General features: G+C 36.4%; 4 protein-coding genes across 6 annotated transcripts in view; 1 reads left to right on the plus strand and 3 right to left on the minus strand.

Annotated features, from left to right (window-relative positions):
- Positions 1-11020: 11020 nt before the first annotated feature.
- On the minus strand, positions 11021-16866 carry LOC145325885 (uncharacterized). Of its 2 annotated transcripts, none has more exons than XM_080168867.1 (7): positions 16567-16866; positions 15939-16231; positions 14258-14367; positions 13692-13737; positions 13420-13498; positions 11917-12042; positions 11021-11144 (listed from the first exon to the last, which is right to left on the minus strand). In XM_080168867.1, exons 1-6 carry the CDS (start codon positions 16862-16864, stop codon positions 11930-11932), a joined length of 939 nt encoding a protein of 312 aa, XP_080024993.1. In that variant the 5' UTR covers positions 16865-16866; the 3' UTR covers positions 11021-11144; positions 11917-11929. The 2 variants fall into 2 exon arrangements, with proteins under 2 accessions (XP_080024993.1, XP_080024992.1); XM_080168866.1 differs by having other exon boundaries at positions 16558-16866.
- Positions 16867-21006: 4140 nt separating this feature from the next.
- Positions 21007-36572, minus strand: LOC145325887 (uncharacterized). The gene is made up of 13 exons (XM_080168868.1): positions 36476-36572; positions 33637-33716; positions 32080-32177; positions 28650-28695; positions 28082-28160; positions 26754-26844; positions 26128-26438; positions 25679-25737; positions 24450-24547; positions 24010-24055; positions 22767-22845; positions 22173-22266; positions 21007-21245 (listed from the first exon to the last, which is right to left on the minus strand). Exons 1-13 carry the CDS (start codon positions 36519-36521, stop codon positions 21191-21193), a joined length of 1182 nt encoding a protein of 393 aa, XP_080024994.1. The 5' UTR covers positions 36522-36572; the 3' UTR covers positions 21007-21190.
- Positions 36573-41851: 5279 nt separating this feature from the next.
- Positions 41852-60777, plus strand: LOC145325889 (phytanoyl-CoA dioxygenase domain-containing protein 1-like). The gene is made up of 10 exons (XM_080168872.1): positions 41852-41972; positions 45711-45768; positions 46160-46215; positions 46999-47071; positions 47631-47680; positions 47872-47958; positions 49788-49834; positions 58214-58279; positions 59745-59786; positions 60271-60777. The coding sequence occupies exons 3-10, from the start codon at positions 46163-46165 to the stop codon at positions 60426-60428; spliced, it is 576 nt and encodes a 191-aa protein (XP_080024998.1). The 5' UTR covers positions 41852-41972; positions 45711-45768; positions 46160-46162; the 3' UTR covers positions 60429-60777.
- A 3281-nt stretch (positions 60778-64058) lies between these two features.
- The window catches only part of LOC145325888 (uncharacterized), an 18858-nt gene continuing 10827 nt past the window's right edge, over positions 64059-72089 (minus strand). The window contains exons 10-19 of one of the 2 annotated variants that reach the window (XM_080168870.1): positions 71194-71249; positions 69057-69263; positions 68279-68382; positions 68035-68127; positions 67323-67457; positions 66569-66865; positions 66164-66288; positions 65018-65077; positions 64491-64679; positions 64059-64293 (exon numbers count right to left, since the gene is read on the minus strand). In XM_080168870.1, coding sequence (XP_080024996.1) covers positions 64535-64679; positions 65018-65077; positions 66164-66288; positions 66569-66865; positions 67323-67457; positions 68035-68127; positions 68279-68382; positions 69057-69263; positions 71194-71249 — 1222 coding nt within the window. In that variant the 3' untranslated portion in view covers positions 64059-64293; positions 64491-64534. Of the gene's footprint in view, positions 64294-64457; positions 64680-65017; positions 65078-66163; positions 66289-66568; positions 66866-67322; positions 67458-68034; positions 68128-68278; positions 68383-69056; positions 69264-71193; positions 71250-72089 lie in introns of those variants that run through there. The other variant, XM_080168869.1, reaches the window with a different exon arrangement.

Raw genomic sequence — 72089 nt, forward strand, 5'->3', positions numbered from 1 at the left:
TGGTAATCAGTTGCGTCTGTTTTGGGCCAAGGCTTTCCCCATACTCTAGATATTTGTGTCGCTCAACTGATATAGCAGCAGTAGGAATTATTTTTACTGGTGTTAAGCCATGATCCGAACCTATCACCTACCCGACGACAAACGGATGCGCTACGTTTCAAGCCACGGTGGCGGGTATAATAGATTATCTACTTAATCCTAAACAAAATATTTTATTTGGTATTGATGCCTGGACACTTTGAATTACAAGATTATTTTTAAAAAAGAAAAGGTTGAAGATTTTTTCCTCGTTAAAAGGCTTACTACCATATTTATGCTCTTTTGACTTTAGCACCACGTTTAACAAATTTTTATCTCTTGATGTTCATTCTAAATCCTATGCATGAAGTTATGAACGTAGGGGGAGAAAGTCACTAAAAAATCAGCCATGTGACGTCATAAAATGATGGATTATCCATCTCTTTTTTAGGTGTTTTCAATCCCACTACTCCTCTCATCTCACTCATTTTTATGACGTCACGTGTCTGATTTTTGAGTGACTTTCTCCCCCTACGCATGAACTAATTAATTGCCACACATTTAAGTGTTATACAAAACAAGGATGACAACATCCATAAAAGCGAAGCTCTAAAACGGTAGGACAAACGAACATTAACACTTTTAGAGTGTCATAACTGAATAATCAGAATATAAATGTATAAAAGTCGAATTAAACATACATCAGTTAAAAAATTGCTAATATACAGAATATTATTTCAAGACACACTTACATTTTTAGAACTTGATTATAGAGATGCTTTGCCTATAACTTGCTTTGTTGTCCCAGGAATCAGTTTTCCAAAAATCAGACAAATCAGATAATTTTATCAAATAAAAATATGTTGTTAAAAAAGTTAAAAGGCAATATATCTAAAATGGACGTACGGACTTTCTGATAACGATTATAGAGTTGCTTCGCTTTCTAACTCGTACCTAACTCCTATAGAAATCACCATGCAAAGTTTGAAATCGATAGGACAATTCTACATTGCCTAAATTAATTAAAAGAGCTATCCGCTATGGACGGACTTACGGATGGACGCACGGACCGACCCCAATTATAGAAAATCTTTGCTTTTAATTATGGGATAATTTTGAAATTGTACTTTTTATTTTAAGCAATAATTTCTTAAATTCACAAATATATGTACAACAGATTTATAGTATAAATAAATATACAGACAATTACATCCCTTCCTTTTTCAAAGACCTCTTTCGTCTGCTTCTAAATTATTTTCTTCTACTTGGCTGTGTTAATATAAGCGACACCATTGGTTGATTTTAAATGACCCAATAGAAAGGTTGCACAAGGCGGTTGCGATGGGGAGATACATTTATTTAACCCTTTCTCCCTCTAGTGTTTTACTCTAATGAATATACAACAATTTTACTTTAACAAATCCTAATTTTAGAACAAAGCTATAATGTCGAAGTGTATAATACATCCTTTGCAGAATATACATATCAGAAGTTAAACCTTGTTATATAAGATTAAGTAGAGGTTTCTAACTTCAGATTTACTTTTATACCTTGGGTGTTTTTATAAAACAGTAATTTTATCAATGATAAGTCACTCATAATATATTTATTTCATAATTTGAAGTAACAGGATATCGTTCTGCCAATATGAATGATGCTAAATTGTGTAGAACCATCCCCCGGCCCCTTGGAGAAATCAAACACCTCATAAACCCCCTGATCACAAAATTACCCTGCTCTTGTTAACCTAACACCCCCCCCCCACCCCTAAATCTCACAACCTCCTACATCCACCTCGATTTTTCCCCTGTCAAATCCCTCTGCACGCCACTGGTTTAGAAAACCCTTAATCAATCCATGATGATGGATCCCCAAGTAAAGAAAAAAACAGGTAGATCAAAAACAACATGAAGGAAAGAACTTCTATTTAAAAAATCTCCTCTCTGTGATGCCTCACAACGTGCCACTTCCAAAGAGAATTAAAAAACCGCGTTGCCTATGCTCTAATGATCATCTTGAATTATGGTGCAGTTAAGCGTTTTAAAGTAGCTTTTTACGGATCATGGAAAGAAAACGAAGTAGCGGGTTTTATTGTATTTTTTACAGTATCTATTCTCCTATTTCTAGCCCCTGCGGTAGGCTCTAACCCCACGGGGCATGTTTCCTAACCCTGCGGGCAATAATTAACATTTACCTAACCTAACCTAAATAGCCTATTAAAACCTACTGTGAAAATATGACAAAACCCTCAACTTCGTTTTCTTTCCATGATCTCTTTTTTCAGTTTTTTTTGCAAAATATGGAAACATTCTTTTATAAGCTGGTACTGTACACAGGTTATGTAGTAGGGTTGGGCCGGATACCAGATATCCGGCTGATTTCTAATGCTAAATATCCAGTATCAGGTTGGATATCCGGCCAACGTTCGATATCCGGCAAATTATCGTAATCTAGCTAGATAACCGGATATCCGACCTTAGAAATCAGCCAGATATTCAGAATCCGGATAGTTTAATATCCGGTATCCGGCCAGATATTGAAAATTGCCGGATATCCGGCTAAACCGGATATCCAGCCCAACCCTATTCTGTAGTGTATACTGTTCTAGGTCTGGCCTCAAATATCTTTGGAATAATGGAGAGCTTTTCCTAGGGACGCACAGGAATACTGCAACCAGAGAAAAAAAAATTGTCTTATGTCTTATTGCATATGACAATGTAGTTTCTGTTTTAAAACCTTAAGACAAAATAGCAGGTTCGCCCCTAGCTGCATTTTAAATTAACTGCATAAAAAATTGAGGGTGGTTTTTTTTTTTGGGGGGGGGGTGGGGTGTCCCACCCACAAAGAAAATAGCTTAAAACCACCACAGGACCAGTATATTCCCTGAAGAGTAGAATCCAATCGGTTCAGTGGTTACAGAGATCTTAACGGACAGACAGACGGGCGGACAGACATCAAGCTACTTTGTATTATAAACTAGCGGCTGCGCCCCTAGTTTCTAGGGGCTTTGCCCCTAGAGGTATAATTACAACTTTTTTTACCTACTCAGCTGAAAAAAAGGCCCCACTCCACCACTATTTTAAATAATTTTTAAAAATGGTGGGAGATTTTTTTGTTTTTTGGGGGGTTAGAGTGTCCAACCCCTTAAGAAAATAGCCTAAAACCACCACAGGAACAGTAGGTATATTCCCTGAAGAGTAGAATCCAATCGGTTCAGTGGTTACCAAGATCTTAAGGGACAGACGGACAGACAGACATCAAGCAACTTTGTATTATAAACTAGCGGCTTTGCCCCTAGCCTCTAGGGGCTTTGCACCATGAGGTAGTTTTTAAAAAAATAAAAAATATGAAAATTTCTGGTGCTCTGAACCATACTCCCACCCCCCCAAATATTTTTTTTGAGGGGGGGAAATTTCATTTTTGGGGGGTTGGGGGTTTCCCACCACCTAAGAAAATAGCCTAAAAACACCACAGGACCAGTAGGTATATATTTCCTGAAGAGTAGAATCCGATCGGTTATGTGGTTACCGAGATCTTAAGGGACAGACAGACGGACGGACAGACGGATGGACAGACATTAAGCTACTTTGTATCATAGATAGTGTAACGCTCAACTGTTTGATTGCACAACCTTTGTCTAATTGTCGTGAATGAGTAAATGAGTTAATAATCCCACATGTTTGAGGGGGGAGACAGCGCAAAATGGCACCAAAAAATGACGTCATACGATAAAATAACCAATGAGAGGCGAGTATATATTTTACTATTGGTCAATTACAATGTATACTGGCCACTTATTGGACAACTTCATTGTATGACGTCATTTTTTGGTGCCATTTTGCGCTGTCTCGTTTGAGGGCATAAGCAGAGTTTCATAATCAGGCATTATTATAGAGTTGCCCTGATAATAAAATTCTACCTAGCTGTTCCAGAAATCTTAGTATCAAGTTTAAAATCGACAGGACAATACTAAAATGAAGAAATAAACGATGCAATCTGTTACGTATGGACCTACAAACCGAATCGCTTTAAATGACTTTATGTTTTAACACAAACAAAAAGTTTTCTTGTTGTAACATATCCCTGCTCTTAGCTTTGGTCAGGTTCAGACACTTTAATACTCTAATGAAATATAACTGCGGATTTTTTTACATTCAAATTTCAATTCAAAGTGAAGGTTTATATTTCTTTTTGTTACTTAAAACGCAAAAGGCAAGAATTTAAAATAAACTCTAAGAAAATATAAAATTATGTGTAATATAATAAAGTAGTCAGTTTTTCATTTTTAGTTTGTCTAAAATAACAATGAATTATAATTTTTTGCTTGAGTCTTGACAAATTTCATGACAAAAATCTGTTCTGACACTATGAATGTAGAATTTAAGTTTCTTTTAAAAAGCGAATTTATGCTATAATTTAGGTCGGTCCGCCTGTTCGTCTGTCTGTAACAGTTACCTATTTTCGTTGATTTACACATGTTAGAATTGACCTATCGATTTCAAACATTGCATGAGATTTCCATTGAAGTTATATATGAAATAGAAAGCGTAGTAACTCTATCATCGTTACCAGAAATCCGTACGACCATATAAAACATGCTGATTTTTACCTTTTTTGAAAACAATCATCCTATTCATCTGATTTTTGGAATAATGATTCCTAGGACAACAAAGTAAAATAATATAAACGAGCCATCTCTAAAATCAAATCCTAAAAATGAAAGTATGTCGTTTTTTTTGTATCCTGTATTTGTGAAATTTTGCAACAAAGCTCAATATTTTTGTTCCTATTACTGCGCTATTTATAGATATAATTGAACTTGCTTATACAATATACAAGCAAATTTTTCCATGTATTACATATTTCCTTTGCTTTGTTATCAAATAATGAATGTAAACGAGGCTTAAATCCGGAGCTGACGTCGCCCAGTTAAACAATAAAGTTGTTAGCATACCATTTTAATGGTTTTGTCAAACAGATGGCCAGGGACGTCCAAGCTTTTTATTTTAAGCAAGCGGGGTAAAATGAGGGGTTTAAATGTTTGAAAGGAGTAATTTAATGTATTTTCTAAAATGTTTAGTGAGGGTGTTTAAAAGTTTGAGGGGGGTAGACACCCCTTACCCCTCGCCTAGGACGTTTATACAGTCAATGGGAAAAGTGTTCATATTTGCAATTATAAATTCATTCTAATAACATAAAGAGTAGCTGCACGAAATAAATTTTAACTTTATTTAGAGAACTGCTTATTTTTTTCTCTTCAATGGTTTAGACTACATTTAAAGGGCATATAATCAAAAGAATTTCGACTTTCTACCGTGTAGTTTTAAAAACATCAAAACTTGAAAATCCTATTCTTGTGATGTAAGCAATGTATATACTAGGCTTATTTTCACAAAAACCGTATGACAATTAATTTAGTAATATATAGTTGTTTGTTATTTATTGAAATAAAAAATTATGTTTGTTTGATGGTATAATTGTACATTAGGTTCGAAAACATTTTATTCTGAAATGCACTTCATGCAACTATCCCTTTTATAAAAAAAAATGAAAGTTGTTGCTTTGCTAATGTAAAAAAGGAGGTTGTAAATTGGTAAGATAAACGAAATAATATTTATCTAAGAAATAATAAAACGACCAAGTTAATATTGCTTGATTTACTTCTACAAGAGACAAATGAATTGATAATGAGTGCTAAACTCAAAATATATCCTTATGTCCTAGAAGAGTGTATATTTAATACTAACAAGGATGACAACATCCATAAGTAGCGAAGCATAAACAATTAAATAAGAATTTAGATATTAGTTGACAAAAGCATGTATATTAGGAAAAAATCACGAAACCTTTTCAACATTTGTTTTTAATTTCTTGATATTTATTTATATTTCAGTACTATGACTAACAGACTGACGGTCAAAGTAAATTACATACTGGATGCTCAGAACAACGGGAAATTTAATTTTGCTATTTTTAACTACAAAAATTTAAAAAAAAAATGGACCATAAACACCAAAGATATGAAGAAAAATGTGAAAAATATAAAAATAGCCAAAAACCTGCAAAAAGGCAGTCTGACCGCCATTGATGTGTTCTTGAAATGAAAGGAAATTTAATTTTGATATATAAAACTGAAAAACTTTGGAAATTGGGCCATAAACACCAAATGTATAGAGAAAAATGTGAAAAATACAAAAATAGCCTAAAACCTGCTAAAAAGCGGTCCTATCGCTATTGATGTTTTATAGTTAATTGTGCTCCTTGATAATGGGAATGTTGTCAAAAAATTTCAGCCTTTTATCTTTTATAGGAGCCGAGAAAATCACGTTTCCCCCAAACTAAGACAGACATACGGACAGACGCACATTTCAAATTATAGAGTAGCTTCGCTACTAAAAATAAATTGATAGACATTCTAAAATAAGAATAGCAAAAATGAGGCATTTTTTTGTTGGGTGGTGGTGTATTTTATACCAAAAGTAAAAATGATGAAACATGTAATAAGCAATCATAAAACAATTTTTATAATCTAAAATACTAATAAAAACACTTATTAAAATACAGAGTTACAGAGTGAGGGAAACAAATCTTTAATGATAATCTATCATACAAAGTAGAACGATGTCTGTCTGTCTGTTTGTTTGTCTGTCTGTTTGTAGCGAAGGATCTCGCTAACCGCTGAACCGATCGGGTTCTCCTTTACAGGGTAGCTTCTCATAGGTCCCGGGAAGGTTTAAATTTTTTTAAAAATTTTTTTTCAAAAACAAAATTTTGTTTGATCAAACCTCTTGGGGCAAAGCCCCTAGAGGCTAGGGGCGAAGCCGCTAGTTATAATATATGGGTACTTGTTATTTATTGATTGGTTATATCACACTAACTGTGACCATACTTGTCAACCAATAATTTGAATCTACCGAAGGATTAATTATGTTTATCATCATTGGAAGTGTACATCAACTTATCTTGTAATTCTTATTCCTGAATCCTTAGTATCCCTAAAATAAAGAACAAATACGAAAAGGGAAATTAATAAAGAGACAGCATAAAGTGGCACCAAAAAATGACGTCATGCCATAAAGTTGACTAATGAGAGGCAAGTATACACTGTAATTGACCAATGGTAAAATTTATACTAGCCTCTCATTGGTTATTTTATCGTATGACGTAATTTTTTAGTGCGACTTTACGCTGTCTCAAGTTTTCTAGAATAGCTTTGAAATCGATTAATAGCCGGTGGATAAGAACCTGGTTGACAGCCGTAATAAAAAATTATGTATAGCAATAGAATAGATTAGAATCCAATCGGTTCAGTGGTTACCGAGATCTTAAGCTTCAGACGGACGGACAGACATCATTCTACTTCGTATTGTAGATAACTATTCCAGTATGACTTCGTAACCGATTGTTATGTGCTGGATTAGAACTGGTTCTCAGCCATACTGAAAGAAATCATGTATAGCATCGCATTACAAACAATTTTCCATGAATAAAACTGGTATTAATCTTATAATTTTTATTTTAATATATGCGAAAAGCTGTCTATAATATGCTATAAAAACTAGATGGGTGACTAGATTAATGGGTGTTAAAAAATTGATCGATGATAAAATGACAGACAAAATCCTTATACTAAAGTAACAGGATGTTTTTCTGTTTGTGTGTCTGTGTGTACCGAAGGATCTCGCTAACCGCTGAACCGATCGGGTTCTCCTTAACAGGGTAGCTTCTCATAGGTCCCGGGAAGGTTTATAACTAATTTCTTTTAAAATCTTGGCCTCTAGGGGCGTAGCCGCTAGTTATATATAGAGTGACTACACGTCTTTGAAATAGTTTTCTACTTTTTCTCAGTATTTAAAGGGATAAGACAAAGACCGATAAATTGATGTATTCCTAGTGATGATATATGAAATTACCCCTTCTGTAGATTACAATAAGTGGTTGAAATGTTTTAACACTAAACTTAATGAACCCTCAAATCAAATTGAAATAAAAGTCCCCAAAATTGTTCAGCCAACCAATAAGAAAACGATAACATAAAACTTTGGGGACTAGTGTAATAAACAGCCCAACGTCCCCTACCTCCCTGATTTTTCTTGTGTATGCACATTATTCTAACGACAGTTTGTAAAGTAGTTTAAGAAGAAAAAACTTATAAGGTGTTAAAACGAAGTAGAAATTTTTCGGTTTATTTAAAAACTTTTTAAAAGCGAATCTTTTCTATAATTACGGTCGTGACGTCAGTCCGTCCGAGACATATAGCTTTTTCGTTAATTTAGCCATGTTAGAATTGTCCTATCGATTTAAAACTTTGCATGGTGATTCCTGTGGTTGTTAGGTACGATTTAGAAAGCGTAGCAACTCTTTAATCAATACCAGAATGTCCGTACGTCTATTTTAAACATGCTGATTTTTTACTTTTTTAACAACAAATTTTTAAGTGATCTAATTATCCGATTGTTCTGATTTTTGGTATATTGATTCCTGGGACAACAAAGAACAATATTATAAGCAAAGCAACTCTATAACCAAGTCCTAAAAATGTAAGTATGTCCGTAAACATTATCCTGTATCAATTCTGATTATTCAGTTCTGACACTATACAAGTGTTAATGTCCGTTTGTCCTACCGTTTCATAGCTTCGCTTTTATTGATGTTGTCATCCTTGTTTCTGTTAACTCCGCATTGAATTATTGTTTCAACTCAGAAAGAGAGAGAGAGAGAGAGAGAGAGAGAGAGAGAAAGAGAGAGAGAGAGAGAGAGAGAGAGAGAGAGAGTGAGAGAGAGAGGGGACAATAGGCTGTTATCACACTAGTCCCCGAAGTTTTCTTATAACGTTTTCTTAATCGTTGGCTTAACATCTATAAGGACTTCTGTAAATTTTGATTGATTGGTTAATTAAGTGTTTGAACAATTCTACCATATTTTAGTCTTCACATGTGAATCATCATAGGGCCACTGTCTTATCCCTTTAGATCCCTGGTTTTACTAAAAAAGGAAATTTTTTTTGGAGGGGGAGCGGTTGGGAACTTTTCAGTTTCGCAGTAAAAAAAATTACTAAAACAAAACAATGACCAACAGTTGTTTCCTAGATCTTGTAGACATGCACGCACACACATATAACACATGAAGCTACTATTATGAATCATGATGGATTTTTTAACACAATATAAAAATATATGTTAAAAATAGCTTAATTTTTAAATGTTTTTTTCCAGTTTTTTCAGATGTTTTATTGTATTACCAAAACTTTTCATCAAGTTTGGTTATCTAAAGATATCTAAAAGTTTTACAGGTTTATTGAAGGGTTTGTACAAAGTATTGCTATGATAGTTATCTTTATATAAAAGTTACAGGATGTCTGTATGTGTATTTGTATCTATGCATCATGCAGTTGAGAATGAGATTCTCATAGGTCAGATCTACAGTATAGATGTATATACAGACAAATACCTCCCTTCATTTTTCAAAGACCTCTTTCGTCTGCTTCTAAATTATTTTCTGATACTTGGCTGTGTTAATATGAGCGACACCATTGGTTGATTTCAAGGAAGGTTGCACAGGGTGGTTGTGATGGGGAGATACAGTTATTTAACCCTTTCTCCCTCTAGTGTTTTAATCTAATGTTTATAACTATTTAGGAGAGTGAGGGTAATAAGATTGGCACTAGAAAAACAACCCCCCTACCCGATTTTTTAGTAGCGAAGCTACTCTATAATTTGAAATGTCCGTCTGTCCGTCTGTCCGTATGTCCGTCTTAGTTTGGGGGAAACGTGATTTTCTCGGCTCCTATAAAAGATAAAAGGCTGAAATTTTTTGACAACATTCCCATTATCAAGGAGCACAATTAACTATAAAACATCAATGTCGATAGGACCGCTTTTTAGCAGGTTTTAGGCTATTTTTGTATTTTTCACATTTTTCTCCATATCTTTGGTGTTTATGGTCCGATTTCCAAAATTTTTTCAGTTATAGAATCAAAATTGAATTTCCTGTCGTTTCAAGAAAACAACTATGACGGTCAGACTGCCTTTAAGCAGGTTTTAGGCTATTTTTCAATTTTTCACATTTTTCTCCATACCTTTGGTGTTTATGGCCCAATTTCCAAAGTTTTTCAGTTATAGATATCAAAATTAAATTTCCTTTCGTTTCAAGAACACATCAATGGCGGTCAGACTGCCTTTTTGCAGGTTTTTGGCTATTTTTATATTTTTCACATTTTTCTTCATGTCTTTGGTGTTTATGGTCCGTTTTTTTTTTAAATTTTTGTAGTTAAAAATAACAAAATTAAATTTCCCGTTGTTCTGAGCATCCAGTATGTAATTTACTTTGACCGTCAGTCTGTTAGTCATAGTACTGAAATATAAATAAATATTAAGAAATTAACAAATGTTGAAAAGGTTTCGTGATTTTTTCCTAATATGCATGCCTTTGTCAACTAATATCTAAATTCTTATTTAATTGTTTATGCTTCGCTACTTATGGATGTTGTCATCCTTGTTTTATCTTCAAACTAGTATTGTAAGAGGGAAGACATTCACACACACACACACACACACACACACACACACACACACACACACACACCCCTCCTCCTAAAGGGCCCCAAGAATCCTTTTGTCATTAGAGATTTGGAGCTTGAGATTGTTAGCTGGTTTTTATTTAACATTGCAGGGAATATTGTGTTTTATTGTGAGTTTAATTATTCTTAAGATCTCAAAAACCGCTAGTTTTCTACACTAGCCAAATCAAAAAAACCTGAAATCATATCTAATTAATATAAGGTCATAATTATAAAAATACAAATTATTTATCATGGAAAGAAAACGAAGTTGCGGGTTTTGTCGTATTTTCACAGTAGCTTTTGAAAGGGCATTTTAGGTTAGGTTAGAAATAGGAGAAAAGCTACCGTGAAAATGCGATGAAACCCGAAACTTAGTTTTCTTTCCATGATCCAAAAGTTTTTTTTGAGATAAGGGCAGGCCTAATCAAATAAGTACAGCAATTTTTTCCACCGTAAATGTATTTTATTATAGATCTGTATTTTTTATTTTTTAATACAACTTGGTAGATATTTTTGTTCCCATGAATCATTTTTAGGTTAGCTATATCTTTCTCTACAAAATGTCCTAAAAATAAATATACTGATATCAATAAGAACATTACTATAATTTGTTTCTTATAAAGAACGTGTCCTTACTTTTGTGATTTTTTTAAAAATAGCTAGTCGGTGCTTTTAGAAAGTAGTAGATGTAAAATGATCCATAGAATTTAGATATTCAATCTATTTTTTAGGTAGACCTCTTTTTTTGAAGCAATCAAAGTTTTTTTTAACAATTAAGTTGGTTTTAAGGTACTAAAACACAACAAAAAAATAAGAAAATTGCCATTATGAACAAAGTTATTAAGATCTTTAATTTGACACCTTACTTTTTGAATTCTGTTGAGTAATTATTGAAAAAATCTATTTTGTTGAAGCCCGGTGAATCAAAACTTTGAACTTTGGGAGCTCGTCACGAATGGGTTCAAAAAATCACAAAAGTTAGGACACGTTCTTTAAAAACTTTGCTTGGATACAGAATAAACGTGGGTGGATATTAGGACTGTGGAACAATAGTCGTTAATTTAAGTTGCTAACATGGACATCATCTATTGGTCAGTTCATTTATCCACTTGGAGGGAAGGGAATAAGGAAAAGTGGGTAAAGCCAGCTACAAGTTTCACTTTATTAGAGTACATGATAATCTGGTGTATGATCCAACTAATAAACCCATGCGGGGCTCAACTTACATAAACTTACCTAATCTTAAATTGGCATAAAAATTCCATTTGTTAAGTTAGTTTGTGCTCTAAATGCAATTTAGACGCGATGTGAGGGAAATGTCAGTTTTTTAGACCTACCTACACCATACAGTCAGCCACGTCTTTTATAAAAGCGTCGTTTTCCAGAGTTGCTTGGAATTACAGGACTTGTTAGGATTGGCATTGAAGTTGTTGAAGATTCTTCAGAGGGTTCACATGTATTTCCTTAACCAGGTATTATTACATGATTAGAGTAAAACAATAGAGAGGGGAAGGGGTTAAATAACTGCATGTCCCTAGCCCGTGGAGCCTAAGCCGACTTTTCATTGGGTCTTTGAATATCAGCCAATAGCGTCGTAACACAGCAAAGTCGTTAAAAAAAAGAGAAGAAAGCAATTCTCTAGCAGACAGAAAAGGTCCCTAATATTGGGTCCAAGTAGTTGTCGGGATTATACATCTGTGCCAATACATTTATTATTACATGAAATCGCTTATTTATAAATTTTGTTTGTTTGTACATTATAGTAAAATACTAGAGGGAGAAAGGGTTAAATAACTGTATCTCCCCATCGCAACCGTCTTGTGCAACCTTCCTATTGGGTCATTTAAAATCAACCAAGTCGCTTATAATAACACTGCTAAGTAGTAGAAAATAATTTAGAAGCAGACGAAAGAGGTCTTTGAAAAATGAAGGGAGGTAGCTGTCTGTATATACATCTATACCAGAGATCTGTTATTTGTACAAGGAAAGCCACTGATGTTAATCAATTCTATAGTTCACAATTAGCGGATGTTCTCTTGATAATTGATGAGATGTGGGGGGGATTAAAATAGCCTTAAACCATTCCAAGACTTTTAATTAAAAACAAAAAAAGCCTAACACGTTAGCAGAGCCTACCTATGTAGTTTCCCTAAAATAGGTTGACTACTTGGTTCAGTGGTTATAGATCTTTACGGACAAACACAAAAACTTAACTACTTTGTGTATTAGGAAGTGTACATATATCCTTATAATAAAGTAACAGGATTTGTGTTTGTCTGTCTGTCTGTTTGTACCGAAGGATCTCGCTAACCGCTGCATGTACCGATCAGGTTCTCCTTAACAAGGTAGCTTCTCATAGGTCACGTAAAGGTTTATAACTATTTTTGGGGAGGGTACTACCACCCTCCCAAGAGAAATCACAAAAAAATTTACGTATAGAGACATAGAACTGTTACGTATTTTAAAAAAAAAAACATTTAAAGTGCAACTAAAGGGCCTCTAGGGGCGTTGCCGCTTGTAGCAAGTAAGGACTTTAGAACTTTATTATTCTCTATCGAGCTTGTAATTTTTTTTCAAAAATCAAACTTTTATTTAATGATAAAGTTTACATTGTTAACCGGGATCTAAAGGGATAAGACAATCGCAGATAAATTTAAATACATCCCCAATGATGATACACAAAATTACCTATTCTGTAAATTGCAATTAGAGTTGAAAGGTTCGGACTCTCAACTTAATAAACCAATCAATAAAAATTCAATTAAAGTGCACAAAGTTGTTAAGCCAACGAATAAGAAAACTTTATTATAAAAGTTTGGGGACTAGTGAAATAAACTTACCACTACACTCACAGTCAATATTTTTACACTTTTTGAAAGACTTGCAGTCAGTATTTTCCCGACATTCATAATTTATACCCTAAATAATGATTCGGTTAAATGTTTGATTTTTGGATCAAAGAGGTCATTAGTTGAGATAATGTAGTTATAATACTTTGGGTACCGCCAATTTAATTATCAGTCCAATGTTCCCTCCCTCCCATGAGAGACTGTCCATTATCCTCCAGAGGCTAGGGGCTAGAAAAAGTATTGAAATGATATAGAGACCTTACCGCTTTGCATTTACCATATCTACAGAAACATTTAGAAGGATCATTTCTAAAACAGATAAAAATTACACTAAATAGTTAATCAAAACCAAAAGTATTTAGTTGTTTATGGTATCGTATTATAAACAGCTTTTGGCGGATAGTAAAATAAAAAAAATATAAGATTAATACCAGTTTTGTTAACCCCAAGAGGCTGAAGTCCCGAGCTAACAAAATTGAAATTGATATTATGTTTTTATATTTTATTATTCATAGAGAATTGTCTGTATATTACAATCATCATTTGGCATGTACATGAATCTATGGGCCATTGTCTTTTCCTTTTAGATCCCTGGCCTGAAACTATTTGTTTAGCTGGTTGTTACGCCAAGAGGCGTAATATGACAGTTCAAGAGATCTTACGGTGGACGAGACTAACCCCCAATAAGCGAGCACCGGAAAATCAAGTATAGAAATTCGAATGGGAATTCTTATATTATAAGGTCTTTAATGTAGGAGAAGAGGATCAAATCGAAAGACTAGAAAAATAGGCTAGAACCAGCCTTAACACTGCTGTGATTCCAACCAACCTGCAGTGGCAGTCCTGATAAGCTTTGCATTCTGGAGGACCTGGAGTTACAAACCAGGGGTCACCTCCCACACTCAGACATTTCCCTCTATTGCATAGGCATCCTACATCCTAGATTAGTAAGGAAGATGATTAAAGTCCCTCCTCAGATTATGACGTCATACGATAGCCAATGAGTGGCCAGTATATACTGTAATTGACCAATGGTAAAATTTATAGTGGCCTCTCATTGGCTAATTTTTTTACGTCATAATCAGAGTCAGACACTTTACCTAGGTTCAATTGTCCGCGCTTGTGCATTGTTCATGTGACAAAGAAGTTCTGTTATGTTACTTTTATATCAAAAGTGATTATACGCAACTAGGGGCACCTATAAGTATTTTTCGCACATTTATGTCAGGGAGTAAGGAAGGTGACAATGGGCAATTAGTTCAATATAAGAGTTATCAAAGAAAGGCCATGAAATCCAGATCAATCCAATAAATTTGGAGGAAATTATAAAGGGATTGTTAATTAAATAATAGATTTTCATAGCATCATGTAAACCCGCGACCGTGGCTCAACACGTAGCGTATCCGCTCGTCGTCGGGAAGGTGTTAGGTTCGAATCTCGGTCCGACACCGCGTCATAACTAAAGACGTTAAAAATGGTTCCCACTGCTACTATGTCAGATGCGCGACGTAAATAGTTAGAGTGGAGGGAATGCCTTGGCCCAAAACAGGTGCAACTTGTTACCATGCACAGTTAGGACTTCTCAGACAAAGGTCGTGCATCACAGAGAGTTGGTTGTCTGTAATGTACTGTACCACGGGTATGAGGTGAAGGGCCAAGAGTCTGGCCTTGAGTTGACAAGTTGACTGTTCAGTCCAGGTGCAACTTACCCATACGACATTATCAACATAGCGTCATGTAAAGTGAGATCACAACTTGTTTTTGATGAAATATATTGAGATTTTATGGTGTGATTTTTATATCACAAGATTATTGGACCCGGCCAGCTGCTAATTGACTGGGCAAGAATATGACTGCCCCTGTTTATTCTGTTTATTTCCCTTGCCCCTTGCCCCCACCTCCCTTCTCCCCTTCTGCTACATTCAAAACTAACACAACGAGTAGTTATTTATCTTGCCCCCACCTCCCTTCTCCCCGTCTGCAATATTTAAAACAAACAAGAGGAGTAGTGGCATTTCATGCGCTAGTACCCAAACTCAGTCAGAAAATGCTAAATTCTTGCATATTCCCTTTAAGCCAGTACCCAAAGTCAGAGACTCCTAAAAATTGAATATTCGATTCATTGTCCCCTTCCTTACTCCCTGCATTTATGTGCTCTGCAAGATAAATGTGCATTACTGGGTAATGCCCCAATTATTTGTAGGCCTTTTTATGATAGCAACCTTTAAAGTTCATAGATTTTTGGAGAAAATTTTTACCAGGAACATTTTACCGTAAGCTGCAATAAATTAGTAATTTTTTTTATGAAAGTTGTCATCCTTGATTCATTTCATTTCTATATTGCAATTACGTAAGAGAAGAACAACAATTGTGACAAGTAAAAGGTGGATTATGGAAAATTAACACAATGGACTATTAAATCCTTGAAAAGTGTATCCAGCTGTTTAAGAAATCTTTCTGGCCAACATATATACATATAATTACTGTAAAGAATAAGATTAAGTCCTTACCGCTAACATATAGCATTTTGCTCCAGGCTTAGAACAGTCCGCAGTAAAGGTACATTCCTGCGGCTCTGGATTACAGGGTACCACACGCGTTCGTGGCGGATACTTGGAATTACGTGGCGGTGGCAGAAAACATAGGCGTGTTCCTGGCGGAAGCGGGCGGGAAAAATGGAAAGCTTCTGGAGGTATGGGCATACCTGGAGGGATGGGGATAAGTGGGTCTTCAGGTTGGAGAGGTTTTACAGGACTTGGAGGTGGATAAGGTCCCCATCTACTATTTTTCTTTTCGATAATACCTTTCATACAGGGAGTAAGGGAGGAGACAATGGATCGAATATTGAATTTTTAGGAGTCTCATACTTTGGGTACTGGCTTAAAGGGAATGTGCAAGAATTTAGCAGGTTCTGAGTGACTTTGGGTACTAGCGCATCATTGCTGCTAACGCACTCAGTTAGTCGTGAATATAGCAGAAAAGTATCAATAAACTTAATTTGTTATGAGATGGGTGGTATTAACAATTTTTTTCTCCTATAATTTTCTGGATAAATCTTGATTTCATGGTCTTTCAGCGAAAACGTTTAAATTGTATTAATTGCCCATTGCCCTCTTTCTTACTCCCTACCTTTCATACCTTCATTCATATATTTTTGTGGAAAAGGCCGAACTTGGGGTTTGAAATATGGAAATTTCTGTGGATATGGCAGAAATTGTGTTTTAGTGATTGGTTCTTTTTGAGGAAGAGGTTTTGCTACATTTTTAAAATTTGAATTTTTTTGAGAGAAAAAGAATGCACTTGGCGAAATGTTATTCTTAAAGGGAAAATTCTTATCGTTGATATTGAAATTTGAAGAATGCTTGGATCCAAAAACAATGTGGTAATGGCTTGTAGCCAGAAATAAGATAACGCTCACTTTATACAAGAAAACCATTATGTTCTGTAAATATAGATATCTAATCATATTTTTTAAGTAAAAAAGCTTGGACGTCTATGACTACCTCCCTTCCTTTTTCAAAGACCTCTTTCGTCTGCTTCTAAAATATTTTCTGCTACTTGGCTGTGTTAATATAAGAGACACCATTGGTTGATTTTCAATGACCCAATAGAAAGGTTGAGGAATGAGAAACTGTCCCAATTTTGTATAACTTTTACGGAACAAGTTCCAATTACGTCATATTTTTCTTTCCCGAAAAAGGGAGGGGGGGAAGAAAATTTCTTCAAAAGAGATGGGGAAAACCCCCTTTTCTCCCATCTCTTTTTTCTTCCCCCCTTCCCTTTTTTTTCTTTCCCCCTTCTCTTTTTCGGGAAAGAAAAATATGACGTAATTGGAACTTGTTCCGTAAAAGTTATACAAAATTGGGACAGTTTCTCATTCCTCGAAAGGTTGCACAAGGCGGTTGTGATGGGGAGATACAGTTATATTACCCTTTCTCCCTCTAGTGTTTTACTCTAATAATGAACCAACAAATCAAAATTCAAAAAAGTTCCCAAGTTGTTGAGCCAACAAATAAGAAAACATTATAAAATTTTGGAAAGTAATGTAATTAACAGCCCAATGTCTCCTGAATTCTTGGATAAATCTAATGTAATATTTAGTTACTAGCGGCTACGCCCCTAAAAGCCTCTAGGGTAGGAGAGGGAAAAGTCGACCTCATCCCATTTTAAATATGAGTTTCAAAAGAGTAAAAAAAATATTTTGGGGGGAAGGGGGATGAAGACACCCTTCTCAGAAAAAATTTAAAACCTTCCCAGGACCTATAAGAAGCTTCACTTTGAAGGAGAACAACATCGTTTCAGCGATTAGCGAGATCCTTCAGGACAGACAAAAAACGCTTGCTACTTTATATGATAGGACTATAAAACCTGTTAGTGTAATTATCCAACATGCAGTCAGTTACGAGTTCCTTTCAGACAAATAGATTGACCGTCTTACATAACAGAACTGTTAAAAAGTTTTTGCCTTTTATGTTATAATTACTTTAGTAACTTTAATTTAAAAGAAGAAAAAATCAACTTTAGTTGATTTAACATCTAATAGTACATAACAACTAAAAGATTACAAAAAAATTATTTTATATAAAAACTTGATAAAGTAAACAAATTATATTATTGAAAATATCATATTACAATACAAAATCAATTTGCCTTATATTTTTTACTTAAATATATATAAAACAAGACCGAAAATGGTCACAACACGCAAATATTGCAGAAATAGTATTTGATTACTTAAATAAAAGTAGCTTGAGAGTTTTTATTATTTTTGTTGTCTTCTGCCTCCTGGAAATTTTAAGCATAAAAAACGGATCAAAAATAAAAATAAACGGGTTTTAGTGTACAATCTATAAAGTACATACTAGTAAATTGATTTTGTCACTACCATTAAATATTGAAAAACTTAAGAATATAAATGGCTATACAAATAAGAGTATTCTAGTAGCATTTACTCTAATAGAGCACATCTTTTTTGAAGTGTAAATGGAAAGCAAAAAATGTGTGCCCTATAAGAAGAAAACAAAAGTGTTAGACATTTATATCAAGATTAAATCCTAAAATTTTCAAAATAAAAGGGTTTCTTGAGAAAATTAGATTTGAAAATTTCATGTTCAATTTTCATCCCCTAGGAGTTACCGCATAATCATGACAAGAACAGCAAAGATTATATTAAAATTTTGAACAAGTTTGCTTTTATAAAGTTCTTCATAATTAATGTTAAGTTAATTAATGGCAATTTTTAACAGTTGCTTTGCTAAGGTCACGGAAATTCAGCCTTAAATAAATCATATATAAATCATAAAAGTTAACTTGTTCAAAATTTTAAATAAATAATCTTTGCTTTTCTTGTCATGATTATGCGGTAACTCCTCGGGGATGAAAAATGAACATGAAATTTTCAAATCTAATTTTCTCAAAAATCCCTCGTATCTTATTCTAACTAGTTCTATAACTAATTAATCTTTTTCCAAAAAGCTAGCTTCCTTTCTTTACACTTCTTTGTACTTGTTTTTCTTGTCAAAATGATTTTGTTTAATAACTTAATAAAAAGAGTTTAATGTGCTACTTTGGTAATGAGTAAACCTAAAAGTGCATTTTAATCAATGATAGGGTTGAAAAAAGTTATAACTTGTTTTATAGTTTTAGATCACTAATTTTATATACAGGGTGCGGCACATAAATCCGGACAAATTCAAATTTTTAAACAAATGAACATAAAATCGTCAATTTTAAAAATTTTATTGAATTTTAAAAACTGAGAGGCAGAATAGGTATATATGACTATTAGATTATTTTAAAAAATGACCGCCAACCTTAATCACCGCCCTTACCCGCCTCCTCAACCGCCGGCAGGTCCTGGTCAAAATGTACCTGTCCAAGCTGGCGTAGTTCTCCTGGATAGTAGCAATGAGGGAGGTCTTTGTGGTATGGGCACGTCTATTGGTGTATGCTTCAAAGTAGCCCCAGGCCCAAAAGTCCATTGAATTAAGATCGGGCTGCTGGGAGGCCACATTTCCTTAGGATCGTGAATAACCGCAGGATCCAAATTCGCTCAACTTTCAAGCTACCCTTAGACACGGAGGCTCTTATTTGGACCACAGGTGAGCTAGAACTACGTTCTTTACATTTTTAGAAATGGCATGAAGTTTCAGCTAGGGTTGACAGCGCAACCTATTGTCTAAAATAAGTTTTAAAGTTCAATATGGGTCCCTGAAGTCAAGAACCGAGAAATTTTCACGAATTTTTTACGATTTTTGACGTTCTCTGACACGTTACACTTTGCTGGAGTACTACGGCCAAGCCATTTCAGATAGAGAGCTCTAGTCTTTTCTAGTGTCTTACTTATGTATCTAAGAGTATCTTAAGCAAGTTTCACATGCCAATCCAACCTACAGATGGGCTGAGGTCAGATTTAGTGAAACCTAGTCAAGAATTCAGATTAAACCACCAGCGCAGTTGGAAACGTCCTTGTTGTACATATGCGCGGCCAGCTCGTTGTACACGTCCATCTTCGTTCAAAGATTTTTTTGTGCTAAAAGGTCATTACCTAAGCTTTTTATAGTGGGGTCAAACGTCCTGATTGGTCAAGTAGTTTTGACGCTATTGAGGTTTTAAAAATGTCCGGATTTATGTGCCGCACCCTGTACATTTATCTGATATGTATATCAAAATCAAAAAGAACTATTTTCTTTAGATTTTCATACTTTGCAAAAATGTCTTGGTTACTTTTTGCACTATATTTGCTCTAAAAAGGAGTCTACATCTGATTTTTACATTTAGGATGATAGATATTATGCCAATTATTTTGTTGACTTTAAAAAAACATCTTTTTTGTTTATATACCTTTTCTATCATAAAATGTGAGAAACAGCTTTTTTCATATATATCCTATTATGTAAAGTAATAAGCTTTTTTTGTCTGTAACGAAGGATCTCACTAACCGCTGAACTGATTTAGTTCTCCTTTTCAAGAAATCTTTAAATATGTCCCAGGATGGTTTTAGACTATTTAATTACCGGATTTATGTCTTTGGATGGTTTTATTCCATTTTTTGCCATTTCCTTGCTCTTGAAATACAGAGCCCCTAGATGCTAGGGGCACAGCCGCTAGTGGTGAAAAAAGTAACACTGAGGAAAATTTTATTGTCTTAAGTATGTTCTAAACTTATAGATAAACAACTTTCATTAAAAGATTTTTTTCTAAATCTGTCATTTAAAGCATGAAATTAATTTTGCAAGTTATTATTGCAAATAACTTGCAAATATGATTTCTGCAGATTTTCTAATTTACATAGGCGTTTTCTATATATATTCCTCTTTCCAAAAATACCTCTCTTGTCAAGATTGGATAAAAAAATCTTTGTGGTCGAGATTTCATAACTGTGAATAGTAAGTAGTAAGCTGCCAAGTCCTTTTCATTTTTAATTATACTAAATATTATGGGAGAAATAATAGTTTTTAAAAAATTATACGTATTACATCCCCTTAATTGTCTGACAAAGCAACCGCAATTGCTGGCCATAAGGTTAGAAAAGCTTTGCTCAAATTTGATTTTGACTATGTAGGTATCAAACCAAAATCTTTCTGTATGCATAAATTTATTTTTGTCATAAAAATAATAAACATCAATGAAATACAATGTAATTTTGAATAAATATGTCATGATTTATAAAAATCCATGAACTAAATCAACCAAATAGTACCTTAATAAAAGGCATACATTAAGTCTACTACACAGATTTCAGATTTCAGTTTTACATTCATTATTTTCTTGAAGTTGGATCTATAGGTTTTAATGCACAAACATTTTCTTCACAACTAAAATAAAACAATGGATTTATTATTATTTGGATCTTATACCAGATTATAATGTACTATAATTAAGTGAAACTAGCAGCTGGCCAGAATAACGGATCCTGCCCCCATCTATCCCCCTTAACCTAATCCCACCCCTCCTTTTTGATGAACAAACTGACCAAGCAATGTCTATTAATTGGTATATTTTTTGCCATTTTGTTTTAATTTTTGAGTTTTGCAAATTTTATAAGCAAGTTTTTGTTGGCTCTGCAGTTTGTCAGTTACTTCACTTGAAGACGTGAGAAAATAACTACAAAATGTTTAAGGAGAGGGGGGGGGGTGAATTTTATACCTAATCTAACCAAAAAATAATAGATTATTTTCCATTTAAATGTAGTTCCTATTGGACTAGGCTTATGTAACAAGTTTCAAGATTATAGCTCAATATTTAGTCCATTTTGCTCACACTTTACGTATTTTCGGGCAGTTGGCGCCCCCCCCCCCCCTAATGTTAATTTGTTTTAAGCCTAATACATGTCTTGTCCACGAATAAAATAATAGCGGCTACACTTGAGGTGATGGGTTGGAGATTTCGAACCCCCACCCTCAATTCTTTTTGTTTCAAAAAGTAAATAAAAATGGGGGGGAGAAGGATCTTTTACTAGGAGGGTGGAGATAACCTCTCCCAAAACCTTTCCTATAGACCTCTAAGAAGCTTCATTGAAAAGGAGAACCATATCGGTTAAGCAAGATCCTTAGCTACAGACAAAAAAGCTTACTACTTTACATGAAAAAAGTTGAAAAGAAGAAAAGAAAATAGCTTAAAACCACCACAGGACCATACACTGTAGAATCCAATCGGTTGAGTGGTTGCTGAGATCTTAAGCTTCAGACGGATGGAGGGATGGACAGTTTTATAGATGATACTTGACCCAAAATAACTCTTACTTGCAAGTGTATCCTTCATATTTGTCGACACATTGGAAGCCACCAGAAAAGCAGTCACTAGTAGTCACACACTCATAAGGTTCACAGGTGTCATCTAGCAATGGTTATATTATTCATTGGATGTTGTATCAGATTTTCATTTACTCTAATAAAGTGATGCTCGCAGCTGGTTAAAATAACGATAACAAGGATGACAACATCCAAAAAGAGCGGAAATCTGGAATCACACGGCCGTTAAAACATACGAACATGAACACTTAATAAACACAATCTAAAATTGTTGCAAAATTGCGTAAGTAAATTGTTCTCTGACAAAGCCTAAAAATTCATGTGTGACGTCATAAAAATCCGTCTCTTTTTGGGTTGTTTCCTTTCCCACTTCTCCTCTCATCCTTCCTTTTTAGACGTATTTTTATGACGTCACACATGACATTTTAGGTTTTCTCGGTTCTCTCTAAGGACATAATTACATTTTTAGTATTTGAAAATTGATATGACAACCCTAAGATGCATGAATTAACAAAAAGGGTGAACGTACGGACGGACGAACAGACCCTAATCATAAAAAAGCTTCGCTTTTTAATAATAACTTACAATAAGAACATCTACAGTTAATATCTTTACACTTGTCTAACTTCTTACAATCTGATGGCTCGTGGCACTCCCAGTTTTCCTTAATTAAAATATTGGAGTAAAACACTAGAGGGAGAAAGGGTTAAATAACTGTATCTCCCCATCACAACCGTCTTGTGCAACCTTCCTATTAGGTCATTGAAAATCAACCAATGGTGTCACTTATATTAACACAGCCAAGTATCAGAAAATAATTTAGAAGCAGACAAAAGAGGTCTTTAAAAGATGAAGGGAGGTAGTTGTCTGTATATACATCTATACTATAGATCTGTTATTAAAATAAACATAAAGTGATCAACAGTTTATTTAAACATGTTATTTTTATTTGATAAGTCCAATACACGGTGGTTCATTGCTTAATTTTAACAAATCTTAAGTTGGTTATAGATAAACAAGGATGACAACATCCATAAAAGCGAAGCTCTGAAACGGTATGACAGACGAACATTAATATACTCATATTGAGTGTCAGGACTGAATTTTAAAAATGAAAATATAAAAGTTTTGACAAAATAAAACGTATATTTGTTGCAAAACTTCTTAAATAAAGAACTCTATTTAAGGACATACTGACATTTTTAGGACTTGATTATAGAGATGCTTCGCTTATAATAATGTACCTTATTGTAATAGGAATCAGTACTCCAAAAATCAGATCAATCGGATGATGATCATAAAAATTGTTGTTAAAAAAGTTAAAAATCAACATGTTTAAAATAGACGTATGGATATTCTGGTAACGAGTAAAGAGTTGCTACGCTTTATAAATCGTACCTACCTATTGTGGGAATCATCATGCATAGTTTGTAATCGATAGGATAATTCTAACTTGCCTAAATTAAAGAAAAAAGCTATCCATTACGTACGGACGGACGTACTGACCAACCCTAATTATAGAAAAGCTTCGCTTTTAAAAAGACATGGTAATTGGATGGGTAAAAAATCTATAGATTGTTGAAGCATTAGGATGTATGTCTAATGATAATTTAATATTAAACATCTTTATAAAAACAAGGATGACAGCATCCATAAGTAACAAATCACAAAATATAATGGATGGGGATAGACAATCTGATTTAAAGAGCAGGATGATAAAATCAGCGATTTGGCGAAATCTTAAGCGGCAGACAGACTGAGACACATAAAAAGACAGACATCCTGTAACTTTTGATTAGGAAACCAAACTAATAAAAATATCTTTTACCTCAACACAGAAACCATTTCTACAGAAGCATTTTTCAGGATTATTCCTAAATGATAAGAAATATTTTAATTACAGAAGCAAAGCTTTTTGAAAAAAATGAATTAAACATTAAAAAAATAAAGAAAAGTGAAAAAAAATAAGCACGTTTTAAATGAAAGTTCAAACTTTCTGGTAACGATTAAAGAGTTGTTGTTGTTGCTTTCAAAGCGTACCTAATTGTTTATATACATAGGAATCATCATGCGAAGTTTATTAGATTAACGAAAAGAGCGAACTGTCACAGACAGACAGACGGACGGACTGACCCTAATTATAGAAAAGTTTAGCTTTTAAAAAGACGAAAAATAAAGTTAAACTACTTTATATTCTAAACCAAGAGTATTGTTAATGATATTTTAAGAGAAAGCTTATAGGTTATAGTTTCCAAAGTGATACTAAACCTGCAAGAGCAATCAGTGTATTTATCACATTCAGTGCCTCTGAAGAAAGGATTTCCATCTGGTATACACTCACCCTGCTTACACACACAAGAGGCGTCCTAATCATATAAATTTGTTTATTATAATCTAGGAGATTTGTCTTAAAAAAGGGTGGTCAAGGGCAGACAAAATAGCCTTAAACCATCCCAAGACTTAAATGTAAAAAATTAAAAAGCCTAGGTATACCATCCTAGAACATATGTAAATCTTCCCTAAAATGGAGAACTCAATCGGTTCATTAGTTAGGTATTGAAATCATAAGCTACAAAGAAAAAAAAACTTACTACTTTATATTATAGAACTAGTGGCTTCGCCCCTAGCCTATAGGGGCTTCGCCCTATGAGGTTGGAAAGTCAACCCTCCAAAAAGAATTTTTTTAGAGTTATATTTTTTTTTAAATAGTTATTCTTTGCCAAATTATTCTTTGGTAAAATTAAACCCAAGTTGTGCGACGTATGCACAAAAATTTCAATTCGTACAAATTAAACCCAGGTTGTTCGCCGTATACACAATAATTGAGAACTTATTTTTACTTAATACCTATATGTGCGACAACCTTTTTTTTTTGGGGGGGGGGTTCATGGGGGCTTCGCCTAACCCAATTACTGGTTTTTGTTTACAAAAATAAAATAAAAATTAAAAATTTGGAAATGGGGATTTTTTATTTTTTTGGGGGTTGGGGTGTCCCACCCCCCAAGAAAATAGCCTAAAACCATCGGAGGACCAGTAGGTATATTCCCAGAAGAGAAGAGCCCAATTTGTTCAGCAGTTAATAAGATTTTACAAAAATGTAGATAAATTTTTTTTTGGGGTTGTTTTTTTAGTTTTTGGGGGGGTTGGGGGTGTCCCACCCCTCAGGAAAATAGCTTGAAACCATCACAGGACCAGTAGGTATATTCCCTAAAGAGTAGAGCCAAATCGGTTTAGCAGTTACTGAGACTTTAAGCTTCAGACGGACAGACATCAAGTTGCTTTGTACGTATTATAAATAAGCATAATTATCTCTTTTAATGAGACTACATGTAACAAGATTAGAAATTTCCTTAGGGACAAGCAAAAAAAACTATAGATTAAAATTTTAAGCCTTAGAGGTAAATGGATGTTTTCTTGGATGCATATGAAGCACTTCAAAATAAGGGGGAGGGGGTTCTGGGCTCAACTAAGTGTTTTGGGAGAAACCACAGTATTACCTGAATATCTATGCAGTCACGGACAGTTTTGCAGTCAACAGTAAATTTACAACTGTTATCTAAACAAAATGGATATATTGATCTAGCTTGATAATATGAACATCATTAATTGGTCAGTTCAATCATCCAATAGGAGGGAAGAAGGGGGTGGGTGGTGGTATTATTATGTTAGTCAGCTGCGAGCATCACTTTATGAGAGTACATGAAAGTTAAGAGCAGCTAAGAAAAATAACTGAATCTCCTTATTATATTAGATGGATTGAGTTTATTTTCTGTCTAGTATGAAAGGATATGAATACAATTGATATTGAAAAGGCAAACTATTTGAGTTTTAGCATAATTAGCAACTTACTGGAAATAAAAGTCATGCAATTAAAGGGTTGGTTTACTGTAATAACAAATGTGTACTGCACAAAAAAAACGTCGCATGATATAAAACTTAAGATTACCATTAGATCTGCCAGGTAAAAATTCCACACCACCTTCAAATAGGAGAGGGGGAGGAGGGGGAAAATCTTCTCCACTTCTAACTGGCGGTGCAGGTGGGGCGGGGGGGAAATCACCTCCATTTCTCAATGGAGGAGGGGCAGGAGGGGAGCTTCCCTGATTCCTTAGTGGAGGTGGAGCAGGGGGAAATATGAGACCACTCTTCGGGAGAGGGGAGGGAAATTCGTCTCCATTTGTGAGTGGGGGAGGTTGTGGGGGGAAGTCGACAGCTGCTTGTTCAGGTAGAGTTATATCACAGACATGCTCATTACAACTAAGAAACATGACAATTATTTAAACTTTAACATGAACTAAAATCTAATGGATCTTGAAAAGAAAACGAGGTAGCAGGTTTCGTTGTATTTTTACAGTAGCTTTTGATAAGGTTATGTTAGGTAAATGTTACTGATTGTTCCCAATGGTAAGGAAATTGGTCCCACAGGGTTGGAGCCCCCCACAGGGGCTAAGAATAGGAGAAACACTACTATGAAAATACAACGAAACCTGCTGCTTCGTTTTCTTTCCATGATCCTATCTAGTTAATTGGAAAATGTTGCAACAAAATTATTCTATGGTTTTAAAAACTTACCTGCATTCTAAACCATCATAGGTTGTACAAGAATGTCCACTCTTAATACAATCAGCTGTTTCATAGCAGTCATATGGTTCACACGTGTTAGCTAAAATAGAGTTGAAATCAGCTGTTTCATTTAGTAGGCATATGCTTCACACTAGTTTGCTAAAATAGTTTAAATCGGTTTGTTCTGGGCTGTCATATGGTTCACACGTTTTAGCATTATCTTGAAATCAGCTGTTTCATGGCAGTTATATGGTTAACACCTAATAGCTAAAACAAAGTTAAAATCAGCTGTATTTTGGAAGTCATATGGTTCCCACGTGTTAGCTAAAATAAAGTTGAAATCAGCTGTTTTATATAGTAGGCATATGCTTCACACTAGTTGGCTAAAACAGATTAAATCCGTTGTTCTTGGCAGTCATAGGTATGGTTCACACGTTTTAGCAAAAACTTGAAATCAGCTGTATTTTGGAAGTCATATGGTTCCCACGTGTTAGCTAAAATAAAGTTGAAATCAGCTGTTTTATATAGTAGGCATATGCTTCACACTAGTTGGCTAAAACAGTTTAAATCCGTTGTTCTTGGCAGTCATAGGTATGGTTCACACGTATGGCAGATATATGGTTAACACCTTACGGCTAAAAAAAGTTAAAATCAGCTGTTTCACGGCAGTAATATGGTTCACAAATATGGTTCTAAAAAAATAAATCAGCTGTTTCATATGGATCACATCTGATAGCTAAAACATAGTTTAAATCAGCTGTATTTTTGAAGTCATATGGTTCCCACGTGTTAGCTAAAATAAAGTTTAAATCAGCTGTTTCATATGTTAGTCATATGGTTGACACAAGTTAGCTAAAACATAGTTAAAATCAGCTGTTTCATATGTTAGTCATATGGTTGACACAAGTTAGCTAAAAAATAGTTAAAATCAGCTGTTTCATATGTTAGTCATATGGTTGACACAAGTTAGCTAAAACATAGTTAAAATCAGCTGTTTCATATGTTAGTCATATGGTTGACACAAGTTAGCTAAAAAATAGTTAAAATCAGCTGTTTCATATGTTAGTCATATGGTTGACACAAGTTAGCTAAAAAATAGTTAAAATCAGCTGTTTCATATGTTAATCATATGGTTGACACAAGTTAGCTAAAAAATAGTTAAAATCAGCTGTTTCATATGTTAGTCATATGTTTGACACAAGTTAGCTAAAAAATAGTTAAAATCAGCTGTTTCATATGTTAGTCATATGGTTGACACAAGTTAGCTAAAAAATAGTTAAAATCAGCTGTTTCATATGTTAGTCATATGGTACACATGTATCATGTGATATTCTTACCTGAAGAACATCTACAATCCTTTCCACGACATTTGTTTATCCTCTTACAATCTGACTCTGTATGGCATTCCCATCTTTCCTGTAATTAAATACATTTTTATATTATATTTGGGCCTTAGTAAAGCTGCTTCTCTAAAATTCTTAAGATAAGTATCCTTATAATAAAGTAACAGGATGTGTGTATGTTTGTCTGTCTGTACCGAAGGATCTCGCTAACCGCTGAATTGATCGGGTTCTCCTTAACAGGGAAGCTTCCCAGGAAGGTTTATAACTATTTTGGGGGAGGGTACCACCACCCTCCCCATAGAAATCGACAAAAATAAAAAAATCAATAAAAAAACCTAACTGTTAGTGGAATCATCATGAAAAGTTTTAAATCGATTGGACAATTTTAACATGTCTTAATAAACTTAAAGAGATAACCGGTACAGACTGATCTTGATTATAGAAAAAATTCAAATTATAGAAAATATATTGTGTAAAATAGGGGTTACAGACTGACATACAAGCAGAATTAATTATTTATGTAGAGAAACTTCGCTAAATTGAAATATTTTTGACATGTTACCTTTTTACAAGAGCCATTCTTGCAGAAACAGTTTAGAGGAGTATTTCTAAATGAAAAAGATTAAATCATATTATTTTAAGCATATTACTGATTCGAGTATTTGAATCAAGTAGTATTTTTAGAACTCTTTTACTAGCGGCTGAGCCCCTAGAGGCTTCTAGGGGCCCTCTTGAGGTCGTGGGGGGATATGTTTTTAATTATGAATACGAAATGGAAAACCCAACGTATCTTATTTACAATAAAACAAGAAAGACAACATCCATAAAAGCGAAGCTCCAAAATCAAAAGGAAGAACAAACGGACAATAACTTTTGTAGAGTGCTAGAACTTAATATGCAGAACATTAATATTTGATTATAGAGATGTCTTGCTTATAATATTGTAACTTGGTGTCCTAAAAATCATTATTTCAAAAATCAGATAAATAGGATAATTATATCCATAGACGTCCAAGGTTTTTTTTTGGGGGGGGGGGTAAAAGATTTTAAGGGGGGGGTAATTCTTATTTGGGGGGGAGTAAAATTTTTTTTACCCCCCCAAAAATTTTTACCCCGGGGGTAAAATTTGATTGGGAGGGGGGGGGGGGGTAATTACCCCCTCTGAAGTCTGTTGGGGGGGGTAAATTTAGTTTTTTTATATTGGGGGGGGGGGGGGTAAATACCCCCTCCTAAATGGTGGGTAGGGGTAAATTTTAAATGGGGGGGGGATCGCCCCATTACCCCCCCTCTTGGACGTCTATGATTATATCATACAAAAAAATGTTTTCAAAAAGTCTGCATGTTTTAAATGGATTATGGAAGTACGGACTTTCTGGTAACGATGTTAGAGTTGCTGCGCTTTCCATATCTTACCTAATTGTTAAAGAAATCATCATGCTAAGCTTGAAATCGATTGAAAAAATTTAGCATGTCTAGAAAGGAGCAAACCGTTACGGACATACGGACTTACGTACGGACCGAACCATATTAAAGAAAAGCTTCGCTTTTAAAATTACATTTCTTGCTGTCAATAATTCAACCTCTAAAGATTGCACCCCCTACAAGCCCCATCGATTTTTGTATATAGGGGTTAGCAAAACCCTATGCATGCCACTATTTCAAAACATCTTTTTTCTCGTATTCATTCGAATCCGGTGGATAGGAACCGGTTCTCATCCATACGAAAAAACTATGTCTAGCATCGTATTATGAACCGCTTTCTACGAATATAAAAATGTACAATCATAAGATTAAAACCGGTTTTTTAGCCCCGAGATGCCGAAGGCACGGGCTAAAAAAACTGGTTTTAATCTTATAATTGTACATTCTATATATCCGCAGAAAGCCGTTTATAATACGATGCGAGAAATAACTATTATAATTATATTTTAATTCTACGCATTTTATGGACATAACTTGCCTTCAATATGTTCAGAAAATAATGATTTAACACATCGTATAATAGACAGCTTTCCAGCGGATTCAAAAGATTTTTCAGTATGGCTGAAAATCTGATCTAATCCAGCGGATATTAAACGATTTCAAAGCTATACTGGAAAGAAACTGTTTTTTAAATTACGAAATAAGAAATGGAAATCCCAACTTATTAAAATCAAAAGAACTAAGAAAACATGTTTCTTTCACAAAGAAAAAATATAAACAAATATGATTTTTTTAACCATTTTATTTTTTTCATAAAAATGGACAGAGATAAGCCAACTAAAGAAAAAAAATTCCCTCAATACTCCAGCAACTATAAGGTTCTTCTTAAATTGAAATCATTAACTACGATTTTGCACAATTCGAAGAAAAAAAATATCTATGTTTCCTCTAACATATAAAATAAATTTACATCCCTTTTCTTTCCCCCAATTAAATGATCTAAGCTAAGGTTGAAGATATTTTTTCGTTCATTGTCCTTTCACTGCAACCATGGTAAATTAATGGATATAGAATATATACATGGATATAATGACAGGGGAATAATGGTCGACAATTTAGGTTGCTAACATGGTTCTCATTTATTTCGTTCCCCCAGTAGAAGGTAAGGGGATTGGGTAAAGTGAATACAATTATCTTAGCTCGTTACTAGTGTCACTTTATTAGAGAACATGAAAATCTGATGTAACATCCAAATAATAATATATCCATTGGTATATAAATAAGTTTGAAACGGCAAGTTGAATTTGAATTGCCGAATGTGTACACAGTTTCATCGGTGTTTCCTCATCCTATCTCAATATTTACTACACTAAAAAAGCTTCAAACTTCCAAAAAATTAAAATTTTGAATGTGTAATGTATAAATCGTTTATACATTCAAATTTAGTTTTTTTGAAGTTTGAAGTTTTTTAGTAGTAAATATTGAGATAGGATGAGGAATCACCAAGGAAACTGTGTACACATTCGGCCGCTCAAATTCAACTGAGCTTTGAAACGGTACTTTTGGTTGACCAAATATTTGATGAAACTAATTGTTTAAAGAGATGACCAGGGATCTGAAGGGAAAAGACAATGGACGATAAATTGATAGTTACCCACTTATGATGAACAAATTGCCCCCTTGATAAATTAACAATATTGGTGGAAAAGATTAAACACTGCTAGAATATACTAACCACGTAATTAAGTAAAGGTACCTAAAGTTTTTAATGATTGAAAGAACGAAAGGACGCACTTTTAAAACTTTGGGTACTAGTATAAATTACAGTTCAATATCCCTCCCCTCCCTGGGAATATGAGACAAAAGCTACAAGTTTTTACTAGAATCCATATTTGGTTAGCTACCATATACAATACTAGCGGCTTCGCCCCAAGATTCTTAGGGCTTTGCCCCCAGGAGGTAATTTAAAAAAAAAATAAAAAAAGTATTTCTGGTGCTGCAATTTTTTGTGAATTGGTTTCCCCAGAAATTTTTTTTTTAAGGGGGTGAATTTTTATTTTCCCAAGAAAATATCTTTAAACAACCACAGGACCAATAGGTATATACCCTGAAGAGTAGAATCCGATCTGTTCAGTGGTTACCGAGACGGGACGGGACGGACAGACAGACAGACAGACAGACATAAAGCTACTTTGTATCATAGATAGTTAGATAGTTATGTTACTTCAAAATAAAGACAATTATGACAATAAGCAGTCCAGCAACAATGAGTCTATGCCCCTAGAGGCCTCTAGGGGCCCTTGTGGTTGGGGGGGGGGGGGAGAGTGAGGTAAAGTCGACCCCCAACTCAATCTTAAATTGTAGTTTCGGCATTCTTGTGGCGCCGCATTTCTATATATTAAAATAAGTGGTTGAAACGTTTGAACACTCAACGTAATAAATCAACCCAAAAAATTCACCAAAGTCCCCATAAGTTGTTAAGCCTTCGAATAATAAAATGTTACTATAAAACTTTTGGGACTAGTGTAATAAACAGCCCATTGTCTCCCCTCTCTCTCTCTCTCTCTTACCTGCAGTCACACTGTGTATAATCATCACATTCTTGATCTCTAAAGAAAGGATTTCCTTCGATGACGCATTTACCCCGGTTACAAAAACAGGAGGCATCCTAAAAAAAGAAATATTATGTAAAACAAGGATGACAGCATCCATAAGTAGCGAAGCTCAGAAATTATGAATGTATATTATGAATATATTTACAATATACCAGTGTCATCCTATATATTTGATGAAATAGGAAAATTACAAAAACTTCAAAATCACGCAACCTTTCAAGCACGAAAAATGAAAATCTAGGAATCGATCTAGCACCACAATTTATAAACAAATCTTTATGAAACTTGATGGAAATATGTAGAATATGAGCATATTCAATCCATGATAATTTCAGCCGCAAATCCTGAATAGGAATTGAGAAAAGAATAGAAAACCTAAAAATCTAGGAATCGATCTAGCACCCCTATTAATATAAAAATCGTAATAAAACTTAAGGAAAATATGTAAAATGTAAATTTAAGCAATCCCTGAAAATTTCAGCCCATTATCTTAAAAAGGAGTTGAGAAAATCAGAAAAACTTGAAAATGTAGGAATCGATCTAGCACCCCAAATAACAGACGGATGGACAAAACAATATATAGATTAGATGTGCATATGTTATGAGAATCTTCACTAAAATTTTCAGCTTTCTATCTTTTATAGGAGCCGAGAAAATCACGTTTCCCCCACTTTGTCTCAGACGGACAGACGGACAGACGGACGGACATTTCGAATTATAGAGTAGCTTCGCTACTAAAAACGATTAAGACAATAAGTATATAAGTATAGATGTATATAACCCAGACAAATAAGATTCAGTGTTGGGAAGTTTTTCGTCTGCTAGCAAATTGCTTTCTGTTCTTTTATAATGACTAGGCTGATATTCGTCCCCGCCCCATGGACAAAGTTAGAGAAAAAAAGGATGAGCCGCAGTGATTCCTATAATAGACATAGATATAATACACCTAGATGAACCATCTGACCCAAAAATCGTCTAACTTTTAAAAAAATTGTTACAGAACAAGGATGACAACATCCATAAAAGCAAAGCTCTGAAACTGAATAACCATAATACAAATGTATAAGAGTCGAAGCAAAATTGTAAGTAAATTTGTTGAAAAACTGCTTGATCCAGGATAATGTTTCTGGACATACTTACATTTTTAGGACTTGATTAGAGAGTTGCTTTACTTATAATATTGTACTTTGTTGTCCCAGGAATCAGTATACCAAAAATCAGAACATTCGGATAATTAGATCACATACAAATTTGTTGTTAAAAAAGTCAAAAATCAACATGTTTAAAATGGACGTACGGACATTCCGGTAATGATAATAGAGTTGCTACGCTTTCTAAATCGTACCTAACTACTACAGGAATCACCATGCAAAGTTTGAAATCGATGGGACAATTCTAACATGCTTAAATTACCGAAAAAAGCTATCCGTCTAGGACGGACTGACCGACCCTAATTATAGAAAAGCTTCGCTTTTAAAAAGTGCCGCCATTTATTTGAATTAAAACATTCACCTGTATACTGTCACACTTTGGTAACCTTTTACAATCAGCTGAATATGTACATTCTGTTCTTCTGTTGCTTTGACCGAGCACTAAGTATATTGGTGTTCATACGGTGAAACCACGCATTTGTGTTATTCAATAAAATGGATTTTCATGAAATTAGAATATTTTTATTCTTCAATATAAAAAGTAGAATAAACATAAAATTTTAAATGTTAAATTTAATACTTTTATGTTACAAACAAAAAAGCTTTAGTAAAAATATAAGAAGAATTTATATTGTTTATATGTAATGGATGTAGAATATACATGGATATCAAGAAAGGAGAAAAAATTGTCGTCAATTTGGGTTGCAATTTCACCTCGCATTTATTGGTCGGTCGGTTTATCCAGTAGTACAGGAGGGGATGGGGTAATGGAAGATGAGAATGTTATTTTAGCCCGCTACAAAGTTCATCTTATTATAGAACATAAAAATCTGTTGTAAGATCCAAGTAATAATAAATCAATGTTCGATATACTCTTGATTTTGTGTCTAAACTTAATTATATCCTAAAGGCAATTTTCAGTCTTAACTATGTATGTATACTGTATTTTGCACATTTTTATTGCCAAGGCATTTATTCAAATCTTAATATTATTATCAAAAGCTTACATATAAGAAATAGGTATTTCTTTTAATGCACATATGTATAACCCAAGGAGAGGGGGGGGGGCCGTAGATATACCACACTTTTCTGGGATCTTGCTGAGTCAAGTATCAACTGTTGGGAATATCAAAGGATGACTCCATGCAAAATTTGAGCCGGATCCGGCCAAAACCGGCCGTGAATTTTATGAAAAACCGGTTTTTTCCGGTTTTTATGGGGTATCTGTAAATCGATTCAGCTGGAGCAAAACCGGTTGGAGGTACAAAAAATTTTACTTCACATGAAATTTAGCCAATGCAATTGCCTACAAAAATGTACTTTATCATCAACTTGATTGGACAACTCTTTCTCCTCCTAAATGTCCATTAAAACCTCGGAAACGGCAAACATCGCCAAAAATCACGCCTTTGGCGGCGAATAACGGCTAAACGGTCAGCCGGAGGCGAATGAAACATAAATAAAGAAATGTCCGCCTCAAAAAGTTGTTCAACATCAAAGAGATGCTTGAAGTCTCTAAAACGACTCCTTCCCCTCCTTTAAGGGGAAAAACTGAAAAAACGTGATTTTCAAAAGTATGCCCACTTCGTGGGTGTGGGGGGCACTGAACCCGTCACCCCAGGGTCACCAAATATAAAGTCTAGGCGGCCCACAATGCTGAATTTTCACCAAGTGAAAGTCTTGTGTCAATATCTCTTATGAGAAAAAAGTTATTAATTAATTAAAATTTCAAATTGTGATTTTTTGATGGATTTCTTTGATGAAATGACAGGCTGGTCAATTTTTAGGCCATTTTTTGCGGTTTTTTGGCCGTCACGCCCAAACGGTTTGAGATAATCTCACGGGACTTTTTGCCCGACCTAAGTCTGGTTATTGGTGAGGTCTAAGAAAAAAAAATCCCGGATTGGATGAAGCACACCATCGCTGTGCGCCGTCAAAAATCGCTGGTTGGCTCATTTTGCCCCCTCAAACCCTCACCTCGTGCCATTTTTCTGTGTAAAGATTATAATTATAATCTTTTGCATAAGTCTGATTTTTTTTCCTAGACCTCACAAATAACCAGACTTAGGTCGGTCAAAAGGTCCCGTGAGATTATATCAAACCATTTGGACGTGACAGCCCAAAAACCGCAAAAAATGGCCTAAAAATTGACCAGCCTGTCATTTCATCAAAGAAATCCATCAAAAAATCACAATTTGAAATTTTAATTAATTAATAACTTTTTTCTCATAAGAGATATTGACACAAGACTTTCACTAGGTGAAAATTCAGCATTGTGGGCCGCCTAGACTTTATATTTGGTGACCCTGGGGTGACGGGTTCAGTGCCCCCCACACCCACGAAGTGGGCATACTTTTGAAAATCACGTTTTTTCAGTTTTTCCCCTTAAAGGAGGGGAAGGAGTCGTTTTAGAGACTTCAAGCATCTCTTTGATGTTGAACAACTTTTTGAGGCGGACATTTCTTTATTTATGTTTCATTCGCCTCCGGCTGACCGTTTAGCCGTTATTCGCCGCCGAAGGCGTGATTTTTGGCGATTTTTGCCGTTTCCGAGGTTTTAATGGACATTTAGGAGGGGAAAGAGTTGTCCAATCAAGTTGATGATGAAGTACATTTTTGTAGGCAATTGCATTGGCTAAATTTCATGTGAAGTAAAATTTTTTGTACCTCCAACCGGTTTGCTCCAGCTGAATCGATTTACAGATACCCCATAAAAACCGGAAAAAACCGGTATTTCATAAAATTCACGGCCGGTTTTGGCCGGATCCGGCTCAAATTTTGCATGGAGTCATCCTTTGATATTCCCAACAGTTGATACTTGACTCAGCAAGATCCCAGAAAAGTGTGGTATATCTAGGGGGGGGCACTAGACTGTTTATTATACCAGTCCCTAAAGTTTTGTAATAACGTTTTCTTGTTCGTTATCTCAAAAACGTTAGAGGAGTTTTATTGAATTTTTATTGGTTGTTTCATTTAGATGAGCGTCAAAAAGTTTCAACCACTGATGGTAATCTTTATAAGGTGTAATTTTGTTTCATTATCATTGGGTATTTAGTATGTACATCAATTTATCGACCATTGTCTCATACCTGCATATAGTGTCACTAAAAATTAGAAATTGCACTTTGAAAACTCTAAATAACTATCACTAGAAAAAAATATCTGTTTGATAATAAAATCTGTTGACATGTGTGAACACCCCTGCAACGGTGCAAGTTGAAACCAGTATTATCTTATGCAACAACATTGTCTGTTCACTCAGCAACTGCTCATTTCTTACTGAGACCAAACAGAAATACTTTCAAACATTTATATAGGGATAATAGAGATAGTCTAGAGGCACACTCTCTAAATAAGCCATTGGGAAAACAGTGACGGAACATTAGAGTAAAACACTAGAGGGAGAAAGGGTTAAATAACTGAATCTCCACATCGCAACCACCTTAATGTTCAACCTTTCTATTGGGTCGTTGAAAATAAACCAATGGTGTCGCCCATATTAACACAGCCAAGTAGCAAAAAAAATAATTTAGAAGCAGACGAAAGAGGTCTTTGAAAAAGGAAGGGAGGTAGTTGTCTGTATATACATCTATACTATAGATCTGTTGACGGAACAACAGAGATGGTATTATTAGAATGAAATTAAATGAACATAAATAAAGGTGTTTTTAAAAGCGAAGCTTTTCTATTATTAAGGTCGGTCCGTTCATCCATAATAGATTGCTTTTTTTCATTAATTTAGGCATGTTAGAATTTTAAACTTTGCATGGTAATTCCTGAAGTAATTAGGTACGATCTAGAAAGTGTAGCAACTCTATAATCATTACCAGAATGTCCGTACGTCCATTTTAAACATGTTGATTTTTTTACTTTTTTAACAACTGTTTTTTGTGATTTTTGGTATACTGCTTCCTGAGACAACAAAGTACAATATTATATGAGAAGCAACTCTATAATTAAGTCTAAAAATGTAAGTATGTCCATAAACATTATTCTGTACAAGCATTTTTTCAACAAGTTTACTTACAATTTTGCTTCGACTCTTATACGTTTATATTCTGATTATTTAGTTCTGACACTATACAAGTGTTAATGTCCGTTTGTCCTACCGTTTTAGTGCTTCGTTTTTATGGATGTTGTCATCCTTGTTCTTCTACAATTTCTTTTAAAGTTTGGCGATTTTTGTGTCAGATGGGTCATCTAGGTGTATTATATTTATGTGTATTATAGGAATAAATGGATAGGAAACCGTAACCGCAGCATATTAAATCATTTTTAGTCGGCATGCTCTCGGGGAGATGTCTCAGCCCCTAAACATGACAGGCGCAACTTAATGCCATGGACAGTTTAGAATTACAGACAAAGGTACTGCAATGAAATTATTGGTTGTCTGTTAATTAGGTGTAACTTTACCTAGTACCACGGATGTTTTGACACAGAAGGAGATATTTCTACTCTCATTTATCCTTGATTTATGGACTTGATTTACATTGTCTGTCAATAGCTTAGCCCCAGGGGCTGCTATTCAGCCAATTAATTCCATTTGAAATTGCTGAAAATCAAATATTTTGTTGGAGTAAAGTTGGAGTTAAACTTGTTTTTTATGTAACTGAAAGGGAAGTGGGTAAGAAGGGGGAGAAATAACGGAAGGGGGTTGAGAGGAATTTTTCACTTATAATTGTTTGTCAGAATCACATTCCCTTTTCCCTGGCTTCGCCCATACGGGGTGAAAAAAGTACACCGACAAACCTCCTAAAGGGACAAACCTCCTAATGCGACAAACCTCCAAAAGGGACAAACGTCCTAATGCGACATCTATTAAGTAAAACGTCCTAAAATTTTTCAAAAATTTTAAAATAAAAAAAATCTTCAAAAATTTGAGGACAAAATCCACCACTGTTAAAAAGTTGAACAATGAAATCCAAAATACATTACACACGCACCTAATTAAAAATTGAATTTTATTTCTTGAATAACTTTGTACTCAGGCTGAAATTTAAAAATCCGTCCGACAATTTTCACAAAGTCTGTGTTGGGTTTCGAACCCAATACATCCTTGCATTACAAAATTCGACCTTTAATTTAAAAAAATTAGGAGGTTTTACTTAAGAGATGTCGCATTAGGGGGTTTGTCCTTTAGGACGTTTGTCGTTTAGGAGGTTTGTCGTTTAGGAGGTTTGTCGCATTAGGAGGTTTGTCGCATTAGGACGTTTGTCGTAGTAGGACGTTTGTCGGTGTACCGAGAAAAACACTCCCTAATTAATAATAATACTGTTATGTTAAAAAGTTAAAAGCATAACTCTTTATTTCATAAAAAATATTTACAGCAGCACTTTTTAAAAGCGAAACTTTTCTATAATTAGCGTAGGTCCGTCCGTCCGTCCGTCCGTCCATAAGTAACGGATAGCTCTTTTCGTTAATTTAGGCATGTTAAAATTGTCTTATCGATTTCAAAGTTTGCATGATGATGTTCGTTTGTCCTACCGTTTCAGAGCTTCGCTTTTATGATTGTTGTCATCCTTGTTTTATCAATTTTAATAGAATATATACTTCGCAAAACAGATAATAGTTATTTCTCGTATCGTATTATAAACGGCTTTCCGCGGATATAGAATGTACAATTATAAGATTAAAACTAGTTTTTTTAGCCCCGTGGTGCTGAAGGCACCGGCTAAAAAAACTGGTTTTAATCTTATGATTGTACATTTCTATATTCGTAGAAAACTGGATATAATACGATGCTAGACATAGTTTTTTCGTATTCATGAGAACCGGTTCCTATCCACCGGATTCGAATAAATACGAGAAATCTCATTAAAGATTTGATTTTTTGAGTATTTTTTTCTTTCTCTCTTTGATTTGATTTTTGCCTATTAATTCTTAGAAAGTGTATAATTACAGTAGAAAAATCTAAGTTACGTAATTTGATTTGGGTTTTCCTATTATTTAAAAGATTAAAGGAAAAACAATTTGTTATGGAAATAAAATATAATAAGTCAAAAAAAACAATTGCTAAAGACTAGGGTTGGGCCGGATATCCGGTGTGGCCGGATATCCGGCCATTTTCAGTATCCGGCCGGATATTGAAACTATCCGACCGGATATCCGGCTCTATAATTTTTTATACTTTACACCAAAAATCTCTGCTTTTTGAAATCTTAAATGGCTATAATTTTCTTATTATTGAAGCTAGAAGAACATTTTTTCTGAATAAGTTTAACTTTATGTAAATTTGTATAAGATTTTTGAAGAAATTTGTTTTTTTACTACTTTAATATCTGGTAATTTGGCCGGTTATCCGGCCGGATATCCGGTAATTTGGCCGGATAACCGGATATTTGCCGGATATCCGGCATTTGAAATCAGCCGGATATCCGGTATCCGGCCAAAAAAGTATCCGGCCCAACCCTACAGTAAAGACCTAACGATAATAAAATTATAGATCTTATGATTTTATTTTAATGATTGTGGAAAATTTTCTGTGATAAGATGCTATACATGATTTTTAAGTATAGTTGAGAACCGGTTCTAATTCAGCGGATATTAATCGGTTTCGAGGTTGGAAATATTCTTAACTAAATATTTACAAAAAAAATATTAAATTATTATCTATTATGAATTTGATATCATTTGTGGTTTAAATTTTTTTTCAACAAAGACAAACTTATGAAAATCTAATTAGTTAAAAGTACAAAATTATTTGATATAATTGAACTATTTAAAGCAATTAACAATTATGCTGAACGAATCTTAATCTTTTATAAAAAGTATTTATGAAATGTTATTAGACAAAGGTTCCTTGAAGTTCACAAAAATAAGTTTAAGAAAAAAGGGAAAAGTCAATTAAAAGCGAATATACAATTACAAAAGTAATATAGACCAATATTAAAAATAGTAAATTAACGAATAACTGCAATTTTAAAGCTATTGCTCAGTAAGTTAGGTAAATTTATATGAACATTATTGATTCAAAATATCTTTTTAAAAGAATAGTTTCTAGACCTTGTAAATATTTTTTTACCCTAGGGGCATTCGTGGCAAGAAGGAGGGTGGTTTGCGGTGGAGGAGTCGACCCTCCCCTTTAAAAAGGAAAAGATTTTTTTTGGAGGGGGTATGTATTTTTTTCCAGGCGATTTCTCGGTGTTGCGTCCTTCTCCAAATTTTCAAAAGCGAAGTTTTTCTATAATTAGGGTCGGTTCGTCCGTACGTCCGTCCGTCCGTAACGGATAGCTTTTTTCGTTAATTAAGGCATGTTAGAATTGTCTTATGAATTTCAAATTTTGCATGGTGATTCCTTTAGTAGTTAGGTACGATTTAGCAAGCGTAGCAACTCTATAATCATTACCAAAATGTCCGTACGTCCATTTTTAACATGTTGAATTTTTACATTTCTAACAACTAGTTTGTATATGATCCAATTATCCGATTGTTCTGATTTTTGGTTTACTGATTCCTAGGACAACAAAGTACATTATTATAAGCAAAGCAACTCTATAATCAAGTCCTAAAAATTTAAGTATGTCATTGTCCATAAACATTATCCTGTATCAAGAAGTTTTTCAACAAATTTACTCACCATTATGCTTTGACTCCTATTCATTTATATTATGATTTTTCAGTTTTAACACTATACAAGTGTTAATGTTCGTTTGTCCTATCGTTTCAGAGCTTAGCTTTTATGGATGTTTTCATCCTTGTTTTTATATCCTTCCTGGACCTATAAGAAGCTTAACTTAAAGGAGAAACATGTCGGTTCAGCGGTTAGCGAGAATATTCAGTGCATACAAACATAATTAAAGGTTAGAAAAAAACAAATCACGTAAAATCGAATTCTGCAAGTATTTTTGAAATACCTTCAACTATATATACATATTTAATGAAATATTGATTTCCAAATGAAACAGTCACTATGAGTAAGTACAAGGATGACAACATCCTTCAGTAGCGAAGCTCAAAAATTATGAATGGATATCGGAAAAAAAAATTACTATAGATCAATGTTTATACAGTAAACATTAAACTTGATAAAATAGGGAAACTTTAAAATCACGCAACCTTGAAATCACGAAAAATTAAAAATTTAAAAACTAGGAATCGATCTAGCACCTCAACTAATGGGAAATCTTAATAAAACTTGATGAACATATGTAGAATGTAAAATCAATTAATCCCTGAAAATTTCAGCCCTCTATCTTGAAAAGGAATTGAGAAAATTACGAAAACTTAAAAATCTAGGAATCGATCTAGCACCCCAAATAATGGACAGATGGACAAAACAATGTATAGATTAGATGGGCCTATGTCATAGGAATCTTCTCTAAAAATTTCCCCCTATTCATTAATTACGGACAGACGGACAGACGGACAGACAGACAGACAGACAGACAGACAGACAGACAGACAGACAGACAGACAGACAGACAGACAGACAGACAGACAGACAGACAGACAGACAGACAGAAAGACAGACAGACAGACAGACAGAAAGACGGACGGACATTCGAAATTATAGAGTAGCTTCGCAACTAAAAACATATGTTTTTATTATTAAAAACATATAAAACACAACTAGTTTAGTTTTCCACTTTGTGTTTTAATGATAACACAACACAACAAGAAAATGATTGAAAATATAGAAAAACTGAGAAAGGATTTGGATGAGAATGGTTTTCTTGTCATTGAAAATATCTTGAATCAGGTGAAATTAAAGTAGAATAGTTATTTCTCGCATCGTATTATAAACAGCTTTCCGCGGATATAGAATGTACAATCATAAGAATAAATCCAGTTTTTTTAGCCCCGAGGTGCAGAAGGCACGGGCTGAAAAAACTGGTTTTAATCTTATGATTGTACATTTTTATATCCGTAGAAAACTGGATATAATACGATGCTAGACATAGTTTTTTTCGTATGGATTAGAACCGGTTCCTATCCACCGGATTCGAATGAATACGAGAAAAATTAATACTAAATTAGAATCAAAGTTAATCTTTTTAGTAGCAAAGCTACTCTATTATTTACTTTTTATGTACGTCCGTCCGTATGAAATGTGATTTTTAAGACTGCTATTCAAGATAGTGTGCTAACTTTTTTGGTGATCATCCAGAAAATAGTTCAAATTGTCTGTTCGTCTGTCGGTCATTCTACAAGAAGACAAATTCAATTATTTTTTTAAAGATTTCGTGATTTTATACTTGTTTTTATCCCGACAAACACAACAACATTTGGTCAGGTTAGGTTAGGTTATATTGAGTACTAGGTATTCAAGGCCCGTTTTGTCTTTACAAATATCCTCAATAATTCAACAGAATACTCGTTAAGAAATGATTAATACCATTACCTCCTCGTAAGGGCGGGATTCCCCTTCGATTTAAGTGATCTTCTAGAGAATCCAGAACATCATCCCCGTGTAATTGGATGCAATGCATTAACCACCAACCCTTTAATAGCACGCCCTTTGTCTGAGAAGTCCTGACTGTGCATGGTAATTAGTTGCGCCTGTTTATGGGCCAAGGCATTCCCCCATACTCTTACAATTTATGTCGTGCACCTGACATAGCAACAGTAAGAACCGTTTTTAACGTCTTTAGTTATGACGCGGTGTCGGCCCGAGATTCGAACCTTTCACCTCTCCGGCGACGAGCAGATGCGCTACGTGTTGAGCCACGATCGAGAGTATGAGGTATTTCAGGAATGATTAATATTTGGAATCTACTGCAGTTCACGGTAAAATATTGCTGGTAGCGAATATTGCCAAAATCTATGAATTTTAAAGGATGCTAGCTGCCAAACGGCTGAACGTACAGATCATACCCGCAGATAGGTCTTCTTATGTCGCTTAAAACAGTGTGCGGGCATGATCTGTATGTTCAGCCGTTTGGCAGCTAGCAGCCTTTAAAATTTATAGATTTTTGGCAATATTCGTTACCAGCAATATTTTACCATGAACTGCAGTAGATCCAATATTTGAAACTATTATTGATAGGATGAGATTCAAGAATATGGAGAGTTCTGTAACGATCTGTTAACAAATAATATTGATGCTAGGAAAAGAATATTTATATGTTAGGAGGAAAGGGATGCATTGGGCTGTTTATTACACTAGTCCCCAAAGTTTTACAATAGTGTTTTCTTACTCATTGGCTAAACAACATTAGGAACTTTATTTGAATTTTGTTTGCTTAGTTCAATTAGTTAAGTGTCAAAACGCTTCAACTATTGTAGATAAGTATTCCATAGAAGGGGTATTTTTGTGTGTTATCATTGGGGATGTAAATCAATTTATATTTCATTGTCTTATCTCTTTATATAAATCGCCAATAATAATATATATAAAATTCCCCTTAGTATGATTAAAAATATTGAGTAAAAAGTTTAAACCCAATTTGTTTGGTGAAACCATCCAATCAGATTTCAAGAAGAGCTCCCAAAGTTTTTGAGCCAACGGATAAAATAACTTGATTATAAAGCTTTGGGTACCAATGTAATTTACAGTCCAATGTTCCTTCCTACCTGGCCACCACCATACCCCCGCCCCCCCCCCCCCTTATAGATATTTATTTGAGGCGAATTTTTGTACACGAATCTATAAACGTTACGTGGTCTTGTTTTATTTTATCATTTTAGTAAAATTTTAGTGACAACATCCATAAAATCGAAGATCTGAAACGAAAAGACAAACGAACATTAATACTTGAAGAATTTCAGAACTGAATAATCAGAATATAAATGTATAAAAGTAAAAACATTATAACATTGTACTTTGTTGTCCTAGGAATCAGTAATCCAAAAATCAGATCAATCGGATAATTTATCACATAATTATTTGGTGTTAAAAAGTAAAAAAATCAACATGTTTAAAATGGACGTACGGACTTTCTGGTAATGGTTATCGAGTTTTTACGCTTTTTAAATCGTACCTAACTACTACAGGAATCACCATACAATTCTAACCGATTCAAATTAACAAAAAGAGCTATCTGTCTCTGACGGACCAACCGTAATTATAGAAAAGCTTCGCTTTTAACTTCGCTTAAAAAAACTTTTATCATTTGAACAAAATTATATTCTTTACTGTTGTTCAGGAGACATAGGTAAGTTGATATTCATTTTTATAACTTATCCTAACCAGGATGACAACACCCATAAAAGCGAAGCTCTGAAACGGTATGACAGACGAACATTAACTTTTGTTGAGTGTCAGAACTGAATATACAAAATATGAAAATCTAAGGTTTGACAAAATTATACGTAAATTTGTTGCAAAACTTCTTAAATACAGAATTCTGTTTAAGGACATACTGACATTTTAATACTTCATTATAGAGATGCTTCGCTCATAATATTGTACCTTATTGTAATATGAATCAGTAATCAAAAATCAGATCAATCGGATGATTTTATCACATAAAAAATTGTTATTAAAAAAGTTAAAAAATCAACATGTTTAAAATGGACGTACGGACTTTCTGATAATGTTTTTAGAGTTTCTACGCTTTCTGAATCGTACCTAACTACTACAGAAATCACCATGCAAAGTTTGAAATCGATAGGACAATTCTAACATGCCTAAATTAACGAATAAAAGCTAACTATCTCGGACGGACGGACGGACCGACCCTAATTATAGAAAAGCTTCGCTTTTAAAAACAAAGCATTTAATCATTTCTTATCAGTCAATATGGACGAAAAATTGATGTACAATGTACATACATCCTAAAAGATTATAAATTGATAACTTTTCTGTTGATGAAATAATTGATTGAAAATGATAAGATTCAACAAATTAACATATAACATATTTAAAAAACTTTGTCACTCTACAAGTTTTAATGTTCGTTAGTTTCAGAGCCGCGCTTTTATGAAAATTATTACTCTAGATAAATGGATATGTTATTACTTGGATATTACACCATATTTTCATGTTCTCTAATAAAGTGAAACTTGCAGATGGCTAAAACAACGATTCTTCTACATCATTCCGTTCTACTGGATGAACGAACTGACCAATAAACGAGTTCCATGTTAGCAACCTAAATTAACGATAATTTGTCATAATATTTACGTATGTTCTATATCCAATTCTAGATGTAAAACAAATCCTGAATTACAAAGGGGGAGGTAGGTTGTGCTAAACTTCCGTAAAGGTGTGAGTTTTAAGGTTTAAAAACAGTAGTAGAGCGATAAAATTTGTGTTAACTTTAATAAGATGTTTTTTTTGTCTATAGTTCTTTTCAATAAGGAATACACATATCTAGTGAATCATAGACGTCCAAGGGGCCTGGGGGGGGGGGGGTAATGGGGCGATTACCCCCCCCCCAAAAAAAAAAAAAGCTTGGACGCCCCTGTAGTGAATAATATCGTTCTACTTCTGTTTTTAAGTCTTAAAACTCAAACTTTTTCGGAATTTTAGCACAACCTACCTCCCCCTTTTTAGGCATGATTTGGGTAACCATGAAACTTTGAAAGAAGGCCTGTCAGAAAATATTTGCCAAGTAACTGTTCATTGTTATTAGCAAAGCTACTCGATAATTTGAAATGTTCGTTTGGATATTTTTATGATGATTCTTCTGACAAAGGCGCACCTACTTTATAACTCATTCAGTTCGTCAGTCGGTCTGTAATGCTGTAGAGAACATCAAATTTTGTGTTTTGTTTTGATTAAATTTCCTAGGAGGGATTGGACAACAAAAATTAAATTTTAGTTATGCCCCTATAAAAAATTTTGTAAAGCGCAGGAAAATGTCATGTGTGACGTCATAAAAATAATTCAAAATCAATCTTTTTTTCAGGGGGTTTACTTTTCCACTTCTCCTCTTATCCATCCTTTTATACGTATTTTTATGACGTCACTCATGTAACTTTCCACCGCTTCTAATATTGTAGGTTATGTGGCCAAGTGTTTATATGGAGAAGGGCAGAGATCAAAGTGTTCTACACAAGTAAGTTTAGTTTTTAAAAACGAACCTTTTCTTCGCATAGGGTTGTTAATCATTATCATATCTTCAGACATGTTAGAATTGTCCCATCAATTCTAAACTTGTCGTGCTGATTTAAAAAAAATATAGGTACAATTTTTAAAGCGTAGCATGTTGCAACTCTATATTGACCTAAAGAAAGTCAATATATCCATCACGGTCATAGAACAAACAAAGGAGTCCCAAACGTCGGAGTGGAAACTTAACCTAACCTGTCTTATTTTACACTATATTCTAGGTTTTTAAATGCCTAACCCCTGCGGGGGGCTTATTTGATATTGCATATCATAACCTAACCTAACCTGTATAGAAATCCTTAATTAAATTAGTATTTTAACACTTCTGCGTTTGTCCAATCCGACATTTGGGACTCCTGCGATTGACCTGTAACCAATTATAACATGATTTTGATATAGTTATCCCATTTCCTTGATTTCTAGAATGATCTGATACAATTTTATAAATAAAGCATCTCTTTAATCAATTTTTAAATCGTATGTATGTCCCTATTAGGCATTTTTGGTCATGTGATTTTTATTGAAAAACTGGCTAACTTAGATATAACTAAAGAAAAAACCAATGGACATACAGAGGGGCAGATTTAGATTTTTTTTTAAATACCTTGAAAACAATTGATTAAATTCTTTAAAACATTCAAATTCTGTCGATTTTGATTGATATTGGTTTGTAACTTTATTCTGTTTAATATTTATTCCAAATTTTCATTTAAATATTTTTTCCCCAAAGGAAGGTAGTTGAGATAGCCCAGGCCCTTCTGGGTGACGATATGGCATTTGACTTTGATATGATCATAGCTAAGGTAATTTTTAAAATCCTAGTAAGTAACTTTAAAACATAAATGCAAAGCCCTTAATTAAGAAGGAAGGACAAACGAACATGTTATTTCCCTGTACAAAAATAACTCTATATTAAACCAATTACTTGGATGTTGTACCAGATTTTCATGTACTCTGATAAAGTAATACGCGCAGCTGCCTAAAATAACGATACCCCCCATCTATCCCTTTACCGCATCCCCTCCCCTCCAACTGGATGAACAAACTGAATAATTGAAGTCCAAATTAGCAAGCTTAATTGACGACAAATTTTACCCTGTCAATTTATCCACGTACATTTTATATCCATATTAAACCTGACTTTAATTAGTGTGTTTAGTGCCCTGGGTAAATGGGGATAGATGTCACCGATTTTGGCCTACCTATTATATTGACGAGAAAGAGAAAGGGAAGAGGGAAAGAAACCTCCTTGAAAAGAGATGGGATACGGGGTATTCCTTGACGTCAACAGAATAGGTAGGTCAAAAGCAGTGACAACTATCCCCATTTTGCTAGGGCACTATAGACAGCTACTTTTGTTAGGAGGCCGGAAGCTTGGTGGAGACTCCATGGCACCAAGATGAATCTTACTGGTAAAAATTATTCATTTTAATCCTCTTATATAAAATAGTAAGTTTTTTATCTGAAGCTTATGGTCTATCAAATTTCTGTTGAAATGTTTTTTTTAATTTTTAAAAGAACTTTGTAAATGTTTATTGGTTACATGTGGTTTTAGGCTATTTGTTGAGCTTCGCTGAGATGTTGTCATCCTTGTTATTTGCAGGCCTGACCTTCCCGACAAGAGAGCTCTCTCCTTCTGGTTTCCAATTGTAGATGCCAGCGTTGACAATGGATGTATGTGGTTTGTCAGGTAAATCGATATATTAATTAGGGTTGGGCCGAATACCGGTTACGGGATATCAGGCTGATTTCTAGTGCGGACATCAACGTTCGATATCCGGCAAATTACCGGATATTAAATTTAGCCGGTTATCCGGATAGTTTCAATATTCGGTATCCGGCCAGATATTGAAAATTTAATATTGTTATAATAACTCTTATAATTCAGATGTAAACTTTTTATGTAAATAATTAAGACTAATAAAGAATCAAATAATAATAAGAAGAAAATGACCGGATATCCGGCCAAACCCTAATATTAATACTTGGATGTTGCATAACATTTTCATGAACTCTAATAAAGTGTTACTCGCAGCTGGCTAAAATAACGATAAACTCCACCTACTGGACGAATAAACTTACCAATAAATTAGGTCCATGTTAGCAACCTAAATTAACGACAAATTTTCCACTGTCAATATATATTCAATATCCAAATCAATTGTTAGATATTAATTTGTTTTAATTGTGTTGAATTTATATAGGGGTGGATTACAACATTATCTATAATACAAAGTAGAACGATGTCTGTCCGTCTGTCTGTCCGTCTGTCCGTCTGTCCGTCTGTCTGTCCGTCTGAAGCTTAAGATCTCAGTAACCACTGAACCGATTGGGCTCTACTCTTCAGGGAATATACCTACTGGTCCTGTGATGGTTTTAAGCTATTTTCTTGGGGGGTGGGACACCCCCAACCCCCCCAAAAAAATAAAAATACCCCCCCCCAAAAAAAAAAAATAAAAATTTTTTTTTTTACTTTTTCTTTTTAAATCTAAAATACGAAAAATTAAGTTGATCAAACCTCTTGGGGCAAAGCCCCTAGAGGCTAGGGGCGAAGCCGCTAGTTTTTTTATATAGTGTTCTCATTCAGGGGTCTAAAGGGATAAAATAATGGCCGATGATAAATTTGATGTACATCCCCAATGATGATACACAAAATTACTCCTTCTGTAGATTCCAATCAGTATTTTGGACGCTAAACTTAATGAACAATCCAATCAAATTCAATTAAAGTCCCCAAAGCTATTAAGCCACCTAATTAGAAAAGGTTATTATAAAACTTTGGGGACTAGCGTAATAAACTGCCTAATGTCACCTCCCTCCTCTAGGGATACTTGAAAAAGGGGGTCGAGCTTCTACTCTACACTTTAGTTTTTAAAAAGTGAGAGGTGAGTTATTTCTTTATCACAGAGGTTATTTCTCTTGGGAGGGTAAATTTACCCTCCCTTAAAAATAGTTATTAACTTTCCCTTGTACCAATAAGAAGCTTCAATGTCAAGGAGAACCATATCAATCCAGCTTTTAGTAGATCATAAGCTACAGACGCACATACTGTTACTTTTATATGCGGATAGGGGTCAAAGGTTTCAATAAATCTCTATTTTTATTGATCATAAATTGAAATCTTAACCTATTATAAAAAAAAACAATGTATCTATATCAGTTAATTATGAATCTAACTAGTGGTTTCACCCCTAGGCTCTAGAGGATTCGTTCCAAGAGGTATTGGGAAGTACCCCTCCCATAAAGCTTTCATAATTCATAAAAAAATTGGAGGGGGTAGGGTTATTTTCACGGAGGCTTCGCCCAATGATGAGGTTGGGGTTCCCCCACTCTTCTTAACAATACTTTTGTTTACAAAAAAAATAAGAAACAGCTCAGAAACAAATAGCTCTAGGTATATTCCCTGAAGAGTGGAGCCCAATTGGTTCTGCGGTTACCGAGATTTTAATCAGACAGACGGATGGACAAACATCATGTATTATATATTATGCATCTATTAATGAATGTTATTTGATATAGTGGTAGCCACAAGACTGGACTCAGAACACACAGGCCGGTCAAACAAGGTGAAGTAGTTATATTTTATTTAGAAATGTGTTTTCAACGATTCAAACATTTGACTTAACATATCTATAGTATAGATGTATATGTGGTATCCGCCGAGGATAAATGGCAGACACCGGAGTTCAATTAGATTACGGCAGTGTGACAGACGTGGACACCTTACTATAGAGAAGCTACGCTTCTCTAGCATTCACTAGATAATAATCAACATCTATTTCAGTTGTCACTTTATTGAAGGTTTAAAGGATACTAAAGCTATATACAACAAACAATAACTACATGGATAGGAATAAATCATCATAACATAAAAGCATTATAATACATATACAATAGTCAGTTTGGGCAATAATGATCCCCCATCCCTAGGCATAGGGAGGGGGTCGTCAGACCCCTTCCCCAGGACTCGGGGGAGGGCCATTGACCCTCCACCAAACCCCGGTCAGGGGTGCCATATGCATGGCTCACGGTTGCCGAATACCACAACTCTCCCCTCGGAAGGCTGGGAGAGGATTCCCTACCAGACTTCCGACAGTGGTTGAGGCCTTCGGCCCGCTTCCTTAGGGCTAATAGATATATACAAGCGATAATGATTCAATGGAATCCTAGTGGTGAGTGTTTCTCAGGGTTGGTGGGCTCCCAACGTGGGGTAGAAGGCAGAGGCTGGCTTTGGTTGGACACGTTGTTCAACGCCGGCAGGTGTCAGGTTGGCAGGTGGCACAGTTGCTGCTGGGACAGTCAGCAGTGGGGCATGCTGGTTGTTGTTGGCCGCGGCTGGGGCACTGGCTGCCAAGTTGACCGTCTGGGCGGCGGCCTGCCCTCCCGTGGGGCCGCGGGGTCGGCCAGAGGGCGGTCCTGGTCTACCTGGGCAGTCATGCCCGCTATCGGTGGATTGCATGGACACCATTTCCTCGGCTGCTTCCCGGCCGATGGGTATGGCATCCCAGTCTACTGAAAAGTCCCGGGACTTGGCATGGGTGAGCCTGGCTCTGGCCAGGGCCTTCCTATACAAAGTTGGATGGTATAGGAACACTTGTGATATCGCATTCAAGGCCGCTCGGACGCCTCCCTGTGCTGCTGCCAGGGAAATGATGGTTAAGTCCCCCAGCAGTTTGAGGATCAACAACAGCAGACACAATATGGCTGCGCCATCTCCCCACTCGTGAATAGCTTGTCTGAACCCAGCCCAGACATCCAGGGCGGCCTCTCCTTCCTCCGCCAGTCGGTCGATGTTGTAGGACACTATCCCATGGTCGCCTGTGGCCGAACAGCTGCCTTGCTGAACGCATGACCCATAGGACAGGCCGGTCAGCATGGCGCTCTTATATGCTGGGAACGCCAGCAGCTGCTGCCAGTCGTTCAACTCGGCCTGCGAATACAAACCCCCTGAACTGAAGTCATCCAAGGGTTCTGTCAACAGCTGCCTAGGCGTATCCAGCGGGGGTGGCCTCTTCTTAGGAGCGGGGGTTAACTCTATCCAGCCTTCCTCCGCGTGCACAGTCAGGGGGTAGGTGGAGGAGCAGGGAATCTTGGTGGCGTGGCCGCTGTACACTCGTGTCACGGCGTCTACAAACCCTGTGGGCTCTACTGGCACTTTGTCCCAACACTCCTTGTGTTCACGGACAACATATTTATTGCGTTGGCAGGTAAGCTGGAGCAGAACATCTCCCCTCAGCACCGAGAACGTGCTCCCCTGGACGCGCACCGGGTGGGCCGGGTCTAGTTGCTGGAGCTTCCAGCAGTTGGCCGCCACTTCTTCTGCTGCTGTGCTTTTCATGCGGGTCTCCAGAGTAAATCCAATATAACCTGCATGTATCTGGGCCTGCAGGGGAACATCCACATCCCTGGCCGATACTCTGGGTAGCGCTGCCGCGGCTGGGTCAGCTGCCATGAACAATGCTGGGTGGTTGGTGGCATGGGCCTCAAAGTCGCAGTTCACTATTGAGGTGGGGTTGGTCATGTTGATGAAAAACTGGGCCTGATGGTCAACCAGGAACGCATCCATCACTAGGCTGGGCTGGAGGCTGCGAATCAGCCTCAAGGGGCAATCTCTCCCCAGGTGATCCCACACGTAGGTGGCTTCCCCAGTGATGCAGGACAGCTCTGAATGGGGACACTCCAAGGTCAGGTGGTCAGATTGAGACTCCACCCGTCCATCCTCCACTACGTAGGTCTCTTCCTTAACCAGCAGCCGTCGCTCCTGGAGCACTAATTCATTGCGGTACAGCTGGCCCTCGAAGTGGACGTCCTCTCCCTCACAACCCACCCCCTCGGGGCTGTTGACGAGGGCGCCCACCATGTCGAGGGTGAAGAACAGGGGATGGTTCAGTTGGAACGTCAGTGGCTGGGTCTTGCCTGGCAACGTGTAGACACGGTTCCTGGCCAGGTCTCGGCACGTTTCTGGATCTATCTTGGTTGGCCTCATGAGGGTGGGGACCGAGGTCACCTTGAGGTGACCCCATACCCCACACCTGAATGTCCACTGGGACACAGTGAGCTGGCAACTGTATCCTGTTGTTTCCCTCACCTTGACTTGCTGCAGGACGTGTACTTCATGGCCCAGGGGCACCTCCTGGTGTAAGGGTTCCGTGTTACACATCTTCTCCTTATTGTAGGCTGTGACGTGGGTGGGGTTGGCGCAGTCCCATCCCACCAGGACGTAGCTGGTTGTAGGCCACACGGCTGCCAGCAGGATGCCCCACAGGACCATCCACCAGTGAGAGAAGCTTCCAGGCAGCCATCTACCTCGCACACGCGGCTGGGGATCTTCGGCTCGGGTCACGGCTGCTTCTTGGGGCTGGACACGGCTGGGCTGCTCCTGGCTAGATACAAGTTTCCATTGAGCGTTATCTTTGTGCGGCCGGGGCACCCCGATACCCTCCCCAATGACAGACTGGCAGGCGACTGGCACTTGCCTGGGTGTCGGCTCCCCTAGCCCCAAGTGGTCCCTACCCTGGTCCAAGGCATGCCCAGTGGCATGGGGCTGAAGTGCGTGTGGCACAGGCTCGCCCTTACTCACGTCCCTCCCCTGCCCTAGGAACTCAGGTGCATGTGGCACAGGCAAGTCCTTATTTTCCCAAATTTCAATCTCCCCAGCCTCTGGTGCAGGGGGCACAGGCAAGGCTGGGGTTTTACAATGGCTTGGATACAACACATTTATCAAATTTAACTTATCCTGGCTCGACTGGGGTTGCTGGGTAGTTGGATTCCTTCGGCTGGCAGGGGGCTCTGGATGGCACGTAGTTGGGCTCTCCCTGCAGGCTGGTGGCGCTGGCTGGCTGGGGGTGACGGGTGTCACCCCTTCCTCTGGGACTGCTGGCTCGTTCCAGGATCCAGGTCTCTCGGTGGCGGCGACGGTTGTCGCCCCAGGCACCAGGTTGGAGGCTGGCTCGTTCCAGGATCCAGGTATCTCGGTGGCGGCGACGGGTGTCGCCCCAGGCACCAGGTGGGAGGCGCTGGATAGCACCCCCCAGTCATCACAGGTGGCGGCGCCGGGTGGCGCCCCATACATCGATGTTGATGCGCTGGCTAGCGCCTCCTGTCTCTCTCGTTCAGCGGCCGCCAGGGCCTCCCCGTACATCGTCTCAGTGACGCTGGGTAGCGCCCCTCCACTCTTGCTGGGTAGGCTCGGCCGAGCAGGCTCCATCATGTTGAGGCTAAAAGGCTGGGGCCTCAGGACTTCTGGCTCGGCGATGTTGTAGGGTTGCACCAGCTCCGGCCCCAGGTGGTTGAGACTGAAGCCCAGGCCAACCCGGTTGGGTTCAGCCGCGCCGCCCAGTACGTTGATCCTAGCTGGAACGGTCCCAAACTGCGGCATCCCGTCGGCTCGGTCCGCGGCTCTGGGGGCGGCTGCTTGCTGCGGTGGTGCTGGGGGCGCGCTCCCTTCCATGTGGGCCACTCTGCTGGGCTTCCCTGGCGGGGCACCCTTGTCGGCGGTGCGCCTGCGGCTGGCTACCTGGGCCCAGTCAGCTCTGCACTCGGCCGCCGTGTGGCCGTCGTAGTGGCAACGCTCGCACTTGGCAGAACGGTCACGGCGTGGCTGGGTGCGTCTCTCCTCTAGACTAACTTCCATCGGCGTCGGGCAGTCTCGAGCTCTGTGGCCTCTCCCCTGGCAGCGGAAGCAGCGACCTGGAACCTTGTCATCTGGAGCGACCCTCCCCATCTGGTGGAGACCCGGAGCCAAGGCGCCAATCTCCATTGGCTCCGACTCGTCATATTGGGGCAACTGGATGCAGGCAGATCCAGTCAGCCCGTCGGTCGAGTCCACTAAGCACACACCTTCCTTCAGTTGCTTGGTAATCATGGTGACGGTAAACATGGCCTTACAAGTGTACTCAGGTACACTCGTAATTTCATGGCCCATCATGATGCGTTTTACATTGGCGTTACGAATTCCACGATTTAATTCGTCCACCAACAACTCGAGATCCTCATGGTTGTAGGCGTCCCTATACAAGGCACACTTAGTTGATATGTACGCTTGTATAGGTTCTGTCGAGTGTTGCTTGTAATCCCTAAACGCTTGTTTAAGCGTTTGGGATTCAAAAGCAGGACGAAATAGCAATTCACACTCGGCCTTGACCTGTTCGTAGGTCAAGGCTTGGCCTGCCTCGCCAAACAGATGGGACGCCATTTCCGCCGCTTGCCCTACCAGTGACAGTAGAAGGGCGTTGCGGCGGTTGAGGGAGTCATGGGGTGGCACGCGGTAAGCCGCCCATGACATCTCGAGTCTGCGGATATGTGAACTCCAGGATTGCTTGGGCGGTCCTCTAAACTCTGGCAGGTTACTCAGCATCAGCTTGCGGTACTCGGCTGGAGCCGGCTGAGGGTCATCCTGGAGCCATCCTGGGGCTTGGTCACCTCCTGGCGCTTGCGGCTGTTCCATCGGGGCAACGGTTCAACGGCGGGACGCAAAGTTATAACGTAAATAGAATAAATGGTTTGTCACTAGAGGCTTTCTAGCCTAACAGCCAACACTGTTTTTATCACTAGGTTGGTAGTTTAGTTACAAAAATATAGCTTAGCTGTGTTTATCACTAGTTGGATTCTGAGGTGGTAGAGTAGGCTGGTAGGGGTAGATAGATGTTGAGGGTCTGAACTGCTGTCAAGAACTGATTTGGTTTTCCTCTATCACACTATAGCTAGGGGGAGGGAGCTTAGAATTCTTTATTTTTTCTAAAAATATCCCTGTTATATGCTATGGAGTAGCTCCGCTCCGGTGTGTGTGTGTGTGTGTGAAATCTCCCGTCCTTGCAACGCGCTTACGCACCGTCAAATCCGCGCACACGGGTAAAACGCGCACTTATCCCTCAACTCGCTCTCTCATTGGTCCGTTTGTCCGTTGAATTTTATGATATTTCCGCACTCCGTTGCGTTGTCCGTAAATGGCGCTCTGTGTTCCCGGTCACTAGCTCCACACCGTCGACGGACTTAGGTTAGTGTGGGTAGGAGGGGGGAAGCGCGTGAGGGGACGGGGGTAAATCCGTCCGTTCCCCCTGTGAGGAAGGGGGGAGTGCTGTGGGTTTGAAATAACTGTGTGATGAGGTAATGGTGCCTTTTCTCCTTAATCCTAGGCTTATCTATTATATCACCTTGATTGTATTTCCTTCAGTGGAGAGTGGGCTCCTCCCTTTCCTCTGGAATAAGGGGTGTATTGTTGTTGTGCTGTAGGCTTGAGGTGATTAGATTGTGTATCAGGGGCTTTGTTATATTACATTTAGCTTCTATTTGTGTCCTTATCACAATTACATAACAGATTTGTTTACCAACCCTGTTCTATTTTTAGTTGTTATCACAATACACAATAAATCCAAGCCTGTTCTATTTTTAGTTTTATCACAACACAACAATTTGTTTGCCAATCTTTGCTCATAAATCTATTGTTTAGCCATCACACCAGGGTGGTAATCCCTGCAAATGTGATATAATATCTGTTTTTCTAGATGGGCGGCTGCGTTGTAGCTTCTCAGGATACTTGGAGTTGACGTAGTTTTCTCTGTTTTGGTGCACATACTCGTATGTTGGCTCGCAGCTCGCAGCTATGTGGCGTGTTTCAGCCTATCGGCGGCAGGGAATGTCCCGTCCTGCTGGTGCCGCTGATCCAAATCCGGCTGATGGCGGCAGGGAATGTCCCGTCCTGCTAGCGCCACTGGTTCGGATCCTGCTATCTCTTGCAGTCAAGTTGGCCTATTTTCAGCCGTTTACACTTATTTGGCTTGTTTCAGCCGGTCCCCAGGCCTGTTTCAGCCCTTTGAGCGCTCAATTCTCCGTTAGATGTCGGCGCTTCTCGCGGTTCTTCGTCAGGTTTCGCTGTCTCGCTTCCACAACTGCCGGATGCAGAGTTAGACTTTGCTGTCCAGGGTGGGTAATTCAGGTTGCTTGTGTCAGTTTTGCCAGTTTCACTGCTGGGAGTACCTTAGCCTCAGATGCGCGTCTGCTCTACACTTGTGGTTTGCCGTAATCTCACACAGCTGTCACCAAAAGTTGTGGTATCCGCCGAGGATAAATGGCAGACACCGGAGTTCAATTAGATTACGGCAGTGTGACAGACGTGGACACCTTACTATAGAGAAGCTACGCTTCTCTAGCATTCACTAGATAATAATCAACATCTATTTCAGTTGTCACTTTATTGAAGGTTTAAAGGATACTAAAGCTATATACAACAAACAATAACTACATGGATAGGAATAAATCATCATAACATAAAAGCATTATAATACATATACAATAGTCAGTTTGGGCAATAATGATCCCCCATCCCTGGAAAGGGTGGGGGGAATTAAGAATACAGTTAACCATAATAAAACATGACAGATTCAATCATTAATTCTAGGCATAGGGAGGGGGTCGTCAGACCCCTTCCCCAGGACTCGGGGGAGGGCCATTGACCCTCCACCGAACCCCGGTCAGGGGTGCCATATGCATGGCTCACGGTTGCCGAATACCACATATATACAGACAACTACCTCTCTTCCTTTTCAAAGACCTATTTCGTCTGCTTCTAAATTATTTTCTGCTACTTTGCTGTGTTAATTAATATAAGCGACACCATTTGGTTGATTTTCAATGACCCAATAGAAAGGTTGCACAAGGTGGTTGCGATGGGGAGATACAGTTATTTAACCCTTTTTCCCTCTAGTGCTTTACCTTAATTTTGCCTCTAACAAAAGACATTTTCAACCTTGTGTGAATTAATCATTATTGATTTAAAAGTTTGAACACTGCCAATTGGTATAACTCATAACAAGGTACAATGTTATAAGCAAAGCATCTCTATAATCAAGTCCTAAAAACGTCAATATGTCCTTATACAGAGTCATGTATTTAATCAGATTTACAACAAATTTACTTACAATTTTCTATAGACTTATGCATTAATATTCAATTCTGATACTCTACAAGATTTAAGATTCATTTGTCCTTCCATTATAGAGCTTCGCTTTTATGGATGTTGTCATCCTTGTTTCTATATTTATTATTCAACAATTATATTAATTACTATAAAAATATTTTCTTAATGATGTAATTAACTTACAGAGTATAGGACAATTGAGAACAAAAGAAATCTGAAGATTAGAGTAAACCACTAGAGGGAGAAAGGGTTAAAATAACTGTATCTCCCCATCACAACCGCCTTGTACAACCTTTCTATTGGGTCATTGAAAATCAACCAATGGTGTCGCTTATATTTACAGTCAAGTAGCATAAAATAATTTAGAAGCAGACGAAAGAGGAAAACATGTAATGATGACTGATTTAGGAAAACAAGTAATGATGACTAATTTAGGAAAACATGTAATGATGACTAATTTTAGGAAAACATGTAATGATGACTAATTTAGGAAAACATGTAATGATGACTGATTTAGGAAAACATGTAATGATGACTGATTTAGAAAAACATGTAATGATGAGTAATTTAGGAAAACATGTAATGATGACTGATTTAGGAAAACATGTAATGATGACTAATTTAGGAAAACATGTAATGATGACTAATTTAGGAAAACATGTAATGATGACTAATTTAGGAAAACATGTAATGATGACTAATTTAGGAAAACATGTAATGATGAGTAATTTAGGAAAACATGTAATGATGACTGATTTAGGAAAACATGTAATGATGACTAATTTAGGAAAACATGTAATGATGACTAATTTAGGAAAACATGTAATGATGACTAATTTAGGAAAACATGTAATGATGACTAATTTAGGAAAACATGTAATGATGAGTAATTTAGGAAAACATGTAATGATGACTGATTTAGGAAAACATGTAATGATGACTGATTTAGAAAAACATGTAATGATGACTGATTTAGGAAAACATGTAATGATGACTGATTTAGGAAAACACATAATGATGACTAATTTAGGAAAACATGTAATGATGACTGATTTAGAAGAAACGGATGATGGACAACCTGCCCCTGTTAATGCAGGTATAGATCTAATCATAAAAAAAATCACAAAACAAGGATGACAACATCCATAAAAGCGAAGCACTGAAACGGTAGGACAAACGGACATTAACTCTTGTATAGTGTCAGAACTGAATACCTAATCAGAATATATATGTACAAGAGACGAAGCAAAATTGTAAGTAAATTTTTTGAAAAACTACTTGATATAGGATAATGTTTATGTATATTTACATTTTTAGGACTTTATGGAGTTGCTTCGCTTATAACATTATACTGTTTTGTCCCAGGAAAAAATTTACCAAAAATCAGATCAATCGCATGATCAGATCACATAAAAGTTTGTTGTTAAATTGAGTAAAAAAATCAACATGTCTAAAATAGACGTACGGACATTCTGGTAATGATTACTGAGTTGCTACGCTTTCTAAATCGTACCTAACTACTAAAAGAATCACCATGCATAGTTTGAAATCGATAGGATAATTCTAACATGCCTAAATTAACGAAAAAAGCTATCCGTGTGTGACGGACGTACGGACCGACCCTAATTATAGAAAAGCTTCGCTTTTAAAAATGGGAGTGAAACCATTTCTACGACTAGCAAAAACAAGTTTGTGTGTTTGTCATTTTTAATTTCTAAGCGTATCATTGGTAATATTTTCCTGTATGGCTTCGAAACCGCTTCTGGATAATAAACAGCTTCCATACTGAAAAATCATGTATCGTATCGTATTTTAACAAATTTATACGAATGGACAAAGAAACAAAGTGAGTTATAGGGCAAATGTACAGTTCTCATTAAAAAAACTAAGAAAACCACGAAACCTTTAAACATAAGGTTTACATCTTTTGAAGTATGATCGACCGACATACAGACAAAATAATATGTATAAATTAGATGCGCAGAATAGATGTCATAGAAATCTTCACTAAAGATTCAGTTGTATATCTTTAATAGTAGCTGAGAAAAACAATTTTCCACATAGCAGTACGGACTGAATGACAAAGTGAATTTTTGAGTATTAAAAATTAGGCAATCCGAATCCGTTCATTTTTTTGACAATTTTGGAATCCAGAATCCGTTATTTTAATAGCGGATTCGGATTGTTAACTGTTATGCTAAAATTATCGTCTTGAGTTTTTTTTTGGTCCGAATATATATTTTAATTTTTAACAAATTTTTTTTGGCCGCTCTGTAGGGTTTAGAAAAAGGAGAAAACCTACTGTAAAAATAGGAAAAAACGCAGCTTTAGATTCTTTCAAGTACCCGATAAAATGTAATCCCCAATACATTTTTAAAAAGGCCTTTTAAAATATTGCTAGATTCCGGGATCCGTCAAAACAATAAGAATCCAGAATCCACTGGTTAATCCGTTTAATTTTTGGGCGAATTTTTGTAAAAATCCGATTCCGTCCAAAAAATAGACGGATTGCCAACCCTATTAAGAATGTATGGGATAAATTTTTAAATTCCATTTTTCAGGCGGTTGCACTATTCACACAGGCAGAACTTTACATTATACAGGTATATTAGTAATCTACATGCCTTTCTTCCCCCATTATTTACCAGCACATGCACTCTCAGAATAAATTTATTATTACTTGGATCTTACACCAGATTATCATACACTGCACTGTAATGTATTGAAACTTGTAGCTGGCTAAGATGTCGATCCCCCCACCCAAATCTACTCCCTTCCCTCCAACAGGTTGAACTAACTGATCAATTAATAATGTCAATGTTTGCAATCTAAATTGACGACAATTTTTCCCCTGTCATAATATCCACGTAATTTTTAGCCCCAAGTTTACAAAAAAAATTTGTATAATTGTGAAACAGAAGAGCTTAATCATGGTCTCTTGGAAAAGCATAATAAAATTATCCAATTGATTTGTTTACGTTTCTGTGGACAAATCATTGAAATTTATGAAATACACGAATTTAAGATATGTTTCTGTAGGGAAAAAATAGACAAAATTAAATTTACGAACGTGCTCTTTTCTCATAGGAGAAAACTCAAGCGCGTTGCCGCGTCAAGTTTACATCATCAACTGTCGCCCAGCTGCTATGGTGGAAGAGGAAAGAAGACAAAAGTTTGACCATGGACTGGCGGGATTGGATTCTATTGAATTAAAGGCTAAACTAGTAAACAAGCAAGTGAAATAAACTAAAATTATAACTAAATATTTTAAATAACAGGATGTATGTATGTCCACGTGTACCTAAGGATTTCGCTTACCACTGAACCGATATGTTTCACCTTTACAGTGTAGCATCTAATAGGTAATGGGAAGGTTTAAAACTATTTCTGTGGAGGGTACCAACACCCTCCCAAGATAAATTACCACTAGGAAAAATTAAGCTCTCCCAAAAATATTTTTTTTAATAAATACCTAGTAACTAGACAAAAAGATAGAGCAAGGCGGGTACGTGTTTTAATTGGTCTAATTTTATTAATAGACAGAATAATCAAGTTATACATTGAGTAGCTTCACTTTTCAAAATTTCACCAATATTTTTTTTTGAAAGCACTGTTTTTATTATAAATAACAAGAAATTTGTGATATTTTTGTAACAATGATATCTAATAATATTAGAATTATAAATGCAATAACAAGGGTTCTATACAAAAAGGTTTATAACAACGCACTATGCACTTCTAGATAAAAAAAAGTTGAAAGACATCCGAGAAAACATTTTGACTTCAGTGATTTTAGTAAAATTTGGTGAATGAATTTAGTAACATTTTAATAATAAAAATTGGGATCTACTGCAGTTCACGGTAATATATTGCTAGTAAGCAATATTTCCAAAAATCTATGAACTGTAAAGGCTGCTAGCTGCCCAACGGCTGAACGGACAGATCATGCCCGCACACTGTTTTAAGCGGCATAAAAAGGCCTACAAATAATCTGGAATAGCCATAAATCAATAATGCATAATCATCTCACAGAGCAGAGAAATGCGCGAAAAAGACCTCTTTTACGCGTTTTTTCTTCAGTGAAGCTTTCCCTGTGCATAATTGGATTTGGCTATTCCAGATTATTGGTAGGCCTTCTTATGCCGCTTAAATTGGTGTGCTGGTATGATCCGTACGTTCAGCCGTTTGGCAGTTAGCAGCCTTTAAAAATCATAGATTTTTGGAAATATTGCTTACCAGCAATATTTTACCGTCAACTGCAGTAGATCCAAAATTGAATTGAACGTCCAAATTTCTTCTCTTTTTTCTTTAAGTAACCCAAACTTATTTTATCTAGAAGCACAAAGTAAATAATTCAACAATTTTAAATGGAAGCAGTGTGTAATATTATAACATATTGCTTTATCTTTAGTCAGGGATCTTAAGGGATAAGACACTGGACGATAAATTGAAATATACCCTAATGAATAACATCTAAATTACCCCATCTATAATTTAAATTAAGGTTTGGCCGGATACTTTTTTGGCCTGATACCGGATATCCGGCTGATTTCTAAACCCGGATATCCGGTTCCGGCCGGATATCTGGCCAACGTTCGATATCCGGCAAATTACCGGATATCAGGCGTCAAAAAACAGCCGGATATCATGTAACCGGATAGTTTTAATATCCGGTATCCGGCCGGATTTTGAAAATGACCGGATATCCGGGCAGACCGGAGATCCGGCCCAACCCTAATTTAAATATTACCTATTGGTTTACAAGTTTGAAACTAACCAATCAAAATTAAATAAAAGTTCTCAAACTTTTTTAACCAACAAAAAAGATAATGTGGTTATAAAACTTTGGGTACCAGTGTAATTTACAGTCCAATGTCCCCTATCTCCTTGTCTTTTTTTACATTATTAAAATTTGGTTCATTTGTAAAATGTAATTTTAAGGTGTAATTTAAATGTAACAATAAAAATGCAGATCTTTAGATTGTAATAATACTGATTTTAACATTTTGTGATTTTTAAAGGAATAATATGTTATGATAAATGCTTTTCGGTTCTCATTTATACGAAAAAACTATGTCTCGCATCGTATTATATCCAGCTTTCTACGAATATAAAAATGTACAATCATAAGATAAACCAGTTTTTTTAGCCGGTGCCTTCGGCACCTCGGGGCTAAAAAACTAGTTTTAATCTGATAATTGTACATTCTATATACGCGGAAAGTCGTTTATAATACGATGCGAGAAATAACTATTATATATTTTAAACGATAGTGTATAATTCCCGTAAATATGATTTTTAAAAAAAATTATTACTTATACTAAAATCATACATTTTCGCTTAAAATAAGACAAAATTATTTCTCGTATTTATTCGAATCCGGTTGATAAGAACCGGTTCTCATCCATACGAAAAAACTATGTCTAGCATCGTAAGGGTGTCCCATAGTGTAGTGGTTAGCGTTCTACGCTGTGGTTGGGAGAAACCGAGTTCAAGTCCCTAAATAGACTTTGCACTTGGTTGACAAATGCTGTCGCAATTTGTCAGATTATGATCACGCTACCTTCCCTAAGATGCCCTGGGGTTGTAAGGGGGGAGATTTGTAGGAAGTTAGGATTCTGCAAATCAAGCAGCTCTAACCATGCTTTCCCTCATCCATGCTCCTCGTATGAGAGTGCCATTAATTAGGGTGGCTTAATATGGAACACCTGCCAAAACTCTAGGCCAGGGTGATGTAATAATTGAGTAGCTTCCACGAGAATTGCGGGTCAGCTTGTAATGTAACATAGAATACAATCAGCTGTGCGCGAAGCTTACCAATCTAAGATTGGCCAAAGGATTCTCACTTCCAGTCTCCGTGTGCATCTGAGTCCTAACTTCAGAGAATCATGGCTACAACAACAACAACATGTCTAGCATCGTATTATATCCAGCTTTCTAGGAATATAAAAACTTGTTTTATCTTTTAATTGTACATTCTATATCCGCGGAAAGCTGTTTATAATACGATGCGAGAAATAACTAGTATCGCATTTTGGAAACATTGCACATAGATTTCAATGTAATCACATGGAAAAATCTGTAAATTCTCCCTTCTTCGTCAATGAAAGGGAGAGAGAAATTTTAAATTTTGCTATGTGGTCAAACATTGACAGAATATTGGGAATAGTTATTTCTTTCATCGTATTAAACACAGTTTTCCGCGGATATAGAATGTACAATTATAAGATTAAAACCAGTTTTATATTCGTAGAAAGCTAGATATAATACGATGCTAGACATAGTTTTTTCGTATGGATGAGAACCGGTTCCTATCCACCGGATTCCAATAAATACGAGAAAACCCATTCCAGTATGATCAATATTGTAAAAAAATACAATAATTCACTATTAATTTTCAATGATATGCATTATTTAAATGTAATTGACAAGTAACGCATAATTTAAAAATCGGCAGTGATTTTCCAAAAGGCAATTTTTATCAAAAAGTACCTAATCTGAATATGGTAACTATGATTTTAGCAACAATTCGCAGCTTAGAGGCTAACATTATTCGAACGATATTTATAATAATAGGTAGTAGCTATTTAATCTTTAAGTAATTGTCAATAAATCCCTGAATACGACATAGCTATCAGGTTTACAAAAGATTTTGAGCTAAGTATTATTTAAAACTCAAAACAAATATTCTGCTTGATTTTTCTTGGAAAGGTGGTGGCACCCTACCTCAAAATAATTGTAAACCTTCCCAGGACCTATGAGAAAGCGAACCAGATCGGTTCAGTGGTTAGCGAGATCTTTCGGTACACACACACACACACACAGACACAGGTCCTGTTACTTTTACATAAAGATATGTAGTGGGTGTGCTATACTATATCTTTGATGGGATTTTCATACTAAAATACCTATAAATGATAACATATAAAAAAAGAAATTATATACAAATGATATGAATATGAAATTATCACATTTTTTGGCTTATTCCACAATAATACTTAGGGTTTATAAAAAGAGGTATAAAAAGTAATAAAAAAAAGTATAAATATTAAAAAATCAAGGAAGACTTTTTGCATATTGAGCAAGAAAACTTAAATTATTTTTACTTTTCTTCAAATATATAGGCATTAATGTTTAAAATTAGGGATAAGACAATGGGCGATAAATTAATTGACATCCCAATTTGATTAACACACTTACCCCTAGGTATAAAATTTTGAGCATCATTCAAAAAACGTATCTATGTTTTATAGGGGGGGGGGGGGGGGGAGGGGCGGGAAGCTTAATTACAATTTGCGGATTTTTACCTATAATTCAAAAATATTGCGCGTTTATTTTCTATAATACACATTTACTGTTGTTTGCAACCCTCTTTTTCTTTCTTTTTTCTAATTTTCCTCTCCAGGGATTGAGATTTTCTGGAAGCCGAGCTTTGCATTGGCATATACGGGGGTACAGGCATATCTTCGTTCAGGGCTGTCTGACGGGGGGATATCCTAAACAAGATCAAATATATTAACATACAGCGCAGCCACAACAAGTTTGATCATTAAAGAGGGTGAATAAAGACAAACTAAAAGAGACAACCTTATTTATCTGTATTTTACAGCCGTTCTTTTTATTTTGTACGAACAGTAGGCGCGGGAGCTCATCTTTAGTTTTGTCCATCCGCCTTTATCACCATTTAAAGTTTGAAATCAATTGTACAGCTCTAACATGCCTAAATAAACACAATTACCGTTACAAAGGGACGGACGTACAGACCCTAATCATAGAACAGCTCCGCTTTCAAAAAGCGATATAGTAATATAATTTCAACTACAAGGTAACTTACTTATCAGTTTTTTTAGAAGATGGTAAATGAAGTATAGGCTCTGTTTTCAACGGATTTCCCCTAAAAAAAAAGAATTGATTGTTTTGCTCCTGGTAACTCATTTTATATGTATAGTTGATCAAGAAAAGTATCAACTGTAATCAACAACTGAATCGATTTGAGATTTAAAAAATCAGCAGTTTTTCACTGAAATTACCAGATTTTCATTGTGTTTGTTAGTTTTACCTCGTCGTGGATGACATGTCCAAGAATAAAGGGGGGAGGCGGATGTGCCACTTTTTGAAACCAAAACTAAAAGTCAAAGGAACTCAACTAAAAAAAGAGTTACAGGTCTGAGATTTTGCATGGCAGTTGCTTAATAGGGGTACAATATGGAACTGTAAAGAAGCGGCGGCGAACCGCCGAAAACCGCCGAGAAAAGGCAAAAAAAATTCGGCGGGAAACGCCGGTTTTCGGCGGTTGCGCCGCCGTTTCTTCACAGTTCCATATTGTACCCCTATAAAGCAACTGCCATGCAAAATCTCAGACCTGTAACTCTTTTTTTAGATGAGTTCCTTTGTTGACTTTTGGTTTTGGTTTCAAAAAGTGGCACATCCGCCTCCCCCCTTTGGACACTCAACTATATGAACCAACCAATCAAAAATTCAATAATATTCACCAATGTTGCTAAGCCAAGGAATAAGAAAACGTTAATGTAAGACTTTGGGACCATCTGAAATAAACAGCCTAATGTCCCCTCGCCCCCTGAAGTACAAGAGTAAACTCAAATCACCACCAAAGTTTAGGTATATTGTATACCTATCTAACATGTAAAAAACATCTATTGGTTTGATCGGTATTTCTGTTTGGAGATAGGTTCAGTTTTTATATTCCAGCATTGCTATGAAACCGATTAATGTCTGCTGGATTATAACCGGTTCTCAGCCATACTAAAAAAATAATTTATAGCATCATATTACAGACAATTTTCCACGAGTATTAAAATAAAAATCATAAAATTCATACCAGTTTTGTTAGACCTGGCCTTCGGCACCTCAGGGCCAACAAAACTTGATGTAATTTTCATTTTAATATCCACGGAAAGATGTCTATAAAACGATGCAATAAATAACCATTTTATGGCTTACAAAGTTGCAAAGAACTTACTGTTTATCAAGGTTTTCATATTGAGGTTCACTCGTCTCACTCGAGGCTACAGAACTGCTGGAGTTGGATACTGTTGGAGTTATTTGCGTCTTGCAGTACGTGTCGTTTATATGACTGTCAATAGCCTAAACAAATTTTCATTTTATAGATTTTCCAAAAAATAGGGTAAATAAGAAAATTGATTTATATTGTTGCACAAAAAGAAATCAGTGAAAAAAAAGAATCCATTCAAAATTTTCAGCAAGCAGTGCATAGTGGTAGGTATTGTTTTAATTTTATTTGCACTGCATATTGCTTTGTCTATGTGCAAAAATCCCACAAAAACACTTCATCAAAACAAACAAATCAACATGATTGGAACTTTAATTGAAACCGCCGAAGTAACATATATTTTTCCTCTTATACCTGTGTATGAACATATGGCCTTCTGGCGGGTGGATCCGGCTCTTTTAGCGGCGACAGCCTGCTGCCCGTTTCCCCGCCGTCCCGTGGCGACACTTGGGAAATCCGCGAATGGGTTCTGTCATGTCGCGACTCTGCTCTCGATTCTTGGCGCGACTCGACGCGATCGTGTTGCTGGCGTGGTTCTACGCCGCCGCCATCCTGGTACGAGTCTGACCGCTGGTGGTTGTTGCTGTGGCGAGACTGGGCCCTGCCCTCATCACGGGGAGAGTGCAGGCGAGTTTCAATTTCCCCATTTTCCTGTAAAAAAAAAGACGTTTGAGTTAAAATAGATTTAATGTGTACATGTCTAGATCATGGTAATTAGTCTGGGCAGGTTTTAGTCCATTTTGTATAATGCTTTAAAATTGTTGTTTTAACGTTAATAGACTTACAACTATGAATTTTTGTTGTTGACCTTTATTGAGAATTTCAACTTACAGTGCCTAAAAGCTGGATAATTTAATTGTGTTTAGTTGATGACTTTATATTCTACTAGCGGCTACGCCCCCGGAGACCTTGGAATTTTTTTCTAGTGGCGAATTCTCTTAGGAGGGTGGTAATAACTTCCACCAAAATAGTTAAAATCTTCCCAGGACCTATGAGAAGATATCCTGTAAAGGAGAACCTAATCGGTTCTGCGGTTATCGCTATCCTTTAGTACACACAGACAAACAGACATCCTGTTACTTTATTATAAGTATCAAATTTGTTATACCTCAGGTGCATACTGAATACTATCAGGATCTTGGTTGGCCGCCGCCTCATCTGCTTCTTGCTGCAGCCGCTGCCGCTCGAGTTTTCGCTGCCGAGCCTTTTCTTTGGCACGTTTCAGACGAGCCTTTTCTTTGGCCTGAAAGTTATTTGATCAAAATAAGAAGAAATATCTATTTTTCCTCAATTTTGCACAATCTTTATATATTTTTTTCCTGCTTGTTAAAAGCGAAGCTTTTCTGTTATTAGGGTCGGTCGGTCCGTACGTCTGTTTTCAACATGTTGATTTTTTACTTTTTTAACAGCAAATTTTTATATGATCTAATTATCTAATTGATCTGATTTTTGGTATACTGATTCCTGGGGCAACAAAGTACAATAATATAAGCAACTGTATAATCGATACACTGCATCAAGCAATTTTTCAAAAATTTACTTACAATTTTGCTTCGACTCTTATACATTTATTAGTGTTAATGTCCGTTTGTCCTACCGTTTCAGAGCTTCGCTTTTATGGATCTTGTCATCCTTGTTTATCTATCAATATTCTATCTATCCATATATTTAGGAAGTTACTTTTCACAAGCATATGTACATCAAGGAATGCTTCCTCAATCTGTCTATCAATAAATCTTTCTATCTGTATAATCTACCTATTCATCTAGTAGACTTTCTATCTATCTATCTAATATCCTAGCTATCTATTGAATGTATACCTGTAACGCCCTGGCATATTCTCTATCCTGGGCTTCTTGTGCAAGTTTCAGATCTATGGATTCTGGTCCACTCTCTGCCAACTCTAATTCTTCCTGTATAAAAACTAAATATAGCACAAGAATGATGTGTTTACTTTATAAACTAGAACTTGTAAGCTTTCCTAAAGAATGAGTTGCATACTTTTCAAATTAAATCATAATAAAACTATAGCATAATCAAATAGGTATATGTTTCTAAATTAACCTGCAATCTTAGCGCAAGTTCTGCATCTTTACGTTCTTGTTCAATCAGCGCTTCTGCAGCCTCCGCGGCTCGAATTTCCTCGGGTGTTAGCGCTGACCGCAATCCTAAATAAGTTTAATTCATCAGAAACATGAAAAGGTTTAAACAAAATAATCATGTACTCTAAAGTGAACTTGCAGCTGCCTAAAAAAAGGAACCCCACCCCTCCATCCAACCCTTTTACCCAATTCCCTCCCCTCCTACTGAATGAACGAACTGACCAATAAGTTATGTCAATGTTAGCAACATAAATTGACGACAATTTTCCCCCTAGTCATAATATCCATATATATTTTATATTAATTTTTATAGCACATTTTTAAATTTTTAATTTGCTCAATTGCGAAAAATGCCGCGCAGTTGTTTTGCTACTTAAAAACTTTAAGGTATAAAAGATTTAATCCTTATACTAAAGTAACAGGATGTCTGTTTGTCTATGTGTTTGTACCGAAGGATCTCGGTAACCGCTGAACCGATCGGGTTTTCCTTCACAGGATAGCTTCTCAAATGTCCCGGGAAGGTTTATAACTATTTTTGGGGAGGGTACCACCACCCTCCCAAGAGTAATCGCCCCTAGAAAAAAATTACCCCCCCCCCCCAATTTTTTTATTTTATTTTTACTTTATCTTTTAAAATCTAAAATAATAAATTGGGTTATAAAATTCGACTCTCCCCTCCTCAAGTGCCCCTAGAGGCATCAAGGGGGCGTAGCCCCTAGTTAATAAATAAAACTATATACCTATTTCATCTACTGGCAAACTAACAGCACCCCTCAAGTACCCCTCCTCGCTCCGTGCAGTATGAGAATCCACACCCCTGCGGGGAGTCAAACTGTCCATGGGGTCGAAATCATTGGAAGAATGTGAGTTGTATTTGTATCTGTGAGCTGATGGTTGTTGCTGGCCAGGTAATGTGACACCACACGCCCCGTAGGTTGGACCATAACCTTAACATTAGATTAAAACACTAGAGGGAGAAAGGGTTAAATAACTGTATCTCCCCAACGAAACACATTGTGCAACCTTTCTATTGGGTCTTTGAAAATCAACCAATGGTGTCGCTTAAGTAGCAGAAAATAATTCAGAAGCAGACGAAAGAGGTCTTTGATAAAGGAAGGGAGATAATTGTCTGTATATACATCTTTACTATAGATCTGTTACTTTAACAAGGACAATTATGTTCACCTTAAGTTAAGCAGTGCAGCAAACGTAGGTAACAAAATGTTTTTAAAAAGTAACTTTGCTATTAGTGGTTGATAGCTAGTTGAACTCCAATCAGAGCGCAGATAATTTTCAATCCACCAGTCACAGATGTCAAAATTAATTAACTAAGATTGTGTTTCCGCTTTTAGATAAAAATTATACAAAAAACAAATTTTATAAAAAATCCTTAAAATTTGATGCCGATTTCAAATCTCCCTCTAACATTAAAATCCTTTCCAACTTATATATCTTACTAGCGGCTTCGCCCCTAGCCTCTAGGGGCTTTGCCCCAAGAGGTAATTAAAAAAATAAGGTAGTACATGTGGTGGATCTTCATCTTCATCATATTATAATTATACATAAAAAAAAAATTTGGATCCTCATCTTCTTCAAACTGTATATCAATTATACATACTACTATGTTGTTCTGTTGGTTGACTTGTTCAGGAGCACACTTTTTCCTGTGTCTTGCAAAATTACTCTTTGAAATTTCTTTATCACAATAGTTACATTTTATTTTGTTTGAATCTCTGGCTACTAAACCAGTGCAGCATTTTCTGTGTACAGTCAGGTTAGATTTATAAGGAAATTCAGAATCACAGGAAATACACTTAAATTTGTTCTTATGACTAGATTGTTCATGTTTCCTTCTCTCATGATTAATCAGACCTGATTTGTTGAAACATATTATTCCACAGCCTTCATAGGAGCATCTGAGAGAGTTTACTGTTCCAGCAGCCTGGTGTCTGTTGCCGCTGGTTTCAGGTATTTTTTTGCCTTTTCTTCTCTCCCACTTTTCCAGGTATTTCATCCTCTTTTTGACGGCTGTCCTCCAAATCTTTCTGTCCTTGGTCAACTGTCCTATTTTGGTCCAGTCCATTCCTGCCTCCTGTATAATTCTCTGCCAGTAAAGAACTGTTTTTCGTTTTTTACCTGGAACTTTGTCTGTCCTCTCCAGATCTTCCATCCATCCTAACGTGACAGCTTTGGTCATCCTGCTGTCGTCCATCCTCATGACATGGCCTATTCTTTGTAGGACTCTCTTCTCTATCTTGTATCTTAGTGTTTTTATTTTCAACTCGTTTCTAATGTCTTGCATGTTTTTGCCTTCTTCTTGCATTTGAAACAAAGGTGGTTTCGTTTTTTTGCTCCAAATGTGTCTGTATTTTTTGTCCATACATCTTTGCATTTTTTGAATCTCCCCTACTTGCCAGGTTCTTGTTTGACAGTCAAAAAGCATGGTTGACTCGATACAGGCCTCTATGATTCTGGCTTGTAGGCTTTTTGAGATTCTTGTCCCCTTCAGTCTGTTTTTAACCTTCATCCACGCGTTTCCAGCTTTTTTTATTTTTATTATTTTAAAATGAAAAAAAATGGGGGTTATTTTTTTTGTTTTTGGGGGGGTTGGGGGTGTCCCACCCCCCAAGAAAATAGCTTAAAACCACCACAGGACCAATAGGTATATACCCTGAAGAGTAGAATCTAATCGGTTCAGTGGTTACCGAGATCTTAAGGGACGGACGGACAGACAGACGGACAGACATCGTTCTACTTTGTATTATAGATTAACCATTGAACAGGAAGAAAAAGGGGTTCACTAAATTCAAGTTTAAATGCATTTCGTGCAACTACCCATTTCAGAGAAGATACACTAGATACTAAATATATGTATACCTGGTGCATATCCTACAGCTCCATGTTCACTGTAACTGGTCAGGGAACTATCAGATCTTAAAAATAGTGTTTCATTTATTAGCCACTAGCGTCTGCGAGCCTAGAATTTAAGGTATCTGCATTTTAAGTGGTCGATAGGGACTAGAAAAATAGCTTAAAACCATCCCAAGACTTACATCTGAAAATAAAATAGCCTAAAACTATTAAAGGGCCTATTTGAAGCTTACCTAAAATAGAGATTTCAATCAATTCAGTAGTTATTGAGATCTTAATCTTCAGACAAAAAACTACTTACAAATTCATTTTATAGAATAGCTTAATATGTTTGGGACTTTCATAGCACAAGCTTATATCTCACCAAGTAATAGAATAATGAGTTATTCAAAAAATCCACATTTTTTTTATAAATGACATGTATCCTAGATTTTTTACAACATAATTGGAGAATTCATTTAATTTTATATATACCTAGACAAGCAGAGATGGCATAAAAAAACAAGCTTAAAAAAACCAAAAAAACCAAGGTAGTAATATCTTTTCATAACATAAATAATACAGTAAATAACTGTCAAAAACCTAAATTACCGTATCAGCCAGGGTTGTCAAATCGGGCGGGCGGTTTTGGCTGCCCTTTTTCGGGTCCTTTTGGGCAGATTTGGGCACCCCCCATTTGGGGGGTGAGAAAAAGGGGGAGGGGTGAAAAAAGAGGGGGGGGGGGGCAGGCCTATAATTTGGATATTATTAATGTTAATGTCGTGTGGGTGAGTTGCACCTGGACTGAATAGTCAACTTGTCAACTCAAGGCCAGACTCTTGGTCCTTCACCTCATACCCGTGGTACAGTACATTACAGACAACCAACCCTTTGATTGCACGATCTTTGTCTGGAGATCCTAA

The sequence above is a fragment of the Acartia tonsa genome, chromosome 8, assembly GCF_053477335.1.
Source record: "Acartia tonsa isolate MP-2025a chromosome 8, ASM5347733v1, whole genome shotgun sequence".
NCBI lineage: Eukaryota > Metazoa > Arthropoda > Copepoda > Calanoida > Acartiidae > Acartia > Acartia tonsa.

Excerpts from the sequence above, each read along its gene's own strand:
- LOC145325885 (XM_080168866.1), bottom strand. The coding sequence starts at position 16,864 with ATGGTTTTCTTGTATAAAGTGAGCGTTATCTTATTTCTGGCTACAAGC. Across the intron at positions 14,368-15,938 it reads CAAAATGCTATATGTTAGCG|GATGTAGGATGCCTATGCAA; the intron begins GTAAGGACTTAA and ends TTACTAATCTAG. Across the intron at positions 13,738-14,257 it reads TATCAGGACTGCCACTGCAG|AAATGATCCTTCTAAATGTT; the intron begins GTTGGTTGGAAT and ends TATCTGTTTTAG.
- LOC145325887 (XM_080168868.1), bottom strand. The coding sequence starts at position 36,521 with ATGTTGTTGCATAAGATAATACTGGTTTCAACTTGCACCGTTGCAG. Across the intron at positions 28,161-28,649 it reads AGAATGGCTCTTGTAAAAAG|GAAAGATGGGAATGCCATAC; the intron begins GTAACATGTCAA and ends ATTTAATTACAG. Across the intron at positions 22,267-22,766 it reads TAACTGTAGATGTTCTTATT|ATGACACCTGTGAACCTTAT; the intron begins GTAAGTTATTAT and ends AACCATTGCTAG.
- LOC145325889 (XM_080168872.1), top strand. The coding sequence starts at position 46,163 with ATGTGGCCAAGTGTTTATATGGAGAAGGGCAGAGATCAAAGTGTTCTA. Across the intron at positions 46,216-46,998 it reads GATCAAAGTGTTCTACACAA|GAAGGTAGTTGAGATAGCCC; the intron begins GTAAGTTTAGTT and ends TTTTCCCCAAAG. Across the intron at positions 47,681-47,871 it reads CACCAAGATGAATCTTACTG|GCCTGACCTTCCCGACAAGA; the intron begins GTAAAAATTATT and ends TGTTATTTGCAG.